Source organism: Dama dama, unplaced genomic scaffold, assembly GCF_033118175.1.
Source record: "Dama dama isolate Ldn47 unplaced genomic scaffold, ASM3311817v1 ptg000184l, whole genome shotgun sequence".
Classification (NCBI taxonomy): Eukaryota; Metazoa; Chordata; class Mammalia; order Artiodactyla; family Cervidae; genus Dama; species Dama dama.
Genome location: NW_026870984.1, coordinates 85,319 through 157,407, shown reverse-complemented (window position 1 = coordinate 157,407; position 72,089 = coordinate 85,319). Strand labels below are relative to the sequence as shown.

At 37.1% G+C, this 72,089-nt stretch overlaps 3 protein-coding genes across 3 annotated transcripts; all 3 read right to left on the bottom strand.

Moving 5' to 3' along the window:
* Positions 1-4,188: 4,188 nt before the first annotated feature.
* LOC133053723 (olfactory receptor 4C3D-like) lies at positions 4,189-5,115 on the bottom strand. Its single transcript, XM_061138244.1, has one exon. The coding sequence runs from the start codon at positions 5,113-5,115 to the stop codon at positions 4,189-4,191; it is 927 nt and encodes a 308-aa protein (XP_060994227.1).
* Positions 5,116-26,917: 21,802 nt separating this feature from the next.
* LOC133053733 (olfactory receptor 4A15-like) lies at positions 26,918-27,835 on the bottom strand. Its single transcript, XM_061138248.1, has one exon. It carries the CDS (start codon positions 27,833-27,835, stop codon positions 26,918-26,920), a length of 918 nt encoding a protein of 305 aa, XP_060994231.1.
* A 23,723-nt stretch (positions 27,836-51,558) lies between these two features.
* On the bottom strand, positions 51,559-52,476 carry LOC133053736 (olfactory receptor 4A15-like). Its single transcript, XM_061138250.1, has one exon. It carries the CDS (start codon positions 52,474-52,476, stop codon positions 51,559-51,561), a length of 918 nt encoding a protein of 305 aa, XP_060994233.1.
* Between the last annotated feature and the right edge of the window lie 19,613 nt (positions 52,477-72,089).

The following is a 72,089-nucleotide window of genomic DNA, read 5'->3' as shown; positions in this document are numbered from 1 at the left end:
ATGCAGTGGCCTAGCTCATTTGCTCATGGGATTCTCCAGGCAAGAATACTGGTGTGGGTCTCCATGCCCTCCTCCAGGGGATCTTCCCGACCCACGGATTGAATCCATGTTGCCTATGTCTCTTGCATTGGCAGGCGTGTTCTTTACCACTAGTGCCACCTGGGAAACTCTTCTCAGTGCATAATGGTTAGTATTATCAAGTGGCATACTTTCAATTTAGAAATAGTGAGGGTTACAGCCTTCATTCTTTTTCTAACTTCATTTGTAGTAAGTATCAATTTACAGCACATTTCACAACAGATTACAACTTGTCCCTTAATGTAGTTGGCCACTTAATGAAATCTCCTGAGAAGGAGGAGCATCTGAATTTTACTGAATATGATTCTTGAAGGTGATGGGTCATGTTCTGTGTTTGGATGATCTTTACTATCTTTCTAAAGTTACCCCATGATCTTACTTAGTGGCTTGGATATAAGTTAGTGATGTTTTTTTTCTTTCACTATTCATCTCAGATGTGCTTTCTTAGAGATTTTGTTCCTTAATTTTCTCTGCCTTGAAAAGAGTAATGCCACAAATATACCAGCTATTTGTGTGATCGTGTTTATCTGTGCATTATAACAGAAAAATTGTAAGAAATATTCATCCCCCAAGGAATTAGTTTTGCTTTGTTGGGAGAGATATTTCCCCCAATTCAAATGCATGTTTTAAAATAACCTACTTATTTTTCAAAAGGAAGATGTATAATGTAGTTATTTAAACTTGGATCAAACTGAAAATCTGTCTTTGCTTCAAACAACTACACAAACAGATATATCTAATTCTTCTCTCTGGCATCACCTTCTTATAAATATATATATATTTTTAATCTTACCCATTACTGGCAAAATTATGCTTTTAGTTTAGGTGTTTACTTGCTTATTACCTATCTACTCCACATTGGAACTTTAGTCCCATAAAAAAAAAAAAACTCTTTTGTGTGTGTATTTAAAGTTGTATACCAGCTCCCATAAGTCTCTGGCCCAGTGTAGGCACCAAACTATATATATATATATATATATATATATATATATATATATATATATATATATATATACTGGAGAAAGTGGGTCTATGTTCTGCACTGAATATAGAGCCACTTTTTCCAGTAATAATTGCATACATTACAGAATAGCATTGGGAGAGCTCTATGGAAATGCACCTATTTAGTTCTTCAAGGTGTTACCTTATGCTTAAACAGAATGTCAATTTCCTCAGTGATTGAGCTGCTTATTTTTCCTTTAAATATCTCTTTCACCCAAGTGTCATGTCCTTTGAAATTCAAACATTTAAATTTCATTCCTGAGCCTATTTCATCTCATTTATCATGATGCCCATGAAGGGAATATATCTGCAGGAAAAAAAAAATCATCAGATGGCTTTTCATTAACAAAAAACACAAGAGTCTACAGAGTATAAGTAACCTGGAAAATGAAGGTAAACAGGGAGATGAAGGGAAGAAAATGCCTCCCACTGAGAATAATGTCTCAGTGACACTCTTCACAATGTGGCCAATGATCAGATATGTGTTTATCTATTTTTCACTTCATGATATCAAAGAGTATTCATAAGTGAGAAGAGTAGAGGAAGCAAAGACTAAAAGACCTGATAATGTTGTCTAACTTCATTGAATCACATTTCCCCCTGTATAAAATGGAGTGAAGACCTCTTTAATAATACTTGCTGCTACATGAATAAAGTATGTAAAGAACCTATCAAAATGTATGCATCATACTTGCCTCCAACAGTAGTACACTCATGCCATTCACTTAATGCCTAATATTTTTATGGAATTAAAAGTTTAGATTAAACCAAAATATCCTTACATAACATATCCAAACATTGCTTATGTCATTATTATTTTTTTTTAAGTATCAGAAATAAGCAGGTGACAGTTGGTTCTTAGGGGAGATTCTTGGTGATAGTGCAAAGTATCTTCTAAACAAGCATTAAACTTACAAACCATCAAGACTCTATCCACTGAGAATGCCAGACTGCCTTTCATTTCCTCCTTCAGTTCTTATAACTTGAGAGATTGCTGTTGGCAATTAATAATTTATGCATCATTAATCTTCTCGCCCTTCCATTGAGTCCCAGGTATAGCCTCTAGGATGCAATCACTGGCCTGAGTTTCCCTCTCCAAATCCTCTGTTTGGTCTTAGCATAGAAACCACTCTTGCTCAGTGTTTTTCCCATCCTTACCACCAGGGTACTACCCTCCCTTCTCTAAAAATCATTAGACAAAATGAACCACATAGCATTTAGTTGAGATTCTGTTGAAACGTTTCATTCTCATCAGCAATTACAAACTGAATAATTTTAATAAGTTAAGTACTGATGATATGTTTTAGACCTAGACTTTGTTGGAAAATGTTTGGTTTCTTATGAACTGGAGACATTCATGCATAATTTGGTAAACACAGTCACACCAATATGATGCTCTGGTATTACAGTATGTGCAAGTTAGGGGAAAAAATAGTTCCAGTTGATCACTGGATTTGAGAAAGTGATATTTCTGAGATATAACAGAAGTAATATTTGCTACAAGTGTTGTAGTCAGAGAACTTAGATTTATGAGTTATATAATGTAGGATGACCTCGTATCCTTCACATGCATAGAAGAGCATTGCAACCTTGCAGTAGTTCATTTTAGCTATTTTATTTTTATGATGGACTATTTAAGTACTGGAAAAAATCTGAAAGAAATTTTTAGTTTTATAAATGGGAAAATTTATATTAATATATATAACATCATTATTGATATTATAATTATATAATAATAGTATTTAATATGATATTTTATTAAATATTTATTAATGGACAAATCTGAAAGAAATTTTTAATTTTATAAAAAAGGAATCCTTTGTCATACTATCAGCTTGTAGTGCTATATTTGAGACATTTGTTACAAGGCTGCAGCAATTCCAACATGATTTTCTTGAAGGACAAAGTGGATAATTAAAACTACAGGTAAGTTTCTTATCTGTATACCTAAACATAGTATGGACTCCTGTGTTTCATTTGAATGAAAGCAAAACTAAGTTTTAAAGACTTTGGTCAGAAGTTCATAGCTGAAACTTTTGAAAGGAAGTTGTATTCTAGTTTTCCTGACACACACTATAGGATAAAAATGTGTGATTTGATTTCAGTAAATTAGCAAATATTCATGGCTTCAATTTGTTTCTCTGTAAAATGGGGATAATGATAATGGAACCACCAGTTTACATGGACAAATCAACTGAAGCAAATATGCCATATAGATAATAAGGGGATCATTTAATGTAAATATATGTATTAGACCTACACATAGCTACATATAGTTCCCTTCATAGCTTTGAACCTAATTAAATGACTTTCTGTTGAAACTTGATTAAAAAAATACTTGCCATTTTTATTTCAAATGTTTCCTCAGTCTTTGTATGGAAGGAAACATTTCCTTCATATTCAAGGAAACCATGAGATATAAGGATATTTAAACAAATAAGAAAGAACAAATTAAGAGTGATTTCAAAATTTCTGGCCTAAACTGTGTGGCAAGAAAAAATGAAGTAGATTGTGAATTATTCATTCCTCCTTTTGTGGGTACTTCTCTATTTGTTTTTAGTAAATTCTTATTTCAGAAAAAGAAAATCAGTAATGATTCTTGCACTTCCCATCTGTCTCCTTCCCACATATCTATCTGAGATTTTCTGTACAAGAATACTTTCCCACAGGCTAAGCAGAAATTAAAGAAGTTATGAAATCAGATCCAATGGAAAGCAAATTTCATCCAAGAAACATATATAAAGAATTTAGTACAGGAGCAGTAAGACTGGAGAAAAATTATGCAACAATGATCCCCTAGGGGATTATAGTTCTTTTCCTTGCTTATTCAGAATCTATAAATGTGAATATACAAGCCTTGGTAAAGTACAGTAAGAGTTATCAAAAAGACTCAAAAATAACTAGCCATTATCAAATAGCCAACAAATGTTAGTTTCTAGTCCTTTTTTTAGTCGATAAAATACCTTTTTCTGGGGAGAAATCAGCATGGGAAATATTTTTAATGGAGATGATCTGAAAAATTTCTTAAATTTCTTTCACAATTTACAACAGTTAAAATCTCCCCTATGTATGTATATAAATAATTGCTTTCTCAGATTCAAGGATAACCTAAGCTACTCTCCTCTTCAACAAACTCCACATGGCATTTTTCACGTCTGTGTTTCTCACTGTGTAAATGATAGGATTTAACATGGGAGTGAGGATTATAAAGAACACACTCACCAACTTGTCCCCAGGGTAAGTGGTCACAGGACGCATGTAACTAAATATACAAGGGACAAAATAGAGTGCCACTACTGTAAAGTCGGAGCCACATGTAGAGAGGGCCTTACGCCGTCCTTCAGAGCCATGGGATTTCAGGGAGCTCAGGATGACTATGTAGGAGATGAGGAGCAAGAAAAAAATGAGCAAGCACATGGCCCCACTGTTGGCTGCCACCACCATTCCAAGTGTGTGTGTGTGACTGCAGGCAATATCCAAGAGTGAGAAGAAATCACACATGAAGTGGTCCATGACATGGTGACCACAGAAGGTCAAGTCTACTGTGAAAAGAATCTGCACAGTAGCATGCAGGATCCCCCCAATCAAGGCCACAACCGCTAGAAGCTGGCAGACTTCCTGTCGCGTGATGGTCATGTAGTGCAGAGGCTTGCAGATGCCCACATAGCGGTCATAGGCCATGACAATGAGGACTGTGATTTCTGATCCTCCCAGGAAGTGTACCAAAAATAGTTGAGCCAGGCATCCATGCCAAGAGATGGTTCTCCTCTGGTACAGCAGATCAATGGTCATTTTAGGGGTTGTGGCAGATGTGTAAAAGGTATCTATGAAGGCTAAGTAAGTGAGAAAAAAGTACATTGGAGCAGAAAGTGTGGGGCTGAAGGAGATGGTGATAACAATGAGGAGGTTGGCCACCACAGTAAATAGGAAAATAAACAAAAAGACAATGAAGAGTATGTTCTGCAAGTGTGGATTCTGTGTGAGTCCCAAGAGAACAAATTCAGTCACGTTGTTGGGAGGCCTGAGGACATCCATTCAGCAAGTAACACCTTCCTGGGGTCTGAATTACCTAAGAAGAAATAATGTATGATACCTGTCAATCATGAAAGACGTGTGGTCTGAACTTCTTAGAACAAAAACAGCAGTTACTGTAACTACAGAGCATATCCTTGGTATTCTTGCCCCACTACTTGTTTCAAGGGTTTCTTACTTCTTCCATGATATCTTTTTATCTCTTCAAACACCTAGTACCTGAGACCTATAAATGATCTATAGGGCAACTTTCAATTTGTAATTTATTGAGAAAACGTGGTACTATGTACCTGAGATCTGGATTCTTCTTCTGGTTCCAACTGCATTTGACTCTGCAAGTCTTCTGAGCGCCCCATGTTTCCAACCCATCCTCTCTGTCTCTAACGTTACAATTTTAATTCTCAGATGGATACTGTGAGGGACCCTTACAAAGGTAAGAGTTATTCTTTCTTCTAGGAGAACTTATATTTGAATCCTCAGCTCTAACCATGGAGAGAAAAACATGGCCAAAAAAATATCCAAGCAGGCAGTTTAGGGAAAGGTATATAAGTCCTTGGCAATGCACACTGACCAGAAACACATAAGTGAGGCATGTTTCCTCATTGTCCCTACTTCAGTGCAGTGGACACATGATGTCAGCAATACCTGGGACCTGTCAGGTATTGAGTAAATGCTTGATGAATTGTCATCCTCTACAGGTAAAATAGTCCTGCTTCCTTAGACCATAAACTTGGCAAGAATTCAGGTGTCCTCATCCTCCAGCTTTGTTTATCATTACTTTTTTAATAAACATAAATTAATGTTTGAAAGGAAGCTACACTTTAGCTTAATACTTTCTGATACTTTCTGGCACACATTATGGGGTAAGTATGAAAAGAATAATTCTCTTTAGGAAAGAATATGTTACTGGGTCATATTAAAATCAAGATAATTATATTATTTTAAGCATTAGTTTTTGTTCTGAAAAATTATGTTCCACATATAGTCAAATTCAATAAATTTACAGTTTCAGTAGATCTGGAAGGTAAAAAACAAACAAACAAAAATACCAACAAAAAAACCTCTTGCATAGGTGTTAACTACAATAGGATCTATTAAGTACAGGAAATCCTTATATTCAAAGTTCTAAGGAAAAAACTAATGCGGAGAAAAAATAGTTTCTTAAATAAGTTAGATAAATAGATTATATAATTTACATATAAATATATATATATATATACACTAACTCAAACACATCTAAAATCTATTATTTACTGTAAGTCCCTATTACAAGTTGACTTATTTAACAAATACTTTTTGGACACAGACTTTGTATGTTAATGTACATGTGTTCACCTAAAGTTGTAAAATGTACCCCTGTTAAATGCCCTTTAATGCCTGAAATTTTGTTGCCAAACAGCAGCAACGCATCCATCCATGACAGAAATGACCTTCCCACGCCTTATGTTTCTGTCACATGCATTATTATGCCTTCTCCTAAATCCCCTTAGCATCCATCAATCATCATTCCTGGTTTGAAGCTACTGCATTACTAAGAAAATGAGAAGTTTGGAGGACATAAATTTCCTAAGGAAAAGACATAAATAAAATAAAATGTATTCTTCAAAAATAAGTCTTTTCCTTTCAAAAATAAGTTGATAAAGAGCTTTATTTTTTAGTAATCCAATATGAAAATTTTATAGTTATGGGAAAGCCAAGTGCAGCAGGTTGTTGCATTCCCTTATTCCGGGGTGGGATCCTCTAGTGTATCAGAAAGAAGTACAGTGTATATAAAATAAGAATTTGACATAATTATTAAAAGTGATTTAGGGATAACTATGAAAAAATAAAAGGGCTTCTCAAGTGGCTAAGTGGTAAAGAATCCACTTGCTAATGCAGGAGATGCAGCAAGCACGGGTTTGGTCCCTGGGATAAGAAGATGCCCTGGAGGAGGAAATGACAACCCACTACAGTATTCTAGCCTGGAGAATTCCATGGACAGAGGATCCTCTCGAGTTACAGTCCAAGGGGTCAAAAAGAGTCAGACACAACTGAACATTCACATACACCTTGATGAAGAAATAAAAATCACTTTTTCCTTTTTCTTTGGCTCCATGAAACTCTTTCTAGGGATAAACTGTAAAGGAAAACATATTTAAAGTAGATAAATCATTATTTACATATATGTTCAACATAATTATTATGAAGTGTGGAAAATTTAGAAACTACATGGGACTGTTCAACATTTAAAAATCTGATAGCTACAATATAGTGCATCTCTTTGATTAATGTACAGTTTTTAACAGAAGTGTTCTAAAAAATTGTACAACATCATAAGAAATTTCTTATGGAGAAAATTTTGTATCTAAATTGGAATTAGATAATTATTCTCATTTAATTAGAGCTAATTTATTGATTAATTTATATGGCAATAAGACACATATTTTTCTTCTAGTTTGATAATACTTGAATTGGGTCTACCTTTCTTGATGTTTTGCCTCTAAGATTGGTGAGGATGATTTGCAAAATCCACTTGAACCTGAGAGTCTCTGATTATTTGATTTCCTGGAAAAAAAAAAAAATCTCACCTATGAACATGACTGATGTAGGTCCATCGCATGACATAAGTCCATAGTTCCAGCAGATCCCCAGGCAGTTGTTAGTTCCCCAAGAAAGAGAGAAATTTGTAAGACTGGAAAGTGTCTACTAGATCAGCTACAATAAGTATCTTTGTTGATTTATAGCTGATACCTTTGCATGAGACCTTTCTCTTAAACTGTAAAAGTGCTACCACATATCCTTTTTGTAAGCAAATTCTGTGAAGTTTCTTAGCTGTAGCTAATTAAAACCCAGGGGTATTTCATCATCCTTAGCAAATCTTGCCTACAAGTCAGTTATTTAATGCAACTTAACTTCAGAGGATAATTGTTACATCACTCATCTTTTAGTTTGATTTCCTCCTTAGGTCTACATGAAGACATAATGCTATGAGAAGAGAACAAAATAAGTTAACCATTTATGAATTTTGAGTTTTAAGCCAGCTTTATCAATCTCCTTTTTCACCCTCAACAAGAGGCTCTTTAGTCCCTCTTCAGTTTCTGCCATTAGAATGGTATCTAATGAGGTTGTTGATGTGTCTCGCAATCTTGATTACAGTTCACGATTCACTCAGCCCAGCATTTCACATTATATGCTTTGCATAGAAATTAAGTAAGCAAAAAGACAATATACAGCCTTGAGGTATTCCTTTCCCAATTTTGAACTAGTCCATTGTTCCATGTCTGGTTCTAAATGTTGCTTCTTCAGACAAGTTCAGGTTTCTCAGGAGACAGGTAAGGTGGTCTGGTATTCTCATCACTTTAAGAATTTTCCACAGTTTGTTGTGATACACACAGTCAAAAGCTTTCACATAGTCAATGAAACTGAAATAGATGTTTTTCTGGGATTCCCTTGCTTTTTCTATGATCCAGTGTATGTTGGCAATTTGATTTCTGGTTCTGCTTTTTATAAATCCAAATTGTACTTCTGAAAGTTCACTGTTCACGTACTGTTAAAGCCTACCTTGAAGGATTTTGAGCATTTTGCCTTGCTACCATGTGAAATGAGCACAATTGTACAGAAGTCTGAACATTCTTTGGCATTGTCCTTCTTTGGGATTGAAATGAAAACTGATATTTTTCCAGTCCTGTGGCCACCGTTGTGTTTTACAAATTTGCTGGCATATTGAATGCAGCACTTTCATAGCGTCATCTTTTAGAATTTGAAATAGCTCAGCTGGAATTCTATCACTTCTTTTTTTTTTTTTTAATTCTATCCCTTCTAACTAGCTTTGTTCCTACTAATGCTTCCTAAGGCCCACTTGGCTTTCACACTCCAGGATGTCTGGCTCTAGGTGAGTGACCACACCATCTGGGTTATCTGGGTCATTAAGATCTTTTTTGTGTAGCTCTTCAGTGTAATATTGCCACTTCTTCTTTATCTTTTCTGATTCTTTTAGATCCTTGTCATTTCTGTCTTTTATTGTGCCCATCTTTGTCCATAAGTATAATTATTAGTAGAGACTTCATTAAATTTTAAACTAATCTGTTTATCTATTTAATCAATAGGCAGTATAGTTTATTTTGTTCCAGTTCTTTCCGAGACCATGATATAAGGCTAGTTAAAACATCCTGCCTGACCTCAAAAAACTGATAAGAGTAATGAAGAGTTAAGTAATAAAGAAATATAATTAGAAAAAAGCATATTATAAAGCATAAAATGGTACACAATTATCTTTCCATCTGGAAACTAACAAAATTGTGCATATAATCAACATCTTATACAAAATTTAATATTGATTGAAGTTTTAGTAAAAGTTAAAACAATACATCTGTTTTACTTTTATTTATTAAGAAGATTATTTTCTCCATTGTAATGGTAGAAAAATCTTAACCAACCACTGATAATCCAAATAAATATATTTAGTAATGTCATCATTTTAAGGAATTTGTGAAAAGAAACTACAACATCAATTAACTAGTTTGGAAAAGATTTGTATTTTAGAGGGTATACACAGAGTTAATATTTCACATAGATAAATATCTAAGCAATTAACAAAATTATAAATGTAAAATGAATAAAAATATAAACAATTAAAGGAAGATTACATATTGATGGTCCATTAATATTATTGGTCCATTGTAATAATTATTACATATTAATGGTCCATTAGCATGTGTAAACATACTAATATGACTATTACATATTAATGGTCAACAAATATGTGATAGGATGCTTTAGCTCACCCATGAACAGAAAAGTAGGAATTTTCCCCACAGTCTTCACAGCTCTACATATTGTGATTTTTGAATACATATTGACCAAATACAAAGTTTAAAAAAATCTCATTTTGATATGCATTCATTCAATCCTTCATTCATATAATTTTATTGATGACATAAAAGATACATTTATGATTGGTCTTTAGATAAATTTAAATGCAGTGTAATTTCTATACAGAATGACATAATTTACATACATATCTATATTACACTAATAAAAATAATAAGTTATTTAGTACATGCAATGTACCATGTTCCAGACACTTTGCTAATACTTTATGCATGTTTTCTAATTTTTTACTCACAATTAGCTATACTGAGACACATTTTTAAGTCTGAGAAAAAGGGAAATATAATTTTCTTAACACTATACAGTTTGTAAGTGGATTTAAACTCAAGAAGCTGCCTTTACAGCTGATATGTGTTTCTTGTGTCTGGCTTTCTCATGAAACTAAATGATTTATTCAACAAAATCCTAGATAGCAGGAAAGTAATAGTAGTATATTCAGGAGAGCTTTTGTTTCATAAGTTTTAAGGAGCAACAATGCCCTGTGTTCCTCAGAAGACCTGTGCCCTGAGCATAGGCATCATCAACAGACTATGTCTCCAGTGAAAGGCTTTTAGAAGATTCTTTCTGGTAGTAAGTCTTCCCAACCCACTGTGTTTTCTTAAAAGATGAGTTGAGATGGAATTATTTGCAGTAGCACTTTCTCTGAAAGGAAATTACTATCTTTGTGGTGGTGGTGGTTTAGTCACTAAGGCATGTCCGACTCTTGTGACCCCATGGACTGTACCCCGCCAGTCTTCTCCTGCCCATGGGATTCTCCAGGCAACAATACTGGGGTGGGTTGCCATTTCCTTCTCCAGGGGATCTTCCCGACATAGGAATCGAACCTGGGTCTCCTGCATTGCAGGCAGATTCTTTACTGATTGAGCTACAGAATTTAACGCTTCCTTGGAATGCTTCCAGAAGGAGGGGCTTGATCTTTAAACAATATTTCATGATTCCACCACCCCATCCTTGAGCAGATTATCAGTATCACCCTCAGAACCAACACGAACCCTGTGGACACAGCTGCTCACAAATAAATGTGTGTGGTTACATGTGTGTTTGTGTGATATGTGTATGTCTGTGTGTGTAATCCAACTTAGTTGTTTCATTAAATAATTAGGATCAATAACTCATCAAAACAGAAAGAAAAACACCACATAAAGTCTTTCTCAAAGATGATTACTAGAAAAATAAAGCAAAGGAAATCAGTACAAGAGTAAAGAAAAATGTACATAAAGTGCACACAGAAAACTATATGAAAGGAGGGAAACAGAAAATCTCTCTAAAACTATTCTATACATACTAGATAAGCCTGTTTCTCCTTTTTCTAAGACACATCGCTGAAACATAAACACAATGTTATATTTGCTCAACTCATGATCAGGGTAGAGACAAAAAAGTAGACACTTACTTTTTGTTATTTTCCAGAAAAGAATAAATCAAGCTAAAATTTGTTGATAATTCAAAACTCTTCATCCTGAGGCTACAACTGGTTTATATAGACAAAGCAAATGAACTACTGACACATTTTAAATATAACTGTCCCTGTGTTACCGAGTCCAAGCTCAATCTGCTCACTACAGGACAGGTCAATGAACTAGAGATGTTGAGGCAAGGAATATAACTTTGTTTGGAGAGCTGGCTGACCTAGAAGATGGCAATCTAATGTCTCAAAAACAAAAACATTATATTAGCATCTGGATGCCAGGTTCTTTTATAGATCAGAGATGGGAGGAGATGAGGAAACAAAGTAAAAAAGGCCATTAATCTTGCAAATATCTCCTGGAATGACAAGCCTCAGGCAGAAGATGTATTAATTTCTTTCTACCATCTACTGATGCACAGGGTTCTGAACAAAGGCATTTTAGCTTAACAGTCAAGCAGAAGGGCAGAATTCTCTGAGTCTGAGCATTATGCATGATTATAATAACAAAGGAAACTAAACAAGAAGTTAGAATTGGCTTTGCCCTGCAAGATTTGTATATAAATGATCCCGCTGCTTCAATGATTTCATAATAGTCATTCAAATTATTATTCTCATTACGTTTCTAAAATCACTTCAAAAACTTAGTGTCATATCATCTCTGTGACCTTTAAAGCCCAGTTACCTGATGGTTCCTATATGTAGAAGGCAGAAATTGTGTAACTAAAATTCCTAGGATCATGTCAGGGTAATCTAAAGTATGGTTCCATCCAGCATGTACTGACAAGAAATGTTCTGAACAAAAGAGTTAGGAATCATGACAAACCAGAGTTTCCAGTTAGCAAATCCAAGAATTAGTCAAGTAAATCAGGGCCAAAATGGGAGCAAATCATCCAATCACTTAGTGGGGAGTTATTTTTATAGGACCAGAGTTTTGAAGGATTTTAAATAATTAAAATACTTGTTCTAAATGTCTAGCACTTATATAGGAAACAAACCATGCAGAGGAATTCAAATTTCATCTCAATAGAAAATATTGCCAAGAAGACAGCCAGCTAAGTGTTAGTCACTCAGTTGTGTCTGACTCTTTCCGACCCCATGGATTGTAGCTCGCCAGGGTCCTCTGTTCAGGGGATACTTCAGGCAAGAATACTGAAGTGGATAGCCATGCTCTTCTTCAGGGGATCTTCCTGAACCAAGGATTGGACCCAGGTTTACTGCATTGTAGGCAAATTCTTTACTGACTAAGCCACCATCTAAATAGGTGGTGGTGGCTTAGTTGCTAAGTCATGTCTGACTCTTGCGACCCGATGGACTGTAATCTGCCAGGTTCCTCTGTCCATGGGATTCTTCAGGCAAGAATACTGGAGTGGGTTGCCATTTCCTTTTCCAGGGGATCTTCCCGACCCAGGGATAGAACCCAGGTCTCTTGCATTGCAGGCAGATTATTTACGAACTGAGGTACAAGGAAAGTCCCTAATCTAAATAAAAGACATCGCCAAAAAGACAGCCAACTAAGCTGTTTAAAAAATCATGGAACTGTTGTCTGTGACTTAGCTATATTTGAATTTAATTTGTGAAAAGTTGCTAGTCTATGCCTTAGAAAACACATCATATAGAGATGTTCTACTTTAATAGAACCTGGGCTAAAAGAGCACAGAATGTCATTTCCAACGTGAAGACTTGCATCATCTCAACTGTACCCCTTTGAGTCTGTTTCTCTTCTGACTGAGACACTAATCACTATTCAGTGAACTCCCATCACCCTCTGCAATGATCTGCTTTCCCAGGGGCAGAGCTTCACTGGAGTCTGGTCAAGCTATGCCCCACAAATAGAAACCCAGATCTTGGTATTAACCATTCAATTATTTGTTCAATAAGTAGGCTCTCTTCTTGAATAGAAGAATGGCCTCACAATGACTCATTTGCCTGATAACGCAGCTGAAGAAAAATCAATAGGGCTTGTTCTCAGTCACCTAGCTACTACTAGGGAAGAATTCATCTATCGCTTCATCCAATGCTCTCTATCCTTTCAAGACTATTATTAACATTGTGTCACATCTAACTGCAGGATAGTCATCATTATAAGGGATTTGAAAATGTTCCTTAGCTAGAAAATAAGAACCAAATTGCTTCTCAATGCATAATAAGGAGTAGTATCAAATGACATTCTTTCAATTTAGAAATACTTACGGCTATAGCCTTTATTATTTTTCTATCTTCAGTTCTAGAACATATCAATTTACAATACACTTCACAGATTACAACTGGCTCGCTAACAGTTTAGCACATACTCAGGAATTCCCCTGAGAAGGAGGAGTCTCTCAGCTTTACTGAAAGTGAACCTCACGGTTGGTGGATCTATCTAGACAAACCAGGGCAGTATTCCTCAATCTTTTTGTCACTATTGGTTTCTAAAGGTGGTTTTAGACATTCTGTTCCCTTATTTATCTGTCCTTTGAAGATAGTAATCCTACAAACATATTACCTACTTATGTGGGTTATTTATATCCATGTGCTATATGTAAAAACAGTAAGAAATTTTAAAATGGAGAAATAAGTTTTTACTTAAAATTAATGACATAAATACATAAATAATATTTGGATCTATTGTGTAAGGATATTTTGGTTTAATCCCTAGAAACTATTGTTATCTAATTGGGAGAGTTATTGCCCCCATTTCAAATGAACATTTTTAAATAACCTACTTATTTTTAAAAAGGGGAGGGCATAATGCAGTATAAACTCAGGCCAAACTGAAATTCTAGCTGTGTTTCAAACAACTACACAAATCTATATCCAATTCTTCTCTCCTGTATCAAACTCTAATAAAATGCTTTTAATCTTACTCATTATTAACAAAATTATACTTTTAGCTTTGTTGTTTGCTAGCTTATCATCGATCTACTCACCACTGGAATTCCAGTTCTGAACAAATATAGCCCATATTTGCATTACTCAAGCTCTATAAATCAGCTGGTAAAGATTCTGTCTGCAATTCAGGAGACACCGGTTCGATCCCTGGATTGGGAAGACCCCGTGGAGGAGGGCATGGCAACCCACTCCAGTATTCTTGCCTGGAGAATCCCCATGATCAGAGGAGCCTGGCGGGCTATAGTCCATTGGGTTGCAAAGAGCCGGACACGATAGAGCGACTAAGCATACAATATTTGATATCCACTCCTCATAAATCTTTGGCACACTGTATGGATTGAACTTATTTTTGATAAATAAGTCAAAATTTTCTAAATTGAAGTGGCAATGGAGTATTTTTTTCCAGTAATAAATATTAACACTATGTCATAACAATGGGAAAAGCTGTATGGAAAGAGCACCTATTTAGCTCTTTAAGGTGCTACTGCTTGCCCCAAATACCAATCTCCTCAGTGATTGAGTTCTGTTTTACTGTAAACGTCTTTTTTGCCCGAGTATGACTTCCTTTGAAATTCAACCATTTAAATGCAGGAGGATATGCTATGGATGTGCATGAGGGATAGAATGTCTGCAGGATAAAAAAGAGGGTCAGGCGACTTTCCTTTAACATAAGAATAATCAAGAGAGTGAAAGTAGCCTAGAAAATGGGGATGAACAGAGGGCTAAAGAGGAAAAAAAGCCCCACCACAAAAATATGGGAATAAAGTTTTTAATATGTGGTCAATGATCCAATCTGTGTTTTGCTACTTCCACATCATGACAATAAGCAGTATTGTCAAGTGGGTGGAGCAGAGGAAGCTGCTCTGTAAAGCCTGATATTGTTGCTCAGCCCTATTGCTGCTGCTAACTCGTTTCGGTCGTGCCTGACTCTGTGCAACCCCATAGACAGCAGCCCGCCAGGCTCCAGGCAAGAACACTGGAGTGGGGTGCCATTTCCGTCTCTAACGCATGGAAGGGAAAAGTGAAAGTGAAGTCACTCAGTCCTGTCCAACTCGTAGCGACTCCTTGGACTGCAGCCTACCAGGCTCCTCCATCCATGGGATTTTCCAGGCAAGAGTACTGGAGTGGGGTGCCATTGCCATCTCTGTAGCTCTATTGAGTCTCATCTTTTTCTTTTAGAAAATGGAGTATAAACTTCTCTAATAATACTTGCAGGTAAATGAATAAGCTATACAGAGAATCTATCAAAATATATGCCTCATAGTTCCCTCGAACAATAGTGAAATCATTCCCTTCAATTAATGCCTAATATTTTCAGTGAATTAAAAGTCCAAATTAAACTAAAATATCCTTATGCAATAGATCCAAATATTATTTATATATTTGTCATTAATTTTTACAAAAAACTTATTTACTTCTGCATTTTTTAGAAATAAGCAAGTGATAGTTGATCTTCAGGACAGATTCTTGATAAGAAGTGCAAAGTAGTATCTAAACAAGCTTTAAATATACTCACAAACCAACACAATTCTATCCACTGAGAACACCAGACTGCCTTGCATTTTCTCCTTCAGTTCTACACACTCCATGTTTTATGTTGACAATTTATAATGCATGCCTCATTAACCTTCTCACTCCATTGAGTCCCTAGTGCAGCCCCTGAGATACAATCATTGGCCTTAGTTTCCCTCTGTAAATCCTCTGTTTGGTATTAAAGTAGAAACAACATCTACTCAATAGTCTTCCCATCCTTAGCCCTAGGTTACACTCCTCTCCTTTCTACAGTTACAAAACAAAATGAACCATATATCATTTAAGCCAGATTCTGTAGAAATGTTCCACTCACACCTGCAATTGCAAACTTGATCATTTTAATAGATTAGATGTTAATGTTCATGATAATCCCAAAGAACAGCAATTCCAAAGAATGTTAGAACTACCATACAATTGTGCTCATTTCACATGCTAGCAAGTAATGATCAAAATCCTTCAAGCAAGGTTTCACCAGGATATGAACCATGGACTTCCAGAAGCTAGATTTATAAAAGGCAGAAGAAATAGAGCTCAAACTGCCAACACCTGCTGGATCATAGAAAAAGGATGGGAATTCCAGGAAAAGATATGTTTCCTTGACTACGTGAAAGTCTTTGATGGTGTGGACCACAACAGACTCTGAAAAAATTTTAAAGAAATGAGAATACCAGACTACCTTACCTGCTTCCTGAGAAACATGTATGCAGGTCAAGAAGTAGCAGAACTGGACATAGAACGATGGATTTGTTAAAAATTGGAAAAGGAGTACGTCAAGGTTGTATATTGTCACCCTGCTTCTTTAAGTTATATGCAGAGTACGTCATGCGAAATGCTGGTCTGGATGAAGCACAAGCCAGAATCAAGATTGCAGGGAGAAATATCAATAACCTCAGATATGCAGCTGACATCACCCTTGTGGCAGAAAGCAAAGAGGAGCTAAAGAGCCTCTTGATGAAGGTGAAAGAGGAGAGAGAAAAGTCTGGCTTAAAACTCAACATCCAAAAAAACAAAAAGTCTAAGATCACCCATCACTTCATGACAAATAGATGGGGAAACAATGGACACAGTGATTTACTTTATATTATTGGGCTCCAAAATCACTGCAGATGGTGACTGTAGCCATGAAATTAAAAGACACTTGCTCCTTGGAAGAAAAGCTACGACCAACCTAGACAGCATATTAAACAGCAGAGACATTACTTTGCTGAAAAAGGTCTATATAGTCAAAGCTGTGGTTTTTCCAGTAGTCATGTATGGATGTGAGAGCTGGACTGTAAAGAAAGCTGAGCACCAAAGAATTGATGCTTTTGAACTGTGGTGTTGGTGAAGATTCTTGAGAGTCCCTTGGACAGCAAGGAGATTCAACCAATCCATCCTAAAGGAGATCAGTCCTGAATGTTCATTGGAAGGTCTGATGCTGAACTTGAAGCTCCCATACTTTAGCCACCTGATGGAGATAACTGACTCATTAGAAAAGAACCTGATGCTAGGGAAGATCGAAGGCAGGACGAAAAGGGGCAACAGAGGATGATTTGTTTGGATGGCATCACAGACTTGATGGACATGCGTTTGAGCAAACTCTGGGAGTTGCTGATGGACAGGGAGGCCTGGTGTGCTGCAGTACATGGGGTTGCAAAGGGTTGGACATGACTGAGTGACTGAACTGAACTGAGCTCTGTATTTCATGTCTGAAGCTGGTGGATAGTGCTAAAGCTAACACATGAAAGGCAAGGCCCGTATCTCCATAGAAGGCTATGAAACACCATAAGTAAAAAAAAAGAGACAAGAATATTAAAAAATAGCAGAAGTATTGCCAGATATTCTAAACTATATTAGAAGATAAATGGAATATCTATGAAAATATGATTCCAATCAAAGGTAATCCACATGAGATATAGTGATTACCCAATTGGGAGAGTAAGTAGGATTTGATTATTTTTCTGTAATTACACATTGTTTATTCAGATGTTTTATCAAGTTAGACTCTTTATGATTAATACTTAAAAACTCTGAAACATCATTCTATTTCGACACCAACATGTCAAGCAATATTAACTAAATAATGTATGTAATCTTCCATGGTGCCTCAGATTGTAAAGAATCTGTCTTCAATGTGGGAGACCCATGTTTGATCCCTGAGTTGTGAAGATCCCCTGGAGAAGGGAATGGCAACCAACTCCAGTATTCTTGCTTGGAGAATTCCATGGAAAGAGGAGTTTGGCAGGCTACAGTCCATGGGGTTACAAAAAGTCAGACATGGCTGAGAGACAAACACTTTCAGTTAAGAAACTAACTTATAGATACAAAAGTAAAACACATACTTCAGATATTAACATTAGCTGTCTTTGTGTGCAGAGAAGTGAACAAAAAATTTACTTTCAGTGTTTTTCAAAATCTGTAATGTGTTCCATTAATTCCAAAACAAAATTGTACTATTGGAAAGAGAAACATGATAAAATTTTCCACTAGCTAAAATAAATTTACAGTATTTACTTTACCTTAACTCATCATATCAGTTCAGTTCAGTTCAGTCACTCAATCGTGTCCAACTCTTTGTGACCCCATGGACTGCAGCATGCCAGGCCTCCCTGTCCATCACCAACATCCGGAGTTTATTCAAACTCACGTCCATTGAGTCGATTATGCCCTCCAACCATCTCATCCTCTGTCATCCCTTTCTCCTCTCACCTTCAATCTTTCCCAGTACCAGGGTCTTTCCATCACCTAGAACATAAATTTATAGCCTCCATAGAGGTGTATTATACCCCACAACTATACATATTTACATAAAAAACTGTAATAATCTTCAAAAGTATATTTCAAACAAAATACATATTTTGAACAATGAAGTTATGAACATTTTAATTGTGATCAATAGAAATATTCAAATAATAAAAGTTTTCATCATGTTCAAGTTACTAATCCTGAATAGGAATTTAATACAGATAACCATACAAGGCTTTCCTGGAAAGAGCAATTCTTCTCTGAAAACAAGTGACACATTTCCCTGCTACCTCATGTTCTTTTTCTGGTCCAGAGTTTTTTCATGGCATTGTTTATCTCTCCATTTCTCAGAGTATGGATTACAGGGTTCAACATGGGAGTGATAATGATATAAAACACCGTCAAGTATTTATCAATGGGTAAGGTGGAAGGAGGCCTCACATATATGAAAATACAGGCGCAAAGAAGAGAAACACCACAGTGATGTGGGAGCCACAGGTGGACAAGGCTTTGTGCCTCCCTTCCTGACTAACATTTTTTAGGGAGTGCAGGATGACCCCACAGGAGATGAGTAAGAGCGTAAAGATGACCGAGGAGATTGCCCCATCATTGGCCAGCACTGTGAGGACAGTGATGTAGGTGTCAGAGCAGGCAAGTTTTATCAAGGGGTACATGTCACAGATGAAGTGGTCAATGACATTGGGGCCACAATAGTGAAGGTTGTAAACGAAGAGAGGATGAAGTACCCCATGCAAAAACCCACCAACCAAAGTAAGTTGCAGCAACAGAATATCAATCTGCTTATTCATGATGGTCAAACAATGCAAGGGTGTGCAGATGGCCACGTAGCGGTCATAGGCCATGACCACCAGGAGTATTATATCAGCACCATCAAATAAGTGCCCTATGAAAAGTTGGATCATGCAAGCTTGGAAAGAAATGGTTTTCTCCTCACACAGTAAGCCTATAATCATATTTGGAGTAACTGTAGTAGAATAAACGCCATTGAGAAATGATAAGTAGCTAAGAAAGAAGTACATCGGGACATGCAGAGTTGGGCTGAAGACCGTAGTCAGGACAATGAGTAGGTTGCCCATCATTATCACCAGGTAGATGAGCAAGAAGACAACAAATAACGTTCTCTGACGTGGAGGCTCTGAGTGAGCCCCAAGAGGACAAACTCAGTTACATTGTTCCTTTGTTCCATATTGCTTCTGTGTATCTTATGTCAGAGTTTTGGAAAAAATTACCTGTAAATATAATTATTACTAGACACTTCCTGAAATTTAAGATAGTTTGTTTACTCACCCAACTACCGAGCTTTATTATGATTCAGTAGTTTCAGACATTATCATAAAAGGCTGATAAAAACATTGTCTTGAATCTCAAAATCTTACAGAGTGGCAAATAACTAAGATATATGTTGGGAAAGGACAATTTAATTATTAGCTAGATGTGTTGCCACAAGTCTCTTTTCATCTGGAAGCTAATGAAATTGTATTTATAGTTAATACCTTATATAAAAATTTTAAAATGAATAAAGTTTTAATTAAAATGTAAAGAAAGATGTTTTTTTATTTTGCATTTGATTTATTAAGGAGATAGTTGTCTCCATTCCAGGAGTGGAAGAATCTTTTTAACAAATCACTGAAGTTTAAAATATATATATTTGACAAATTGAATTTTCTCTTTAGGATTTAGGAAAAGATACAGCAACATCAATTGAAAAAAGTAGTTTGGAAATGGATTTACATTTGGGGGATATACATAGAGTTAATAACTAAAAAAGATAAATAGCTTACAAATTTATGAATAAAAATATAAATAAAATATAAACAACTATTTAAAGGAGGAATGCATCTAAATAGCCAACAAACATAACACAAGATGCTGAAGCTCACCTGTGAACAGAAAGGCGGAAATTGCAGCAACTGCTTGCTTACCAAAGTATTACCTTTGTTTATTGAAAGTCAGTGGATCAAGGTCTACAGATGCTACCTCACCTTTTCAATTTTAACAGCTTAACAAAGAATGTTTATAGAACACGGTAATTGAAAATATCATCAGATTTGCAAATATCTGCCCATGAAAATATCCTCAAATAGTTACACTTGAAATTAGTATCTAAGACAACTTCATTTTACTGAAAGAGACTTTACTTCAGAGCATTAGAATGTGAAGATACCTAAAGGAGTATTATAAAATAGAATCAATTTTCACATAGTTTAGAAGTCACAAAAGATTGTTAACACTACTGATTATGAAAATCACAAAGGAAAACTCTTAAAAGACTGAACACTCACACCTACCAATGTACTCTTGCAAAATAAAAAGCCTAGTGTAGAATATTGTGTATAAACGCACGTCTGGGTTGCCTGCATAAGAAGACAGCCATTCAGTCCACGTTGTGAGCTCTGGTGTTTTCTTCTTTGCCCTTTATTTCTGGTGCCAACTTTGTGAACACAAAGAGCCAAGTACATGCAGCATCACTTTACTTTGAATTGTTTCCATGTGACCGACTCTTCCCATGTTTTCAGAAAATCTAATTCACCTCAGTATTTCGGAGAAACATTACCTTCAAATTGTTCTTATTTTCAAAATGAATATTAATGTTCTGTTAGCTAATGAATTCTGACTCTTAATGTGAACAGAGGTCCTAAATATTGATGGTGGTGGTGGTGGTTTAGTCGCTAAGTCGTGTCCGACTCTTGCAACCCGTGGATTGTAATCCACCAGGCTCCTCTGCCCATGGGATTCTCCAGGCAAGAATACTGGAGTGAGTTGCCATTCTCTTCTCCAGGGGATCTTCCTGACCCAGGAAATGAACCCGGGTCTCCTGCATTGCAGGCAGATTCTTTACCAACTGAGTAAATATTGATAGCTGTCAGATTTCTCCTAAACACCAACAAATGTTAACTCAACATTTTGATTGGAGAGAAATTGGAAAATTGTTTCTTAATTATTTTAATAAAAATGTTGCTGTATGTATTCTATACAAATCACAGTAAAATGGTGAAGTAACATTTATAGCATTTTGATTCTCAGTTTTAATATCTTTTCTTCATTGTCGAACTTTGCTTTTCCTGAAGGATGGATAATGACTCCATATACATAATTTATTATGTTTTGAGTCTCCTATTTAAATTCATAAAAGTCTAACATATGGGATGAGGCAAAAGATCCATGAACATCTTATATACATTTGAAATAGGGCACATATTATTGAGGCATTTAATTGGCACATCTCCAAGGATAATTCTTGACTAATTAAATTTGTTGGGACATTGGTCATAATTTTGATAACACACCATTTACCTCCAGAAATGATCAAGGGTGGTCACCATGTAGAATAGGACTGGGGCTTCCCTGCTGGCTCAGGCAGTAAAGAATCTACCTGCAATTCAGGAGACCTGGGTTCGATCCCTGGGTCAGAAAGATCCCCTGAAGAAGAGAATGGCAAACCAATCCAGTTTTCTTGCCTAGAGAATTTCACGGACAGGGGATCCTGGCAGGCTACAGTCCATGGGGTTGCAAAGAGTCAGACACATCTGAATGATTAACATTTACTTACTAAGAATAGGACTTAGAGAACACTGTCCTCTAAGGGTAAAGCTATAAAACAAACAAACAAACAAAAACAACTTGAGATCATCTTACCAAGAGGGAAAAGTCTTGACATAAATAAAATGTATAGTAATAAAAACTTTCTTGTTTAAATCATGATGACAAAATACGCAAATCTGTTTAAACTTTATCTTTGGAGAAGAAATCTTTCTTGATTTTCAGAAGACGAAGGATGCTAATATCAAAACAAGTCATTTAACTTCAAATGAAGATAAATCTTCCATAGAGTTTGTCACATAGTTTCATAAAGACAAGTTGATAGAATCAGTGTTAGTATGGAAGTGGGGATAAATAAAACATTTGTGGAACTATTATTCCATTCATCTCAAAGTGTTAATCAGCCTTTCACCAAAGTAGACTATATATTATTCCATGGCAAAATTGTAATACATTTCAAAGGACATATATAGTGTAGGTAGATAGATGGATAAATATATAGCAAATATATTACATAAACAATATATTTAAATTATATTTACATATCATATTATACAACTATGCCATATTATATTATATGTTACTGTATATGCTATATATTATATATAATGTAATTAAACAAAAAGTCTAGGAATAGTATAATATTTTCAAATTATTTACAAATTAAACAGGATCCTCTTTAATATTCCAACATTCTCAATCTCTCTCTCTCTCTTCTTCTTGTTTTCTCCTTCTCTCTCTTCCCTTCCCACTAAGTCTACGGGTCTATAATGCACATTAGTCCACTCTCAGAGTTCTAGCTGCCTGGGTTTCATCAGATCGTCAACTTCATCTTCTAAATTCAGACACTGTCAAAATATTTTGACCTAGTCCTCATTGTACCAAAGATGGAAATTCTTTATGATCATCAGCTCAGTTTAGTTCAGTCACTTAGCCGTGTCTAACTCTTTGTGACCCCCTGAATCACAGCACACTAGGCCTCCCTGTCCATCACCAACTCCCAGAGTCCACCCAAACCCATGTCCATTGAGTCAATGATGCCATCCAACCATCTCACTCTCTGTCGTCCCCTTCTCCTCCTGCCCTCAGTCTTGCCCAGGATCAGGGTCTTTTCCAATGAGTCAGCTCTTTGCATCAGGTGGCCAAAGTATTGGACTTTCAGCTTCAACATCAGTCCTTCCAATGAACACCCAGGACTGATCTCCCTTAGGATGGACTGGTTGGATCTCCTTGCAGTCCAAGAGACTCTCAAGAGTCTTCTCCACACCACAGTTCATAAGTATCAATTCATTGATGCTCAGCTTTCTTTATAATCCAATTCTCACATCCATACATGACCACTGGAAAAACCATACCTTGACTAGATGAACCTTTGTTGGCAAAGTAATGTCTCTGCTTTTTAATATGCTATCTAGGTTGGTCATAACTTTCCTTCCAAGGAGTAAGTGTCTTTTAATTTCATGGCTGCAGTCACCATCTGCTGTGATTTTGGAGCCCTCAAAAAATAAAGACTGACCTGGTTTCCACTGTTTCACCATCTATTTCCCATGAAGTGACGGGACCAGATGCTCAACATGCTCTGAATGTTGAGCTTTAAGCCAACTTCTTCACTGTCCTCTTTCACTTTCATCAAGAGGCTCTTTAGTTTTTCTTCACTTTCTGCCATAAGGGTGGTGTCATCTGCATAGCTGAGGTTACTGATATTTCTCCCAGCATTCTTGATTCCAGCTTGCGCTTCCTCCGGCCTAACATTGCTCATGATGTACTCTGCATATAAGTTAAATAAGCAGGGTGACAATATACAGCCTTGACATACTCCTTTTCCTATTTGAAACCAAGCTGTTGTTCCATGTCCAGTTCTAACTGTTGCTTCCTGACCTGCATACAGGTTTCTCAAGAGATAGGTCAGGTGACCTGGTATTCCCATCTCTTTCAGAATTTTCCACATTTTGTTGTGATCCACACAGTCAAAGGCTTTGGCATAGTCAATATGCAGAAATAGGTGTGGTTTTTTTTTTTTTTTGGAACTCTCTTGCTTTTCAGATGATCCAGTGGATGTTGTCCTCTTTTTAAAGAAGAAAACCATAAAGCAAAATTCATGACATCTATGGAGATGATTACAAATTTTTATTGAGCCATCAAACAATCCTTCACAATATTTGTTTTACTCTGGATGATAAATCAAGATATTAAAATGTAGTTTTCCTCAAAATGAATATGTATTGTCATATCATCCTAAGTATAATGTTATAGAAAATTTTCAAACTTGGAAAAATGACTCTAAAATTTAGAAAAGGAGGATAAGGAGGTAGAGGAGGAGGAGAAAAATATGTCCCTAAATTGAAGCTTCCAGATGGTGTAAAATCTACCATAGTAAGTGGAAATTTTAAAAATTATCACTGAATTTAATAATTATGTATACATATTTTTTCTTGTTTGGGATAAACTATTTCTTTATCACAAACAAAATAAATAAAGTTGTTTTGAAAAAAATTAAGTGTTTTAAAAAGTTATTTTTAAAAAAGTTAAAAGTTATAAGAGCATTGGAAGGGTATGGAATTTTCCAAAAATTATATGATAAAACTAATCAAAAAGTAAAATAATACTTAACCATTTTTATATTAAAAATCATATTTATAACATAAATGTTATAATGAAGTAAATATATATAGAGAGCTAATCAACATTTATCAGTAAAAATTCTCGCTCTAATGGGTTAAGAATTCAAGTAATTGACAGGTCTGAAGAAGGAATTCTATGTTCCATACATTGTGCAAGAAACAAAGAACAAAAAGAAAATGAAGTAACTTTCCCTGACTTCAAAGCAATTACAAACCAATAAACATGGACTTAATAAATTAACAAACAAATCTATCTCATCACTTGAAATAACTAAACAATTTTGAAAACTAAATTTCTGTCTTGGTCCTTTTGTGCTGTTATTAAAAAGTATCATAGACTGGGTGGTTTAAACAACAAATATCTATTTTTTGAAGTTTTGAAATCTTATAAATCCAAGATTAAAGTGCCGGCAGTTTCCATGTCTGTTAAGGTTACCTCCTTGGTTGGTAGACAGCCACCTGTTGCTGTTTCCTCATTCGGCAGAAGGCTCAAGTGAACGCTTGGAGTATGTTTATAGAGTATTAATCACATTCCTTACCTGAAAAAACCCACCTCCAAATGCCACCACATTTTAAAGGAGTTAGCAAGATTTTGGACAACACAGACATTCAGGTTTATATAGCAACATTCAGAAGCAGAAAGATACATGTCCTGAGTTCTGATCGATTCAAATGCTTGGTGTTATTCTGTGAACAGTATTGTGTTTGAGGGAGTCATCTGGTGGCTCAGTGGTAACGAGTCTGCCTGCCAATGCAAGAGACACAGATTGGATCCCTAAGTCAAGAAGATCCCCTGGAGAAGGAAACGGCAACCCGCTCCAGTATTCATGGTCCCATGGACAGAAGAACCTGGCAAGCTAGAGTCCATGGGGTTGCAAAAGAGTCTGATACGACTTAGCAACTAAACAACAATTTTGTTTGAGAAGACTTTGAGATAATATAAGAAATCTCCATGTAACTGGAATAAAAATCAGGATATGAGATTTCTTACAGTGTGATTTACTACTGAAAAGAACTCATTGCCCCATAGCTTTAGCCCAGTATGAATCCAGACAAATTATGAGAGGCAGCATAGTATTTCTTTGATCACATGCTTTCATCATTTTGAAGCACATATTATTTAATTTCAAGCTTGACTGAGAAAGAGAGAGGACTCTATGAAGGATATCTCCATTAAGTAAAACAATATATTCTGGCCTATTTATTTCCTAGTAGCCTATATCTCATTAATAAAAGGAATAAGAATGGCATATATTATTGGCATCTTTCTTAAAAATTGGTATTGAGCTCTGTAATTCATGTCTGAAGCTAATGAATTATGAGTTATGCTAAGCTTAACACATGAAAGGCAGAACCTGGATCTCTGTAGAAAGCTGTGAAACACTACAAACAAAAAAAGAGATGGGGATATTGAAAAATAGCAGAGGTATTACCAGACATTTTAAATTATCTGGGAAGATTAATGGATCATCTTTATGAAAATATAATTCCAAACAAAGTTGTTCCACCTGATATATTATGATAAAACAATCTGGAAAATAATTAAGATTGGTTATTTTTCTGTATATAAACCTTGCTCATTCAGATTATCTTTATAAACTTAGACTTTTTATGATTAATACTTTTAACTCTGAAGTGTCATTCTACTTTGATATTAACATACTAAGCAATATTAACAAAATAATATATGTAAGCAAAATTACATACATAAAACTAAAATGCATGCTTCAGATATCAATATTGGTGATCTTTGTATGGAGAGACATGAACAAAAGGTTTAATGCCATATTACTGACATTATTTTTCAAAATCTGTAATGTGTCCTACTAACTCTGAAAAATATTACAGTATTTGAGAAACATTAGAAAATCTTCTACTGACTAATTTTACAGTATTTGCTACACTTTAACTTATTATAGAGACCAAAAATCTATAGTCCCCAGATAGACAATGTTACACTACCATACTGTACATAATTTCATAGGAAATTGTGATAATACTAAAATTACATTTAGAACAAAATATATACTTTGAATTACTAAATGATGAAATTCTTAAAATTCATATTTTGATCATTAAGTATTCAAATCATAAATATTTTCAAAATATCCAGGTTATTAATTCTGAGTAGAAATTTAATACAGTTAAATAATCATACAAGACTTTCTTGGAAAGAGCAATTCTTCTTTGAAAATAGATAGTATGTTTCCCTGCTGCCTCACTTTCCTTTTCTGATCCAGAGCTTTTTCATGGCATTTTTCATTTCACCATTTCTCAGAGTATAGATTAGAGGGTTCAGCATAGGGGTGACAATGGTATAAAACACAGTCAAGTATTTATCAATAGGTAAAGTACAGGGGGGTCTCACATATGTAAAAGTAGAGGGCACAAAGAAGAGGAGCACCACAGTGATGTGGGAGCCACAGGTGGACAAGGCTTTGTGCCTCCCTTCCTGACTAACATTTTTTAGGGAGTGCAGGATGACCCCATAGGAGATGAGTAAGAGCGTAAAGATCACCAAGGAGATTGCCCCATCATTGGCCAGCACTGTGAGGACAGTGATGTAGGTGTCAGAGCAGGCAAGTTTTATCAAGGGGTACATGTCACAGATGAAGTGGTCAATGACATTGGGGCCACAATAGCGAAGGTTGTAAACGAAGAGAGGATGAAGTACCCCATGCAAAAACCCACCAACCAAAGTGAGTAGCAGCAACAGAATACAAACCTGCTTATTCATGATGGTCAAATAATGCAAGGGTTTGCAGATGGCCACGTAGCGGTCATAGGCCATGACCACCAGGAGTATTATATCAGCACCACCAAACAAGTGCCCTATGAAAAGTTGGATCATGCAAGCTTGGAAGGAAATGGTTTTCTTTTCACACAGCAAGTCTATAATCATATTTGGAGTGACTGTTGTAGAATAAACACCATCAAGAAATGATAAGTAGCCAAGAAAGAAGTACATAGGGACATGCAGAGTTGGACTGAACACCACAGTCAGGATAATGAGTAGATTGCCCATCATCGTCACCAGGTAGATGAGCAAGAAGACAACAAACAATATTCTCTGACCCTGGACACTCTGTGTGAGCCCCAAGAGAACAAATTCAGTTACATTATTCCTTTGTTCCATAGGTTCTTCTGTAGGTCTTATTTCAAAATTTGGGGCAAAATTACCTTCAAATATAATTATTACTAGAGGATTTCTGAAGTCTTAAGTTAAATTGTTTATTCATTCAAACAATGAACCTTAAGGTTTATTATGATGCAGTACAGTCAGATATTATAAGGTTGATCAAAACATTGTCTTGATCTCAAAAATCTTACAGAGTGGCAAATAATTGAGACTTATATACATGGAAAAAAGGACACAGTATTAAATAAAATAGGTGCCACAACTAGCTTTCCATCTGGAAGCTAATGAAATTGCAAACATAGTTAATATCTTATATAAAAGAAAAACTGAATAAAGTTTTAGCTAAAAATGTAAAGCAATATTTTCTTTATTTTATACTCAATTTATTAAGGAGATGACTGTCTCCATTCCAGGAGTGGAAGAATCTTCTTAACCAATCACTGAAATTTCAAATTGATATATTTGACAGTTTGATATTTCTGTTTTAGATTTAGGGAAAGATCCAATAACATCAACTGAAAAAAGTATTAATAGCTTGAAAAACAATTTATGTTTTAGGGAGTATACATAGAGTAACTTTCTAAAATAGACAAATATCTATAAGCTATGAATAAAATTATAAATAAAATATAAAAATATTTAAAGGAAGAATACATCTATCTAAATGACCAACAAACATACAATCAGATGCTGAAACTCACCTGTGAACAGAAAAGTAGATATTTTACCTTGGGTTCTTGAAAGTTACTGAATCAACATTTACAGATGCTACATCATCTTTTAATTTTGAACAGTTTAACAAAGAATGTTTAGAGAACATAGCAAATGAATCTAACATCAAATTTATAAATATATGTTCATGAAAATATTCCCAGATAGTTACACTTGAAATTAATTTCTATTAAAACTTTATGTTATGGAAGGAAATTTTATTTTAGTGAATTAGAACATGAAGATATCTAAAAAGTATTACAAAATGGAATCACTATTAATATATTTTAGTCATCACAAAAGATTCCTAATATGGCTGATTATGAAAATCACAAAGGAAAATTCTTAAACGACTGAATTCTCACACCACGAATGTACTCTTGCAAAATGGAAAGCCTAAAGCAGAATCTTGTGTGTAAGTGCAATTCCAGTTTACCTGCATAAGAAGATAATCATGTAATCCATATTCTGGGCTCTGATGCTTTCTCCTTTTCCCATCATAACTGATGCCAACTCTGTGAACACAAAAAGTCAGATACATTCATTATCATTTGCCTTTCCATGTGACCAACTCTTTCCATGTTTGCAGAAAATCTAATTCATCTCAGTATTTCAGAAAGACATTATCTTTCAAACTATTTGGATTTTCAACGTGAATATGAATGTCCTGTTACCTAAAAAACTCTGACTCAATTATGAAGAAAGACTCAGAATATTCATAGTTAACAGGATTTTTTCTGAACACCAATGATAAATCAACACTTTAATTGGAGAGAAAAATGGAAATTATGTATGAATTATTTACATAAAAATGTTGCTCTATGTATTTTATACCAATCAAAGTAAAATAGTGAACTAACATTTATAGTGTTTTGATTCTGAACCAGTTTGAGTGTTTTCTCTTCATTGTTGAACTTTGGTTTTCCTGAAGGATGGAGAATAATTTCATACACTTAGTTGATCATGATTTGAATCTACTGTTTAAATTCATAAAAGTCTGACATGTGAAGTGAGAGAAAAGGTCCATAAACACCTTATCTATATTTGAAAAGTCACACATATTATTGAGTCATTCAATTGGTGCTTCTCCAGGGATAATTTTGGACTAATTAAGTTCCTTGGGAAACCATAATCATAACTTTGATAGTATTTTCTTTACCTCTAGAGATGCTACGAGGGTAATCATCATGTGGAACAGGACTTGGAGAAACCTGTCCTCTAGGAGAAAAGCTATAAAAAAAATTTTTTAGGCCTTTTTACCAAAATGGAAAAGCCCAGTCTAGATAGTAGTAAAATATCTAAAAATTTCCTTGATTAAATTATGACCTACAAAATAGGTAAACCTATTTCAGTTTAAACTCTTTCACTGAAGATTATATCTGATTTGATTTCTGGAAAATGATGGATGCTGATATCAGAACAAGTCATTCAAAACCTGTTTCAAATGCAGATAATTTTTTTTCACATAGTTTGTCACATAGTTTCAGAAAGGCAAGTTGATAAAATTGGTGCTAGTAGGGAAGTGGGGATAAAGAAAACATTTGTGAAACTATTATTCCATTCATCTGAAAGTATTCATTAGCCAGATACCAAAGTAGACAATTCCTATGCCATTGCCTAGCTGCAATACATTGCAAAGGATTTATACAGTGTAGGTAGAGAGATATATGGATAGGTAGATTGATAGTAATGCACTACACTTATATTTTTATATATAATTTTTATATATCATATTATAAAGTACTGGAGAAGGCAGTGGCAAACCACTTCAGCATTCTTGCCTTGAGAACACCATGAACAGTATGGAAAAGCACAAAGATATGGCACTGAAAGCTGAGCCCCCCGGGTGTATGAATGTGAGAGTTGGACTGTAAAGAAGGATGAACACTGAAGAATCGATACTTTCAATCTGTGGCTCTGGAAGAGACTCTCCAGAGTCTCTTGGACTGCAAGGAGATCAAACCAGTCAACCCTAAAGGAAATTAGCCCTGAATATTTGTTGGAAGGACTGATGCTGAAGGTAAAGCTCCAATACCTGATGTAAAGGGTTGACTTATTGAAAAAGACCCTGATGCTGGGAAGACTGAGGGCAAGAGGAGGAGGGCCATTGGTGTGCTTTGCCGCACACCTCAAACCAGCACGACACTGTAAATCAGTGCTGGGAAGCATCGGTATGCTGTCTCACCAAGTGGTACCCTCTGCACTGTGATTCGTCAGACACAAAAGTTACAGTTTCTCTCTCATCGCATTCAGATTACTTATGGACAACTTTAACAAAATCTGTTGTCTCTACTTTCAAAATATATCATTTATTTATTCATTCCCCACACTCAATCTCCACTTTTTCCTGGCCCACTGCTTATACAACAGCATCTTGACAAGTCTCTCTACTTACATTATCCCTTTCAAGATGTTATTCTCTTCAAGTAGCACAAATTACACTCTTTAAATCTTGTTCTAATTATATCTCTCAACAGTTCAAAACTCCCACAGTAGATTCTAATCACACACCCACAGTTGAATGTCTCACATTAAGTAAGAATGCTAATCCTCATTTTTACCTGAAATCATTGAGGCTGAGAACATCTCATTAATTGACCAAGAGCACATATTTTTATGTAACAAAGGTAGGATATGAATACAAGTTTGAATTGTTTCAAAATAATTTAATATCTTACATTATAAAGATGGCAATACTCTTGTGAATCCTAATTTCCACAATTTTCTGATAGTCTTCCTGATGAAGGCTTGTTCACAGTCTGAGTTGCTCTTAAGTTACTTACAAAGACTTGGAACTCTTCTTTCATCCAGTATGAACACAGAGGGCAAAAGACTGCATCATTGCTTGAGTAAATATCTTCTTTAACTGTCCATTTTCTCAGTGGAATCTTCTGACTATTCAGAAAAATATTTTTATTTCCACTCGTGCTTAGTTGCTCAATTGTGTCCAAATTTTGCATGGACTGTAGCCCTACAGGTTCCTCTGTCTATAAGTACTTTGTTTATAGGATTCTCTGGGCAAGAATACTGGGTAGCCATTCCCTTCTCTAGGGGATCTTCCACACCCAGGGACTGAACTTGGGTCTCCTGCACTGCAGGCAGATACTTTACCATCTGAGCCACCAGGGAAGCACTTTAATTTGCACTAACTATTGTTTAAGAGAAATTCCATGGTGACCATGAAAATACTAAAGCTTGTCATGTTAGGATAATTCATCAAAAAGAGCAGCAAATCCTATGTTTAAATAAATAAGACAGCAATTAACCATTTTCCAGGAAAGTGCATCTCAAGTAGCTTCTTTTCCTACTAATTTCAAGATATTATAATAGCATTCAATTGTTTACTCTTTCTTATTCTGTCATGTTAGTGTGACCAGACCACTTGACTTAAGATTTTGAAAGACATTCCTGTATATGTATGCTATACACTTTTTTTTTTCCAATGCCACTTTAAGCCTACCAAGGACTTCAAGGTGGTTCCATGACAAGGAATCCACCTGCTATTGCAGGATATGCAAGAGATTGGTTTCAGTCTCTTGGTTGGGAAGATCCCTGGAGAAGGGAATGGCAACTCCAATATTCTTGCCTGAAAAATTCTATGGACAGAAGAGCCTAGCAGGTTACAGTCTATGGGCTAAACAAGGAGTCGAACATGACTGAGCAACTGAGCATGCAGGAAAACACAAGTCTAAGAAAGGGCCTAAAAGGGTATAATTTTTCCCTGTAGGTGTGAAGATAATTGGACATTGTCTCCCTTCTAACATCATTAGAATCAAAACTGATCCAAGACTGATTCTTGCTTAATTAAATTCGGTGTCATTTTCCACTAACATTTAAAAGTACATATTTATGCAAAGATACTACTAAATCACATCACAGAATTAGTATCAGAAAGATGTCCATGGAGACAAAATATCTTTAGAATCATTTTGAGATTATCACCAGTCTCAATTTAAAAAGTAGTTATAGTCTTATTAAGTGCTTCTAGACAAAAAAATAGAGGGCAGAAATAGGAGGGACAATTCTACTATGAATAAAGTAATCATTGAAGTCCTTTCTTAAAAGGTGATTGAAAGGGCAGAAAGTGGCTACCAGTGGGAGTACTGTTACAGAGAGCAAAATTAAGTAAAAATTAACTAAATAAAGTTATCTTGTTTCAGAGATGACCTGATATATGTGTAGAAATCTCTAAAAGAATTTTAGAGAATTCTTTGGAATTCATTGGAGTACTTATGTTGCAAAGAAGTGGTGCATTTACTCTTGTCTTGACTTACATTTTAATTGAAAAGCTTTCAAAATTTCATTGCTGAGTATCCTGTGACCTGTGAATTTGTCCTATTCAGCCTTTATTATGTTCAGGTATCTTTTTGTGACTAATTTGCTCTAGAGGTGTTTTTTGTTTGTTTGTTTAATCATGAAAGGATGCTGAATTTCTATATTTTCAATAAAGATCACAAAGGAGAAATTAAGAAAAAATTCCCATCTGTACTAGCATCAAAGAAAATAAAATAATTAAGAGTAAACTTAATCAAGCAGCGAAAGTCTTATGCACTGAAAATTACAAAATGTTGCTGAACAATGTTATAAATGACATTGTTTTTTTGTAAATAAAAATAAATTATAAAAATTAAAAAATAAATTTAAAAAATACAAGCTAGATTATTTATCATTAAGATATCAACATTATCCAAACTGATCTACATGTTCAATGTAATCTCTATCAAAATGTTATTGCAAACAGAGGAAAATCCATCCTGATATTTATATAAAATCACAAGAGATTGCAAATAACCAAAATTATTATGCTTTCTGATTCTGAAGTATACCATATAGCTACTGTAGTGAAGAGAGAATGGTATTGACATAAAGAGAAAGACATATAGTGTGGCATGACCAAGATGGTGGAGTTCCACCCACCAGTTGACCAACACTGGCTCTGGTACCCTGGGACTCCAAAGTCAGCTGTTTTGTGACCCAGAGCTACACAACAGTGGACCTACCACACACTCAATTTCATTCCTGAGTATTTACCTTAAAAAATGGAAAATGTTAATTAGAAAAGACATGCACTCCTATGTTCACTGGAGCATTTTTTTTCCAATAGAAACATTGTGGAAGCAACCTAAATACCCATCAAGACAACATATGTATGTAGGTGTGTGCAATGAAAGTTTATATATAAAGAAATATTGCCACAATAAAAATTAAATATTGCCATTTGTTACAACATAGTATTAAACCATTAATAAGTGCAACAAAGTAGAGAAAGAGAAATATCCTATGATTTTATTTACATGAGGAATACAAAAAACAAATAAACAGAAAAAAGTAATAGAATAAACAGCTGCTTGAGGGATGGGAGTGGCTGTGGAGAGAAATGGATGAATGAGATAAGAGAAATGAACTTTCAGGTATGAAATAAATGAGCCATGATATGACGTGTACAGTATGGGGAACATAGTCAATAGTCACATTCTTGTATGTTGAAGGTCAATAATACTTCAGAAGATAATAGACAAACTCAGAAAAAGAGCTCATATTTCTGGTTACCAAAGAAAACAGGAGAGGGGAAAGGGGAATTGGATGAAGGCAGTCAAAAGGTACAAAATCCCAGTTATAAGATATCTAAGTACCAGGGAGGTAATATACAACATGAAAAATATAGTTAGCATTGTTCTATGTTACATACGAAGGTTGTTAAGAGAGTAAATTTAAAAAATTCTCATAAAAGGGAAATTTTATTTCTATTTATTTAAGTTTATATCTATATGAGATGATGGATGTTTACTAAACCCATTGTAATCATCATTTCATGATGTATATATGTCAAAACATTATGCTATACATCTTTAAACTTATACAGTGCCCTATAACAACTATATTTCAATAAAACTGGAATGAAAAATAATGTTGTTGTCACACTCAGTTGCTCAATCATGTCCAGTTCTTTGCTACCCCCATGAACTGTAGCCCACGAAGCTCCTCTGTCCAAGGAATTTTCCAGGCAAGAATACTAGAGTGGGTTGTCATTTCCTCTTCCAGAGGATCTTCCTGACTGAGGAATCGAACCTGTCTCCTGCAACTCCCGAGCTGGCAGGCAGATTCTTTACCACTGAGCCACCTGGGCTTCAGTGAAATAAAATAGAAAACCTAGAAATAAACCTGTGTATATGTGCCCAGTGATTTTTCAACCAGGAAAGGACATCTTGTTCAACAAATGGTGTTATGAAAGCCTTATATTCACAAAGGAGTGAAATTGAACCCTTACCTTACACCATATGCAAAAAAACAAATCAAAGTTTATCAAAGACACTTAAAATAGTGGGCTTCCCAGGTGGACCTGGTGATAAACAATAAATCTGCCAGTGCAGGAGATGCAACACAGTAGAAAATATAGAAGTTCATAACTCTGCATTTATTGATGATTTCTTGAGTATGACACAAAAAACACAGGTAAGAAAGGAAAAAATAGTAAACTTTACTTTATCAAACTTTAATTTTTTTGCATCAAAGAGACTATTAATAGAGGCCAACAGCAGCCCACGAAACTGGATAAAATATTTACAAATATATCTGAAAAGAAATTAATATCAGAATAAATAAAGATCTATATATCAACAACAATACAAACCAAACTATGAATCTATGAATCCATCACAAATTTCCATTGCCTACTAGTTCACATCTCAACTTCCCTGTCTAAGATTCAAGACCCTCCCCCATGATAGTCAACCGCATGTTTTTCTAAGAGTCCCTCCCACTCAGTCAAGCCTATCTCTTATTCCTGAACACACTTCAGTCTATTTTATGCAGTGGGAGAGGCCCTGGGCTTCAGGGTGTGCAGATTTAACTCTCCACTGCAGTCAGGTCACTTACTGATCATGCAAAATACAAATCCTAAAAAAAATAAGACAATGCAATGGTCAGTTAGTATGTGTCAGGGAGTTGTTTGCGAGACTGTGATAAGATCTTAAAGATTTTTAGTTTTTAAGTCCCACAAAACCCATATGAAATAGGAACTAGCATTATCTTGATTGTTTAATGAAGTGGATAAGGCTCAGAGAACTTGTGTAATTTCCCCAAAGCCTTTGGTAGCTATGTGGCTAAATTCGTAGCTCAGGCTACTAATCACCCCCTTCTCAACCCCTCCAAGAATTTTACACCTTGCCTCACAACACTTTCATAAGAATCAAACAGGCATGAGAATGTTTGGAGAGCACTATCCAAATAGTTATCATGATTATTTTCCATTCCTTTAAGCTCTGGGCTTCCTGCTTCCTTTTGTTGTTGTTTGGTCACCAAGTCATGTGTGACTCTTCATGACCCCATGGACTGTAGCACCCAGGCTTCCCTATACCTCAACATCTCCTGGAGTTTGCCCAAATTCATGTCCATTGAATCATTGATGCTATCCAACGATCTTATCCTCTGTTGCCCTCTCTGCTTCTGCCTTCAATTTTTCCTGCTCCCTATGTCTAAACTTCATCTGTTAAACTAATCCATGACCATGTGTCTTTCAGTCTCACTTCATCCCGCAAATCCCCTTCACTTGTTATCCTAGATATCATCCAATCACTTAGTGGGAGTTATTTCAATAGGACAACAATTTCTAATGATTTTCAAGAAATATTAAAACAGATGGTCTAAGTGTCCAAAGATTTAAACAGAAAAACACGCTTGTGGCTGCAGAAGAATTCATATTTCATCTACATAGAAAAGGCTACCAGAAAGACAGTCAGCTAGGCCGTTGTATAAAATGATGGATCTGTACCTTTCACTTAGCTATACTTGAATTTAATTTGTAAACTGTTTCCAGCCCACACCTTAGAAGAAGCATCATTACTAAGATGTTCTCCTTTGGTTAACAGACCTGGGCTAAAAGAGGTCAAGATGTCATTTTCCAATGGCACAGAATTTCAAAGTATTCAGACTTTCATCCTTTGAACTGCCTCCCTTTGAGACTGTGTCTCTGCTGACTGAGGCACGAATCACCATATAAATGAATTTCCATCCAGCCCTGCAATGATTCACTTTTCCTAGGGACAGAGGTTCACTGGAGCCAGGCCAAGCAGATGCCCCACAAACATAAAGCCAGCTCATGGTATTATTCATTCAATCAGTTTATCCACAACTAAGATCTCTGTTTCAGTAAAATGTCCACACAATGATTCATTTGCCTGATAATATAGGTGAAGAAAAGTCAATAGAACTTGTTCTTGGCCATCTGGCTAGTACCAGGACTGAAATATTCTATTGTTTTATTTGGTAGTCTCTACATCTTTCAAAACTGCTATTAATATTGTGTCACATCTAAGTGCAGGGCAGTTGTCATTATAATGGGTTTGAAAATATTCACCACCCAGAAAAAATGAATAAATTCTTTATCACTGCATAATGGTGGGCTTCCCAGTTTGTGCTAGTGGTAAAGAACCCACCTGCCAACCCACCTGCCAATGCAGGAGACATAGAGATGTGGGTTCTACCCCTGGGCCCAGAAGATCCCAGAGTTGGACACGACTAAAGCCACTTAGCACGCATGTATAACAGTGGTGGTGGTGGTTTAGTCACTAAGTCGTGTCTGACTCTTGCAATCTCGTGGACTGTAGCCCGCCAGGCTCCTCTGCCCATGGGGTTCTCCAGGCAAGAATACTGGAGTGGGTTGCCATTTCCTTCTCCAGGAGATCTTCCCAACTCAGAGATTGAATCCAGGTCTCCTGCTTTGCAGGCAGATTCTTTACCAACTGAGCTATGAGGGAAGCCCCGTAGGAGGCTTTATATCTAGAAATGTTTGGAGTTAGAGCCTTCATTTTTTTTTCTCTTATTGTGGAAAATGTATCACAGATTACAACTGGTTCATTAATGGAGTTGACCACTGACTTTGGGAAATCTTCTAAGAAGAAGGAATCTCTCAGTTTTACTGAAGATGATCCTCGTAGATGATGGGCCAACATCTGTGCTTGGATGCACTTTACTAACATTCTAGTTACTCCATGATCTTACCTGACCATATAGACATAAGCTAAGGCAATATCCCTCAATCTTTGTCCACTATTGGCCCCTAAAGGTGTTTCTTAGATACCCTGTTTCCTTAATCATATGTCCCTTGAAAGTAGTTATATCTATGTGAGTTATGTATATCTCTGCATTATACATAGAAAAAGTGAGAAACGTTTGTCCCCCAAGGAACTATTTGTACCTTATTGGTAGAGGCATTTCTCCCATGTCAAATGCACATTTTTAAACAACCTACTTAGTTTTCAGAAAGAAGGAAGCATAATGTGGTTATTTACTCAGACCAAATTGAAATTCTAGCTGTATTTCAAACAACTACATGAATCTCTATCCAATTATTCTATCCTGCATAACCCTCTCACAAAATGTTTTTATCTTACTCATTACTAAAAATATTATATTTCTAGTTAATCATTTACTTGCTTATTATCCATCTATGCCCACTGGAATTTAAGTTCTGCACAAACACAACCTTTTTATTATTGTGCTGGATACCCCAGTTCCTATAACTCTGTGGCCCACTGTTGCACTGAATGGTATTTTGTGAATAAAATAAATAAGTCAAACTTACCTAAATTAGATTGGCCATAATGACATTTTTTCCCAAAATGAATGTTAATACTGTGGGATATCAATAGGAAAAGCCCTGTGGAAATTACATCTAGTTAGCTCTTCAAGATGCTACCACATGTACAGAGTATCAGTCTCCTCAATCATTGAATTGCTCTGTCTTATTCCAAACATCTTTCACACAAGTGGAACTTCACTTCTTTTGAAAATCAACAACTTGAATTTCATTCCTTGAACCTATCACAGCCCACTTTTCTTGATACCCATGAAAACTAATATATCTGCAAAAAAGATCATCAGGTGATGTTTCCTTGACACAATCAAGAGAGTGTACATAGCATAGGAAATGGAAGTCAACATAGAGCTAGTGGGAAGAAAGTGCACTCCACACAAAAGTAAGAGAAAAATCCCTCAGTGTCAATGTGTCAATCCCTTTGCAATGTGGCCAGTGATTAGATTTGTCTTTGGCATTTTTCACACCAGGACAACATGGAGTATCATGAAGGGGAAGCGACATTCTAGTCAGGTGGCGGTTGTTCCTCAGAGAAGAATCTTGGTGATGAGGGCAAAGGAGCATCTAAGCAAGCTTTAAACTCACAAACCAGCAAGATTCTATCCATTGAGAATGCCCGCCTCCCTTGCGTTTCCTTCTTCTTAGGCTTTTCCACTTTGCTGTTGACAGTTTATAATCTGTGCCACCTTTATCTTCTCACTCTTCCACGGAGCCTCTGGTACAGCTCTTAAGACACAACCATTAACCTTTGTTTCCCTCTTCATATCTTCTCTTTGGTCTTAGAGTAGAAACAACATTTACCCAGTACTTTTCCTATGTAACTCATGGGTTACACTCCTGTCCTCTCTAATAGTCACAAGACAAAATGAACCACATATCATTTAGCCTAGATTCTATTGAAATATTTCGTTCTCACCAGTAATTACAAACCTGGTCATTTAAATAGATAAGTGGTAATTATACACTCTTTCAGATCTAGACTTCATAGAAAAAGGTTCTCTTTCCTAGGATTTTGAGACAGTCATACACAGCTTAGTCAGTGTATACACATACACAACTTACACACACTTAGACAGTGACAACACTGTCACCCCAGGACCATGCTCAGGTGTTAGTGCATGTTCAAATTATGGAAGAAATAGTCCCAGTACATCATTGAGTCTGAGAAAGTTACTTTCTTGAGAAATAACAAGAGTAGGAGTGTCATAGTCAGAGGAGTTCTGATTTATGAGTTATGTTATAATGTAGAATGACCAGATATTCTTCAACTACATAGAGAAGCATTGTAGGTATCTCCCACTTTCCGAAAATTTGCATCAGTCACATTGTGTTTATGAAGACATACTTTAGTCCTTCTTTTCATTAATGAGAAATAAATCTTAAGGGGGGTTTAATTTTTTAAAAAAAGTTAACATGCTACCAATTTCTAGTACTACATTTGAGATAAAGCTAAAACCAATGTAACACAGCAGAAACAACACATTTGTGTCCTTGAAGGACAAATTGAATCATTAAAACTGCAGATAATTTTATTATCTATATACTTAAACATAAGACAGACAACTGTATTTCTTTTGAAAGAAAGTAAGACTGAGTTTTAAAGACCTGAGTTGAAATATGTAGCTGAAACTTGTGAAAGAAATCTGTGTTTCAGTGTGATAGTTCCTGACACATTTTATGGTGGAAGCATACGTGATCTGAGTCAGTTAAGTCAGTAAGCTTTTCTTGTATTCAATTTGCTTCTACATAAAATTGGGATAATAATAATGGAACTATTAATACCTGTTTAGTTTGTGAATAAATCAACTGAGGTGAATATGCCTGATAAATAATAAAGGGTTTATTTAATGTAAATATATGTAGCAGACCTACAGAGCAACAGCGCTGAAAAATAAACGTATGTCTTTCTATTGAAATTTGATAACAGGTGTTTCAGTTCAGTCGCTGGGGCTCAGTCCTGTCTGACTCTTTGTGACCCCATGGACTGCAGTATGCCAGGCTTCCCTGTCCATCACCAACATCCGGAGCTTGCTCAAACTCATGTCCATCGAGTCGGTGATGTCTCCAACCATCTTATCCTCTGTCGTCCCCTTCTCCTCTCACCTTCAGTCTTTCCCAGCATCAGGGTCTTTTCAAATGAGTCAGCTCTTCTCATCAGGTGGCCAAAGTATTGGAGTTTCAGCTTCATCAGTCCTTCCAGTGAACATCCAGGACTGATCTTCTTTAGGATGGATTGGTTGGATCTCCTTGCAGACCAGAGGGCTCTCAAGAGTCTTCTCCAACACCACAGTTCAAAAGCATCAATTCTTTGGTGCTCAGCTTTCTTTATAGTCCAACTCTCCACACATGACTGCTGGAAAAACCATAGCTTTGACTAGATAGACTTTTGTTGGAAAAGTAATGTCTCTGCTTTGTAATACATTGTCTAGGTTGGTCATAGCTTTTCTTCCAAGGAGTAAGCATCTTTTAATTTCATGGCTGAAGTTACCTTCTGCAGTGATTTTGGAACCCCCCAAAAAATAAAGTCTAGTTTCTCGTTTCTAATGGCTCCTCAAGTCTTGATATAGCAAAATAAAACATTTCCTTTATATTCAGGAAAATCTGTAAGCCAAAAGGATATTTAAGCATATAAGAACAAGTTAACAGCAATTTCAAATTTTCTGGTTGAATTTGTGCAACAAAAAGAGTTAGAGATAGATCAACACTTATCATTTTCCCTTTTAGTGGCTGTCTCTCGTTTTGCTTTTGATAAATATATAGTGCAAAAAAAATAAAATAAAATCAATGATTGCTTCATTCAACAGTTATTTCCCCATGTATCTATCTAAGAATTTCCATTTCTTACTGGATATACCACAGGCTAAGCAAAAATAAACAAATAAATAATTTCTTACATCAAGATCCAAAAAAAAATCAATTTCATCCAAATAACATATATGAAGAATTTAGTAAAATAGAACTAACACTCTGGGAAGAATCTTGTTCTACAGTGATCAATAGAAGCATAAATATTAATAGCTGTTCTCTCCATTGTTTATTCTGAATCTATGAATGTGAACATTGAAGCCTTGTTAAAGTACAAGTTATCAAAATGTCTTATAAATGCCTAGTTATAATTAAATCTTCAACAGATGTTAGTTTCTAGGTCTTTTTTTTTTTTCCTTCCAGGGATCTGCAAAAGTTTTTTTTTTTTTTTTTTAACCCCATAATTTACATATATAATCATTCCCACACATATATCCTTTTCTTGGCATAGTGGATAACCAAAGTTACTCTCCGCTCCAGCGTCAACAAACCGTTCATGGCATCTTTCACTTAATGTGTTTCTCACTGTGTAAATGATAGGATTTAAAATGGGAGCGAGGATTGCAAAAAACACAGCCACCAACTTGTCCCCAGGGTAAGTGGCCACAGGACGTGTGTAGCCGAATATACAAGGGACCACTACTGTAAAGTGGGCGCTACACGTAGACAGTGACTTGTTCTGTCCTTCAGAGCCATGGGATTTCAGGGAGCTCAGGATGACTGTGTAGGAGATGAGAAGCAGGAAAAAAAAAAAAAAAAATCATCCCCACTGAGTGAGCTGCCACCACCATTCCCAACCAGTAGGTGTCGCTGCGGGCAAGTTGCAACACAGAGAAGAAATCACACATGAAGTGGTCGATGACCTTGGAACCACAGAAGGTCAAGTCGACTGTGAGGAGAATCTGCACAGTGGCATGCAGGATCCCCCCAGTCCAGGCCACCACCACCAGGAGCTGGCAGAGCCCCTGTCGTATGATGGTCGTGTAGTGCAGAGGTTTGCAGATGGCCACGTAGCGGTCATAGGCCATGACAGTAAGGAGTATGATCTCTGATCCTCCTAGGAAGTGCTCCAAAAACATCTGAGTCAAACAGCCACCCCAGGAGACGGTTCTCCTCTGGTACAGTAGGTCAATGATCATTTTGGGGGTAATGACAGATGTGTAAGAGGCATGTATGAAGGCCAAGTAAGTGAGAAAGAAGTACATGGGGGCAGAAAGTGTGGGACTGAGGGAGATGGTGATGACAATGAGCAGACTGGCTAGCACAGTGAAAAGGAAAATGAAAGACAATGAAGAGTATTTTCTGCAGGTGTTGGTTCTGTGTGAGTCCCAAGAGAACAAATTCAGTCTTGTTGTTGGGAGGCATGAGCAGATCCCTTCAGTAAGTAACACCTTCCTGGGACCTGAATTACCTACAAAGGAATAAAGAATGATACTTCTGAATCATGAAAGGCTTGTCATCTAAATTTCTTAGAACAAAATTAGAGCAGTAAGTGTGACTGTGGAGCATGTCCTTGGAATTTTTGCCCCAGTACTTTTTCCAGTTCTTTCTAACTTCTTCCGTGATGGCTTTTTATTTCTTTAGACATCTAGTACCCATCACCTGTAAACTCTCTGTAAGATAATAGCTGATGTGTAATTTACTAAGAAAACACCAGGCTATCTACATGAGATCTGTATTCTGTTTCCAAATCTGTTTAACTTTACTAAGTCATCTTGGTGTCCCATGCTTTTGCGTTCTCCTCTGTTTCTGTGAGTTTAGAAATAGTAACCACCTAAAGCAGAGGATATAGGCAATCTATAATTCATAGGGTTGCAAAGAGTCAGACATAACTGAAGTGAGTTAGCATGCATGCACGCACCTTGTAAGCTAAGTGATCAAGCCTGCAGGTAAGAGTTGTTCCTTCTTCCAGGAGGATTTACATTTGAAACTTCAGCTCTAACTGTGGAAAGAAATACATTGTCAATACATATTTATCACAAACAAGCAGTTTAGGGAAATGTATACATCCTTGGCAACACAGGCTAGCTGGTACCTTGCAGAACATATATTATTAGGGTGTGTTTCCTCACGTACCATAGCGACCTGGCATAACATGTGCAGTGCCTGAAATCTGTTAAGTGATGAGCAAATGCTTGCTGAGTTGCCGTTCTCCACGGGAGAGCATAAGGCAGGTTCCCCAAACCATAAACTTATCAGGAATCAATTTCTCCTGTCTGCTAGCTCTATTTTCCACAATTCTCAATGAGAAAAATGAATTAATGTTTGAAAGAAAGCTACACTCCAGGTTAATATTTTCTGGCACACAGTAAGGTGTACATAGGAAAATAATTATGACCTCTATTAGAAATTATCCTACTAGGTCATATTATTGTCAAGATAATTGCAGTGTTTTTAAAATAACAATTTCATTCTTCAAAACTCAGTTTCACATACAATTTAAAAGTCATCTTAAATAATTATACAAATTCAGTATACTTAGATTTAAAAAAACTATTTGATATTTGTTTATTGCAAGGTAGTCTATTAAGCAAAGGAAATACTTATTTTCAATGTTTTAAAAGAAAAAAGTTAATATGGAGAATAAAATAAATAATTTTCTGAAAAAGTTGGAGTAATAACTAAGCCAACATATTTATAAGCATATATATATATCAACTAAGAAAAACACATTTAACATCTATTATTAAATGTAGCTACTGCAGTTCATTCATTAACAGATATTTATTAGACACTTATTGTGTATATGACTGTATATTTGTTCACATAAAGTCATGAAGAGTGTCCCTGTTAAATGCTCTTAATGCCTGCAATTTTGTTACCAAACAGCAGCAGCTCATCCATCCATGGCAGGAATGATCTTCCCACTCTGTTATGCTTCCATATACATTACTATACTTTTTTCTCCTATCTTCCCATAGCACCCAGCTTCCATAATTCATGGTTACAGAATACTACATTACTAATAGAATGAAACTAGACAGCACATTAAAAAGCAGAGACATTACTTTGCCAATAAAGGTCCATCTAGTTGAAGCTATGGTTTTTCCAGGGGTCAGGTATGGATGTGAGAGTTGGACTATAAAGAAAGCTGAGGGCCAAAGAATTGATGCTTTTGAACTGTGGTGTTGGAGAAGACTCTTGAGAGTCCCTTGGACTGCAAGGAGATCCAACCAATCCGTCCTAAAGGAGATCAGTCCTGAATGTTCACTGGAAGGACTGATGTTGAAGCTGGAACACCAATACTTTGGCCACCTGATGAGAAGAGCTGACTCATTTGAAAAGACCCTGATGCTGGGAAAGACTGAAGGCAGGAGGAGAAGGGGATGACAGAGGATGAGGTGGTTGGATGGTATCACCGACTCAGTGGACATGAGTTTGGGTAAGCTCCAGGAGTTGGTGATGGACAGGGAGGTTGGGCGTGCTGCAGTCCATGGGGTCACAGAGTCAAACACGACTGAGCAACTGAACTGAACTGAATAGAATGAAAAATTAATGAAGATAAATTTCCCAAGGAAAAGAGAAGATTAAACATAAATATAATACAATGCATTCTGCAAAAAAAAAAAAACAAAAAAAAAACTTTTCATTTAAAATAAGTAAAGATTCCTTAAAAAACTGGAAATAGAACTGCCATATGACCCAGCAATCCCACTCCTGGGCATACACACTGAGGAAACCAGATCTGAAAGAGACATGTGCACCCCAATGTTCATCGCAGCACTGTTTATAATAGCCAGGACATGGAAGCAACCTAGATGTCCATCAGCAGACGAATGGATAAGGAAGCTGTGGTACATATACACTATGGAATATTACTCAGCCATTAAAAAGAATTCATTTGAATCAGTTCTAATGAGATGGATGAAACTGGAGCCCATTACACAGAGTGAAGTAAGCCAGAAAGATAACCACCAATACAGTATACTAATGCATATATATGGAATTTAGAAAGATGGTAACGATAACCCTATATACAAAACAGAAAAAGAGACACAGATGTACAGAACAGAGTTTTAGACTCTGTGGGAGAAGGCAAGGGTGGGATGTTCTGAGATAACAACATTGAAACAAGTATACTATCAAGGGTGAAACAGACCACTAGCCCAGGTTGGATGCATGAGACAAGTGCTCAGGGCTGGTGCACTGGGAAGACCCAGAGGGATGGGATGGAGAGGGAGGTGGGAGGGGGAATCGGGATGGGGAACACATGTAATTCCATGGCTGATTCATGTCAATGTATGGCAAAAATCACTACAATATTGTAAAGTAATTAGCCCCCAACTAATAAAAACAAATGGAAATAAATAAATAAAGATTAAGTGCAAGGGGGAAAGAACAGTAGGAAAGGCAAACAAAGGAATAAATGTAGAAAAAATATAAGCAAATATAAAATAAAATAAGTAAAGAGATTTTTAAAGATTATCTGAAATGAAAATGTTACACTTAAGTGGAAACAAAGTTCTGCAGCTCCACCCCATTTCCTTATACTGAGATGGGGTCCCCCAACAGATCAGAAAGGAGGCTAGTGTATATAAAGTAGCAATTAGACATAAGTATTTTAGAAACCACCATGAAGACATAAAAATCAGTTTTTCATTTTCTTTGACTCTACAATACTCTTTACAGGTATAGACATTAAAGGAAAATACTTTCAAAAGAAAAAACTCATTACTTGCACAAATGTTCAGCATAATTATTAAGATCTGTGGAAAATTTAGAAACTACATGGAATGTTCAACTTTGGAGAAATCAATTAAAATATACTTCATATATTTGATTAGTGTGTAGTTGATTAGTGTGTAGTTTTTAATAAATGTTTTCTTAAAATTGTATAAAATCATAGGAAAATTCTTATGTTATATCATTAATTGGGGAAAATTTTAGATGTGAACATAAATTTATGATTATTTTAATTTATTTAACTAATTATTTTATTATTCTATTTCTACTGATATATGATTTCTATATATATAAATTAAAAGCAATTATTTCACTATTAAATTGATAATGTTGTAATTGAGTTCACCTTGCTTGATATTTTACATGCTGAAGAAGTGATTAAATCTGATTGGTGAGAATGAGAAGTGATTATATGGTTTCTAAGATCCATTTAAACCTGAGAGTCAACATTATATGATTTCCTGAACAACAAAGTCTTACCTATGAGTGTGTCTGATGTGGGTCCATGGCCAGAACCCTAGGTAGTTGTCAGTTCACCAAGAAGGAAGTTGTAAGAATAAAAATGTCAACTAGCTCAACTACAGTAAATGTCTTTGCTGATTTATAGATGGCACATTGCCATACGGCTTTCTTTTGAACCTTAAAAGTGCTACAACATTTCCTGCTTGCAGACAAATTCTATACAGGTTCTTAGCTCAGGCTAATAGGACCTCAGGGGTATTTCACCATCATTAGTAGATCCTGCCAACAACCCAATTATTTCATGTAACACAGCTGAACTTTAGAAGATAAATTTTATAGCATTCATCTTTCATTGTCATCTGTTTCTTGTTCAACATGAAGACAAAACAGTATGCCAAGAGAAAAAAATAAGTTAACCATTTATGATTTTAGGTATTTGAAAGCAAATGAGCTTAAGATGTACCCTGACTATTGATTATTGTATAAAGTCATCATTTAGGAGGGGTACTATTTAATGCTTTTCTTTATGTACTTCAGTGTTTTTTTTTTCATTTATTTTTTTATTTGGAGGCTAATTAATTTACAATATTGTAGTGGGTTTTGCCATACATTGACATGAATCAGCCATGGAATTACATGTATTCCCCATCCCGATTCCCTCTCCCACCTCATATATATATATATATATATATATACATACATACATACATATAGTTTTCTATGTATAGGTCTTTTGTTTCTTTAGGTAGACATACTTCAGTTTTTAAATTGAGCTACCATTTACCAAATCATAACTTTTAAATACTGCTTTCTAATACACAGTAAGTGCATGATATGAACCCTATTATAATACTGGCACTTCACATAAGGTGATCTTTATAAATTTTTTCATTTGTATCTTGTTTGTCTCTTGCTTCACTTCTGGAATTAGATCAACATGACAATGATGAAAATAATTCTATTTTTCAATTATATTCAGAGTGAGTAGAATTCATTATTTCATTCATTTAAAATTATTCTTATAATATTCTTATGGAATAGAAAAAATATGTATGAATGCATAATTTACAACAGGAAATATAGGACATGGAATCTGAATACTGTTTTCAAAGGCAAAATAAGAAGCAGACCACTAAATCCCGGGTCAGGATATTTACCTTTAAACTACTGTTTTATAAGCTAAGTGTTATTACAAGTTTAGGCTGCCACCAACCATGAGGCCTGTTATAACTACGTACTAAAAGAAATAAATTATGATACTTGAAATTTTCTAAAAAAATAAATTTAATTCAACTAACTTTGGGTGTTCTCATGTTCACATTTGCTTGTGCTAATAAGACAAATAAATTGTACAGAACTCCAGATTGAATCTAGAGAATGCGTCATGAAGGAAAAGAGTTTATGAATGCTGAAATCACATGACCAAACCTAGTTTGACTAGAGCCTTTAATATGATAGTGCTATAAGAACATTTGTGATTGCAGATGCCAAAGAAAATCTGAATGAGGATTTAAAACCATCTAAACAATTGTAAGAAATATGGATTTTGTTAAAGTATTATAGTCAAAATCTCTTGACTCTTTCATATCTGAAATGAAAGCCAGGTTCATATCAGAGAATTAGCAGTACTGCCAGAGTCATCATTCTCAACCTGATAGAAAGTTGAAATCCATTCACAACAGCCCATTGAGTGGTCATCCAGCCTCTCCTTAAATAGCTACTGTGCTGATAGAGTGGTTGCTTTAGAATCCCTATACCTGCATATTCCAGCTCCCCAGAGACTAGAGTAGCATGCCATGGATAGAGACTCTGCTTGATCTAAATCTGAAAATGTTCTCTATGAAAGAAATTTTTCAAAAAAAGTAGTGCCTGGAATTATATCAGGAAATTCTGTTTTTAGAATACAAATTCAGGAGCAGAATGTAGTAAAGCCCTGGACAAAGAGCCACTCAGATTCTCAAACTTGAGCAATAAACTGGAATGAAAGTAAAAGTTATTACATAAATGGATCATATCACAGTTGATCAGAAACTAGTTGAGGGATGATATGACTTTTGGTAGGTCCTAATTTCAAAAAAGTCCATCTACCTGCCAAAGTGTTCTTCTGGGCATCTTCATGCTTTTCAATAGGTAGAGAAACATGTCCTCAAAGTAACAAAGCACCCAAGAGTAGAGTTCATATTGTATTAGTCCATTCTGAAGACTTTCTAGTAGGATATCTAAGTTGTTTACCAGGAATGGAAAAGTTTGGGGAGGTGGGCTGTGGCCTCATAACTCCTCCAATTTTACTACTAATTGAAGTAGAAGTTAATATAAATATTTACAACAATAAACACACTGACTTGGCAGAATCACAGAACTTGGAAACACCTTTCAATTACTTAAGTAAACCTCATGTAGAAATAGGGAAGTCTGCTAAATTTATAGAGGAAGATGAGGGCATAGTGTGAAATAATACTCATGTCTCCTGATCCTGAAGGTAGTGTTCTTACTCTTCGTCACAACTTCATAATCTTAAAATGTTTGCTAAATATTGTTAGATCACAGAATCCATTGACTTCTTAAATTAGACATACAGTACCCATGAAGTGAGAAGTTAGATCATTCTGTCAAAAAAGGCATGGATGAAAAAGACACTAAGCCTTTTCTGACTAGCTCATTGTTAAGTGTAAGGTCAAATGTACATAAAAGTGTCCTCCTTTTAAAGAATAAAATCATAAAGCAAGGTTTACGTCCATTTTGTGGAGAAGAATACCAAATTTTTGAGACATCAATCAATCCTTCACAATATGTGTTTTATTCTGGATAGGAAAACAAAAATTTAAAACATGCAGTATTCCTCAAAATAAATATTTAGTGTCGTGACATTCTAAATATATTTTCACTGGACATTTTCTACCTTTGCCAAATGAGCCTAAAGCTTAGAGGAAGAGGAAACTGTTGGGGAGAAGAGTAGAAATTGTCCCAAAATTGAACCTTCTAGATGGTGTGAAACCTGGCAGAATAAATGGAAATATTTCAAATTATTACTGAAATCAATATTTATATTACCAGATTTTAAAGTGTACTTAAAAAATGTTTGAAAATTAAAAGTCACTGGAAATGTATAGAATTTTACCACAGTGATATGATAGAGCACATGAAAAAGTGGAAGAAAAATATAACACCTGTATGTAAAGCACTCATAACTATAACATAAATAACATAACAAAGTTAATATTTGTATCAAATTTAAATATATGTTATATATATATGTATGTATTTAATGTAGATAGAGTCAATCATAATTTTCAGTAAAAATTCCCACTTCAATAGATCAAGAATTCAAGTAGTTGACAAAATCTATAGAGTTGTTTCTATGCTCCATACATTGTGCAAGGAAAAAAGAACACAGAAAACTAAGTAACTTTTCATGGCCTCAGGGATATTACAGATGAATGAACATAGACTTTAGCATATTAACAAAGACCTTTATCTCTTCATTTGATATCTACCCAAAGTTGAAAATTAACTAAAGTTCAAGCTTGGTCCTTCCGTGTTGCTATTACCGAATACCATGGACTAGATGATTTAAACCATATGCACTTATTTTTCACAGGTATGGAGGCTCAGAAGCCCAAGATTAATGTCCCAGCAGATTCCCAGAGCTGGGGAGTTCCCCTTCCTAGTTCATGAAGTGAAGTGAAGTGAAGTTGCTCAGTCGTGTCCAACTCTTTGCGAGTCCATGGATGGAGCAGCCTCCGTCCATGGGATTTTCCAGGCAAGAGTACTGGAGTGGGTTGCCATTTCCTTCTCCAGAGGATCTTCCCAACCCAGGAATCAAACCCGGGTCTCCTGCATTGTAGGCAGACACTTTACCATCTGAGCTACCAGGGAAGTTTATAGACTGCCCTTTTTCCTATGTCCTCACATGGCAGAAGGGTCAAGTGAGGTCTCTGAAGTCTCTTTATAAGGACATTAACTTCACTTGTCAGGGCACAACCTTCATTAGTTAATATTTCCTAAAGCTCCTCTCCAACTTCACCACATTACAAAGGAACTTATTTACAATTTTGGAGAGGGACACACATTTTCAATCTACAACAGTACCTGAAACTGGAGAAATAAATTATAGAACATCTGGTAAACCCAAATGGTTGGTTTTATTTAGTGAATAGTATCATGTTTGAGAAGTCGTTGAGATCATGTAAGAAATCTTCATGTAACAGTGACAAAAAAATTGACATAGGATGTTTTTCTCATACAATGTGATTTATTAAAAACACCCACCACCTCATAGCTGTAGTCCCTCACGAATTCTAAGTGAGGGAGGAAGAATAATAAGCTTCTTTGACCACATGATTCTATCTAGAAGTGGATAATATTTTGCTTCAAAGTTCATTCAGAGAGGCAGAGAATTTTATAAAAGAGGATTTTGCTAAATAAGGCAATATATTCTGACCTCTTTATTACCTAATAATTTATATTTTATTAATGAACTATAAGAATAGCATATGGTGTTAGCATTTTTAATGTCTACATCACCCAAAACATCTTGTATCAAGCTTTGTAGTTCATCTTTGAAGTTCATGGATTATGGTTTATGCAAAATTTACACATGAAAGTCAGACTCTGTCTCTCCATAAAAGCCTATGGAAAACTATAAGCAAAAAAGGAGATGGAGATACTGAAAGATAGCAGAAGTGTTATTAGATATTCTAAACTGGATGAGAATATAACTGGGTCATCTCTATGAAAATATAGTGCAAACAAATCTGTTCCACTTGAGATATTATGATTACCCAGTTGGGAGTATAAGTAAGATTTGGTTATTTATCTATATTTGCACTTTGTTCATTTGGATTATTTTTATAAATTTAGCCTCCTTATGCTTAAAATATACAACTATGAAACACCATTCTCCTTTGATGTTAACATTTTAAGCAATATGAAGAAATATATATGCAAAATGTGTTGTAGATACAAAATACAATATATATCTCTTATATTAATATAGGTGGCTATGTGTAGAGAGGAGTCAAGGAAATTTTTATGTCATATATTTTGTTTTCTGAAATCTGGAATGTGTTCTATCAAATCTGAGAAAGATTATGATATTTATTTATAGGAAAACCATGAGAAAATCAATAAGAAAAATAAATTTAAAGTACTAACTATTGTTTACCTTATCATATAGAAGATAAATCAATGAAATGAATAGTGATGTTTTATACCCCCACTGTATGTATTTTCTAAGAAACTCTGAAAATCTTAAAAATGCTATTTCAAAATCAATAAATACTTTGGACTAGGAAATAATGAAAATCTTTACAGTATGCTGTGATGATTGCAAGCATTCATGTAAATGTTTTGACATACTTCTTTTTACATCTGAGGAGACACTACAGTTAAATAATCACAAAAGGCTTTCATGGAAAGACTATTCTTCATTGACAATAGGTGATATGTTTCTCTACTGCCTGCCTCATTTTCTTTTTCTGATCCACAGCTTTTTCATGGCATTTTTCAACTCTCCATTTCTCAGAGTATAGATTAGAGGGTTCAGCATAGGGGTAATAATGGTATAAAACACAGTCAAGGATTTATCAATGGATAAGGTGGAAGGAGGTCTCACATACGTAAAAATACAGGGCACAAAGAAGAGGAGCACGACAGTAATGTGGGAGCCACAGGTGGATGAGGCTTTGCGCCTGCCTTCCTGGCTAAGATTCTTCAGGGAGTACAGAATGACCCCGTAGGAGATGAGTAACAGTGTGAAGATGGCCATACAGATCGCCCCATCATTGGCCAGTGCTATGAGGGCAATAACATGGGTGTCAGTGCAGGCAAGTTCTAACAAGAGGTACCTGTCACAGATGAAGTGGTCAATGACATTTGGGCCACAATAGGGAAGGTTGTAAACAGAGAGAGGATGAATTACAGCATGCAAAAGCCCACCAACCCAGGCCAAGAGCAGCAGCAGAGCACACACTCGCTTATTCATGATTGTCAGATAATGCAAGGGTTTACAGATGGCCACATAGCGGTCATAGGCCATGACCACCAGGGGGCATAAATCAGCACCGCCAAATAAGTGTCCTATAAACAGCTTGGTCATACAAGCTTGGAAGGAAATGGTTTTCTTCTCACACAGCAAGGCTATAATCATATTTGGAGTGACTGTAGTTGAATAAACAGCATTCATAAATGATAAATAGCCAAGAAAGAAGTACATAGGGGCATTCCGCATTGAGCTGACCACCACATTCATGACAATGAGTAAGTTGCCCACCATTGTCACAATGTAGATAAGCAGGAAAATGACAAATAATATTTTCTGACCCTGGACACTCTGAGAGAGCCCCAAGAGGACAAACTCTGTTACATTGTTCCTTTGTTCCATAGATCTTTCTGTATATCTTTTTCCACTGTTCAGGACAAAGTTTTCTGTAAATATACTTATTAATTTCCTAAATCTTAAGATATTTGTCTATTCATTTAACCATTGGGCTGTATGGTTTATCATGATCCAGTATTTTCAGAGATTATAATACAAAGCTGCTTAAAACACTGTCCCAAACCTCAAATCTTACACAGAAGCAAGTTATCAAGATACATTAGTGAGAAAAGAGCAAATTTTAAGTAAATATTTTGCCACAGTCTCTTTCTATCCAGAAGCTAATAAAATTGTACAAATAATTATTACCTTATAAACATTAATTAAAATTTTAATTACAAAGTAAAGCAAGATTTTCTTATTTTTCTTTTCATTTATTAAAGAGATAACTTTCTCCATTCTAGGTGTGGAAAAATCTTCTTAACCATCAAATAGCTATATTTGACAATTTCAAATTTCTTATTAGGATTTAGGAAAACATACAATAATGCCAATTGACAAAAGTAATTTTTTGAAAGATTTACATTTTAGAAGATATACATAGAGTTAATATCCAAAACAGATACGCGTTTCTAAGCAGTCCACAAATTAAAAAGGTAAATAAAAATATAAAATAAATTTAAATTATCAACATCCAATTAAAGAAGAATACATCTAAATGGACAAGAAACATATTATAGGATGCTGAAGCGTATCTGTGAACAGAAAAGTTTGAATTGAAATAATGGCTTGTTGACTACAGTATTGTTTGTGTTCTTAAAAATCACTGAATCAGGGTTTACAGATGCTATATCATCTTTAATAAATGAAATAAATAAATGAATGAAATAAATGAATAAGAAATAAATGAAATAAATGAAACATGAAACAGAAATAAATGAAAAAGAAACTAAAGAGACCATAGCAAAAATTAACAAAGCTAAAAGCTGTTTTTTTGAAAAAATAAACAAAATTGACAAACCATTAGCAAGACTCATTAAGAAACAAAGGGAGAAGAACCAAATTAACAAAATTTGAAATGAAAATGGAGAGATCACAACAGACAACACTGAAATACAAAGGATCATAAGAGACTACTACCAGTAGCTCTATGCCAATAAAATGGACAACTTGGAAGAAATGGACAAATTCTTAGAAAAGTATAACTTTCCAAAACTGAACCAGGAAGAAATAGAAGATCTTAACAGACCCATCACAAGCACGGAAATCAAAACTGTAATCCAAAATCTTCCAGCAAACAAAAGCCCAGGACCAGATGGCTTCACAGCTGGATTCTACCAAAAATTTAGAGAAGATCTAACACCTATCTTACTCAAACTCTTCCAGAAAATTGCAGAAGAAGGCAAACTTCTAAACTCATTCTATGAGGCCACCATCACCCTAATACCAAAACCACACAAGGATGCCACAAAAAAAGAAAACTACAGGCCAATATCACTGATGAACATAGATGCAAAAATCCTTAACAAAATTCTAGCAAACTGAATCCAACAACATATTAAAAAGATCATACATCATGACCAAGTGGGCTTTATCCCAGGAATGCAAGGATTCTTTAATATCCACAAATCAATCAACATAATACAGCACATTAACAAATTGAAAGATAAAAACCATATGATTATCTCAATTGATGCAGAAAAAGCCTTTGACAAAATTCAACATCCATTTGTGATAAAAACTCTCCAGAAAGCAGGCATAGAAGGAGCACACCTCAACATAATAAAAGCTATATATGACAAACCCACAGCAAACATTACCCTCAATGGTGAAAAATTGAAAGCATTTCCCTTAAAGTCAGGAAAAAGACAAGGGTGTCCATGCTCACCACTACTATTCAACATAGTTTTGGAAGTGTTGGCCACAGCAATCAGAGCAGAAAAAGAAATAAAAGGAATCCAGATAGGAAAAGAAGAAGTAAAACTCTCACTGTTTGCAGACGACATGATTCTCTACATAGAAAACCCCAAAGATTCTACCAGAAAACTACTACAGCTAATCAATGAATACAGTAATGTTGCAGGATATAAAATTAACACACAGAAATCCCTTGCATCCCTATACTCTAACAATGAGAAAACAGAAAGAGAAATTAAGGAAACAATGCCATTCAGCATGGCAACAAAAAGAATAAAATACATAGGAGTATATCTACCTAAAGAAACGAAAGACCTATATATAGAAAACTATAAAACACTGATGAAAGAAATCAAAGAGGACACAGATAACTGGAGAAATATACCATGTCCATGGATTGGAAGAATCAATATTGTGAAAATGGCTATACTACCCAAAGTAATCTATAGATTCAATGCAATACCTATCAAGCTACCAACAGTATTTTTCACAGAACTAGAACAAATAATTTCACAATTTGTATGGAAATACAAAAAACCTCGAATGGCCAAAGCAATCTTGAGAAAGAAGAATGGAACTGGAGGAATCAACCTGCCTGACTTCAGGCTCTACTACAAAGCCATAGTCATCAAGACAGTGTGGTACTGGCACAAAGACAGAAATATAGATCAATGGAACAGAATTGAAAGCCCAGAGATAAATCCACGTACCTATGGACAACTTATCTTCGACAAAGGAGGCAAGAATATACAATGGAAAAAAGACAACCTCTTTAACAAGTGGTGCTGGGAAAACTGGTCAACCACTTGTAAAAGAATGAAACTAGAACACTTTCGAACACCATACACAAAAATAAACTCAAAATGGATTAAAGATCTAAATGTAAGACCAGAAACTATAAAACTCCTAGAGGAGAACTTAGGCAAAACACTCTCTGACATAAATCACAGCAGGATCCTCTATGACCCACATCCCAGAATATTGGAAATAAAAGCAAAAATAAACAAATGGGACCTAATGAAACTTAAAAGTTTTTGCACAACAAAGGAAACGATAAGCAAGGTGAAAAGACAGCTCTCAGATTGGGAGAAAATAATAGCAAACGAAGCAACGGACAAAGGATTAATATCAAAAATATACAAGCAGCTCCTGCAGCTCAATTCCAGAAAAATAAATGAGCCAATCAAAAAATGGGCCAAAGAACTAAACAGACATTTCTCCAAAGAAGACATACAGATGGCTAACAACACATGAAAAGATGCTCAACATCACTCATTATCAGAGAAACGCAAGTCAAAACCACAACGAGGTACCATTACACACTAGTCAGAATTGCTGCTATCCAAAAGTCTATAAGCAATAAATGCTGGAGAGGGTGTGGAGAAAAGGGAGCCCTCTTACACTGTTGGTAGGAATGCAAACTAGTACAGCTGCTATGGAGAACAGTGTGGAGATTCCTTAAAAAAACTGGAAATAGAACTGCCATATGACCCAGCAATCCCACTCCTGGGCATACACACTGTGGAAACCAGATCTGAAAGAGACACGTGCACCCCAATGTTCATTGCAGTACTGTATATAATTGCCAAGACATGGAAGCAACCTAGATACCCATCAGTAGACGAATGGATAAGGAAGCTATGGTACATATGCACAATGGAATATTACTCAGCCATTAAAAAGAATTTATTTGAATCAGTTCTAATGAGATGGATGAAACTGGAGTCCATTATACAGAGTGAAGTAAGCCAGAAAGATAACCACCAATGCAGTATACTAACGCATATATATGGAATTTAAAAAGATGGTAACGATAACCCTATATGCAAAACAGAAAAAGAGACACAGATGTACAGAACAGAGTTTTAGACTCTGTGGGAGAAGGCAAGGGTGGGATATTCGGAGAGAATAGCAATGAAACAAGTATACTATCAAGGGTGAAACAGACCACCATCCCAGGTTGGATGCATGAGACAACTGCTCAGGGCTGGTGCACTGGGAAGACCCAGAGGGATGGGATGGGGAGGGAGGCGGGAAGGGGGATTGGGATGGGGAATACATGTAAATCCATGGCTGATTTATGTCAATGTATGGGAAAAACCACTACAATATTGTAAAGTAATTAGCTTAGCTTCCAACTAATAAAAATAAATTTAAAAAGAAAAAAATTTAAAAAAAATTAAAAAAGAAATAATGTCTTGTTGACTACAGTATTGTTTGTGTTCTTAAAAATCACTGATTTGCATTTCTCTGACAATGGGTGATGTTGAGCATCTTTTCATGTGTTTGTTAGCCATCTGTATGTTTTCTTTGGAGAAATGTCTGTTTAGTTCTTTGGCCCATTTTTTGATTGGGTCATTTATTTTTCTGGAATTGAGCTGCAGGAGTTGCTTGTATATTTTTGAGATTAATCTTTTGTCTGTTGCTTTGTTTGCTATTATTTTCTCCCAATCTGAGAGCTGTCTTTTCACCTTGCTTATAGGGTTAGGGTCAGGGTTAGGGTCAGGCTCAGGGTCAGGGTTAGGGTTTAGGGTTAGGGTTAGGGTCAGGGTCAGGGTTAGGGGTCAGGGTCAGGGGTTAGGGTCAGGGTCAGTGGTTAGGGTCAGGGTCAGGGTTAGGGATTAGGGTTTAGGGTTAGGGTTAGGGTTACTTTAGACAAGAATAGGGGCTAAAAATCAATGATCTAAGAAGCATCCATATCAGGAAACTAGAAAAGAAAAATCACCAGCAACTGCCAAGGAAAATAGAAGGAAGAAATAATATAGATAAGAGGGGAAATTAATGAAATAAGAAACAAATCTATAATAGAAAGGGACAACAAATCAAGAAAATGTTTTCTTTGTAAAGACTAATTAAATTTATACATTTCTAGCAAGACTAGTTAAAAAAAGAGAAAGAAGCACATAAAACCCGTATCAGAAATGAAGCTGAATTTTTAAAATTATGAGCGAAATTTGACCAAATTTATGCCAGTGAGTTCAAATATTTAAATGAGCTATCTAAATTCCTAGGAAATCTGTTTTACTCAATCTGACATGCAAAAAATAGGAAATATCATTAGTCCTATAACTATAAAAATTATGAATTTACAAGATAAAAAGCTTCCTATAGCCCCATGAGTTATTAGTGTTGTGGTCTTGGCAAGCTATGTACCTATTTCCCCATCTCAGCAATGAAGATAATAACATAATGTTAGGGCTTCCTTGGTGGCTCAGTGGTAAAGAATCCACCTGTCAATGCAGAAGACATAGATTCCGTCTCTGATCCAGGAAGACCCCACATGCTTTGGAGCAGTGAAGCTTGTGTGCCATGACTATGGAGCCTGTGCCCTACAGCCTGGGAACCACAGCTACTGAGCCCACACACTAGAGTCTGCAGCCTGTGTTCTGCAACAAGAGAAACCAGCACAATGAGAAGCCTGAACACCGCAACTGCAGAACAGCTCCTGCTTGCTGCAACTAGAGGAAAGCCCTCGCAGCAATGAAGACCCAGCACAGCCAAAAATTAAATAATTAAATTTTAAAAGGTAGCCTCATGTCATAGGTAGTACTTTGAGGATTAAATTCTGATAGAAGTACTTTGCACATGGTCTGGTAGTTGACTCATTCTCAGTGTATGCTGGCCGTTGAGTCTCCTTTACGGTCTGGGTGTGTACCACTAAATGTAAAAATGTGTCCTGTGGGCACCCTGCTGTTCCTGTTCTGAAAGGTAAAAGGGCCTGGTTTCTCTTTTTCTGAAGTAAAAGTGCTCAAGGGCAATAGACGCATCTTAAATTTTAACATAAATCTTTTTCAATTCTGGTTTCCTCCAGAATTATATGGGCTTCCCTTATGGCTTCCCTCCTTTGTGGCTCAGCTGGTAAAGAATCTGCCTGCAATACCGGAGACCTAGGTTGGATTCCTGGGTTGGGAAGATCCCCTGGAGAAGGGAAAGGCTACCCACACCAGTGTTCTGGTCTGGAGAATTCCATGGACTCTATAGTCCATGGGATTGCAAAGAGTCAAACATGACTGAGTGACTTTCACTTTCAGGGTATATGCCCAGTAGTGAGACTGCTGGGTCATATGGTGGTTTTATTCCTAGTTCTCTCTCTCTCTCTCTCTCTCTTTCTCTCTCTCTCTCTCTCTCTTTTTTTTTTTTTTTTTAAGGAATCTGCATACTGTTCTCTTTTATTTGATAAAAATGAAAATATAGGCATGGGTAAATGTAACTAGGAGAAAGTAGAGAGCTCGAGTGGACTCACAGGGTATCACTGCCCTCGCAGGGAGGAAGGCTAGAAGGATGTCTGTTTCCTAAATTGGTATGGAATCTGCTTCTTGCCCTTTAAGCCACGGTGACTGACCCACACTCATTTCATGCTCCAGGTAACTTGGGCTTCTTTTTTCCTGGGTCAGCTTCTCTTGCTCTGGTCTTCTTTTTGCCCAGATGTGAGTCCTGGCTCCTCACTCTTGTTCTGATTCTGCATCTGGATCTGCTATTTGTAATTAGATCGCCCCGAGGTCTGAAGAGTCTTTAGAATGTAGAATGCATATAACTTGACATTCAAAGAAGTCATAACTCTGCAGCTTAGGCAAAGAAATCTAATGTCTTCTTGGTGGATATAGCCTCATCCTTTCCCTTGTTGAGTGGATCACTCTTGGCTGTTGCCACAGCCCTCTTAGCTGACAACTGCTCTGGTTCAGCCACTGCCCCGCCTTGAGTGGGGAACTGACCCCTCTGAGGGTCAAATGCTGGAACCAGCCTTTCTGTAGGATGAGACAGTAAACATGGATTGGCTCTGTAGAAGGATGTGAGTAGAAGCCTTAATGTTCTGGGATTTTCTCCATTCCAGTGATTTCCCAACTCCCTTATAAGTCTACTCAACCTCAGCAGAGATGTATCCTCAATGTGGGAGCAGATGCACACAGGAGCCATCTGACATGAAGGTGTAGCTTGATGTGCTAGACAGGGTAATAAGGGTTTCTGTGATAGACCCAGATTTTATAGTTTTAGCTGCAGATTTCATCCTAATTATCAGTGTCTGCAGAGACCTTCCCTAGTTCTTTGCCTCTGTTTTGTGAATATTCTTATCATTCTGTCTTCTCATCTGCACCTTAAACTCTTTCAGTTGGATCCAGTTCACTGGGCATTTTTGAGTCTCTTCCGTGTTCCAGGCACTGTGCGGAGCTGAGTGACGTCTTGTAGTAGCTGGTAGGTGGCCAAGTGTGTCTGGTGAGTATTTCCTTTCTTCCTTCTCTAAAACTGGCCAAGCACTGGGTGTGAGAGAGCTCTATGTTTCACAGAGTCAGGATATGATGGGGATGGTGATTCCAGACCTCATTCTGGGAGAATTTGGGATGATACACTTCCATTCTGTGTGGTACCTGTGGCTGGGTAGGGACACAGAGAAGGAGGAATGGCCGCAGGATGGGAGGGGGGACAGAGTGGCTGTCCCAGTTTACAAATACCTTACAGTTTTTTACTGTGTACAGAGCTCTCCCACATGTATTCCAGTACTTTATCACTCCCTGTGAAATGATATCCTTGGTCCCTTTTTACAGAGGAGGAAACTAAGGATTTAAAAGGGCTACAAGACAGCTCACAACCTCATAGTTAAACTGCATCTTCTACTTTTGGTAACCCTTCCTCATGCTGCTCCAGCCACAGTGGCCTCCTGGCTGTCTCCCAAACAAGCCCAGCATTCTCCTGCTTTAGTGCCTTTGTTTTTGCTATTCTTTCTGCCCGGAACGCTCTTCCCCCATTTATCTACCACATATATACAAATGCCCTCTGCTCCAGGACACTTGATCCCCCTTCCCATTTTTACTTTATCCACAACAATTTCTACCCTCTAACATATTTCACTTGTTAATTTTATTTATTGTCTGTCTACTTCAGATAGTTTGTAAACACCATGAAGGCTGGGATTTTTGTCTTTTATTAACTGTTGTGTCCCTAACGCTTTGCCCTACTCTTGGCATGGAAGAGGTCCTCAGTAAATAGTTGTTGAATGAATGAATGAAGGTAAAGATCCAAGGGCCAAACCCAGTCCAGCTGACTTCAAGTCCTGCCTTCTATTGACATTACATGAGGCCACTGGATTCTGAAATGATATACAGATTGATGCAGATGTGTGTTGGCATGACTGGTGGAGATGGCAACTTACCATGCTGGAACGCCTTCAAATAGGTTGATTTCTTTTGGCTCTAATATTTTAGAATGTAGAATGCATATAACTTGACATTCAGAATTGCCATAGCTCTGAAGATTAGACAAAGACATCTAATGTCTTCTTGGTGGGTATAGCCTCATGCCAACGTGCAATCTACACAACTGTATAAAGAGGCTTTATCCTAGTCCCAACTGAGAAAACACAGCCACATGCTGAAGTGGGTCTCAGGGCCTGTTGGCTGCTGAGTTGCAGGGGTGCGAGTCACTTTGGTTCTCTTTGCACAGTGCTCATTGTGGCCCTCAGAGCTGCCAGCCAGCTCTGGGTGGGTGAGAAAGAGAGAAAGGAGTGTGTTATAGAGAAGAGGAACATTTCACTGTGTCTCCTGCCTCAGAAATGCAGGGATCAAGGAACCTGTGGAGCAACATGGGAGCATAGGGGTTTGTGTGCTCTGAGAGGCTCTTGTGAGAGACCATGACTCCCTGCTCCAAAGGAAGTTAGGGAACTAGATTTCTGAGTCAGAACAGTGGATGCCAGGGAGCTGATGGTGTACTAATCTCATTATGAATCTGAGAACTCAAGGGTGAGTGTACAAAAGGTCATGGTGTGACTTTGGACCTTGGTGGGGGCCCTGGGAGTTTGGCCGTTTTAAATCCTTTGGGCCAAGGTATTTGCACTGGGGGAGCGAGTGACTCCTTTGTTCTCTGGCTGCCTCCTTTAATGAAGTCTTTTTTCCTCAAGTGAAACTGACTGACTGGAAACAAGTTTCAAAAACACTGGGCACAGGATCCACCATGTTACCTGGCCTGCAGAGGGCACCTTTTATCCAGAGTTGCATGTTCAAGAGAAGGTCAGCCCAGGAGAAGGGAACAGTTTGTGTTCAGTAGCCCAAGGTCACTGTGTCACAGACTCCTCAGAGCTGGACCCAAGATGGGCTTAGATCTGCTAAGACCTTTCCCGCCTAGAAAGTCCTCAGAACTGTAACTGCCTCATGGTGGCACATGAACAAAGAGGCAGGAAAAGGAGAGGAACCAAGGGTTCTTGAGATCCCGCAAGTACCCTCTCAGTTACTTTATTATTTCTTTTAAAAAAAATCTATTTATTTATTTGGATCTGAAGAGTCTTAGTACGCGGGATCCTCAATCTTCATTGCAGCATGTGGGATCTAGTTCTCTGACCAGGGATGGAACCCAGGCCCCCTGCATTGGGAGCACAGAGTCTTAACCACTGGACCACCAGGGAAGTCCTCCCTCTCAGTTACTTTAAATAGTAATTTCTTTTCAGTTGTTCAAAACCTTATCAAGTGTGTTTTTTCTCTTTCTACTGATGAAGGAACTAGACCCAGACCAGTAGACTCAGCTGTGAAAGTTACAGAGCTCATCAGGGGTAGAATTAGATTGCAAACTTGAAGCTGACTTTCTTCTGGGATACACATGGCCACCTCCTGATGAGGCTAAGTTAGAACCAGATACACACCCACTTGAAACTTTCTGAAACTGGGCCTGGGCTTCAAGTTCCACATAGCTCAGTCCTGTGGTTGAGATTTCCTTGAGAGACTGAATATACAAACAGATAAAACCCAGACCATGTGTAAAAATAGAACTCCGACTCACAATCTGTAGAAAGCAACCCAGGAAACTAACTTACTATCCACAGCTCAGACTTGTAGGAAGTAAGCCCTCTGTCTCCTGCAGCCAGTCTAGGAAGCCAAAACCCCTGTGACCAATGACCCAAAAGGCCAAGACTTGATTCATAACTGACCACTTCCCTCATCCCCCACCCCTCACTTCCAACTTAGGGTCATCTGGAGACAGTCAAATATACACCCCTACCCAGCCAGTGTCCCTTGTCCACCTCGCTCACCTACAGCTTCCCTAGTTTGGCAGCCTCTAGCCAGGGCATACATGAAGCCTTCGTCTTTTTCCACAGTGAAACTTTCCTGCTCCTCCACCTGCTTTTGAGTCCCTGCCAAATGCAAGTGATGGTGGATAACTCTCTTGCTATAGTTAGCTTTGAATAAAAAAAAATGAAACTGTTTTAATTCACAAAAAAGATGCCCATCAACAGATGAATGGAGAATATGTGGTACATATATACAATGTGATACTACTGATTCCAGAAAAGAATGAAATAATGCCACTTGTAGCAACATGAATGGAACTAGAGATGATCATACTAAGTGAAGTAAATCAGAAAGAGGAAGACAAATACCATATGATACCTTCATATGTGGAATCTAAAATATAACACAAACAGACTCACAGACGTAGAAAACTGACTTGTGGTTGCCGAAGTGGGGTGGGGAAGGGTTAGTGGGAGTTTGGTGCTAGCAGATGCAAACTAGTGTATACAGAATGGAGAACAACAAGGTCCTACTGAATAGCACAGGAAAATATCAATATATTAAACATCCTGTGATAAACCATAATGGAAAATATATATATATAAGAATGTTTATATATGTATAACTGAATCACTTTGCTATACAGAAGAAATTAGCACAACATTGTAAATCAACTATATTTCAATAAAAAACTAATTTAAAAAAGCCTTCTCTTGTTCGCATTTGAATGACCTTCATTTATCCTTGCTCTTAAGTAATTTCCTGCAAGGAGGTTGCCTAACTCTTCAGGATACACTAATATAGTAGTTTACTTTGATATGAATCTTTTTGGTGTTTGTGTGTCTTATATCCATAATGAAGCATTAGACTTTTTGACAGAAGATACACTAATATTTTCTCTAATGTCTTCTCAAAGAGCAGCACAATCCTATACTTAGTTAGTTAAGTTGCTCAGTCGTGTCCAACTCTCTGTGATTCTGTGAACTGTAGCCCACCAGGCTTCTCTGTCCATGGGAGTCTCCAGGCAAGAATACTGGAGTGGGTTGCCATTTCTTTCTCCAGGGGCTGTTCCCGACCCAGGGATTGAACCCAGGTCTCCTGCATTGCAGGCAGATGCTTTAACCTCTGAGCCACCAGGGAAGCCCTACTTAGGCAACACTAATTAATATGTAGTTGATGAATTTATTTTACTTCCATATTTCCATTTCTGTGGCAAAGTCAAGCAAGAGGTTCACAATTCTTTGCTTTTTGGGGGAGCATACAAGAAAATGGTATTTCTCAGGTTCCATGAGGTTAGGCTGGGAATATTGGATTGAATTCTGGTCAATGAGAACATGAGCAAAGGGCTTCCTTTACTCTTTCTCCCCTCCTTGTGACTAGAAGCAAAGAACTCCAAGATGGTAGAGTTGGAAGGTGGAAGCTCCAGAGATGCTCAGAGTAAATCATCAGGGGACTGTTGCCTGACCTGCCTCCAATGGTGAAATGAACAAGAGATGGACCTGAGATGAACCTCTGAGATATTGTCTCCCCTCACCAAAGTGTTCATGGAACCTTGACCAATAGTAAAGTCTCCTTGTTTCATACACCACTGGGGAGATCTGTCTACTGTGCCCTGTACCCTCTACTAAAACTTTTACCAACATAAGCAATTTAATGATATTTTTGCCATTGCAAAATGTGTAATTGGTATGATCACTTCAAATACACATGCCCAGGGTCAGTTTCACAGGCACACAGGCTATGCAGTTGCATGGGGCCAGTGTGCTTAGAAGGGCCCCACATTTAATTTCAAGCTCTGATATTGCTGTCTTAAAATTCTTAAGTTTTGAACAAAGGGCCCCATATTTTCATTTTGCACTGGTCCTTGCAAATGATGTAGCCAGTTCTGATTGGATGAACTGAGAAGTGAATAGAAATCAGGATCAGCTGTGGTAAAGGTAGGGTAGATTGCTCTTTCAATCAAGACCCAATATTGAAATCCCAGAATTTGGGGTTTCCCTGGTGATCCAGTGGTTAAGAATCTGCCTTCCAACTCAGGGGACACAGGTTCGATTCCTGGTCAGGGAACTAAGCATTTAACATGCAGTGGGTCAACTAAGCCCAAGAGCACCAACTACTGAGCCTGTGGGCTCTAGAGCATGTGTGTCCCAGCTAGAGAAGACCATGTGTTGCAGTGAAGACCCAGCACAGCCAAAAGTAGAATAAAAAATTTTTAAAAATCCTAGAACTTAATGAATTTGAGAATAGCATTTTCATGTTAAAATTTTTCCACGGAGCTTCCCCAGTGGTTCAGTGGTTAAGACTCCAAGCTCCCAATGCAGGGGGCCCAGGTTCGATCCCTGGTCAGGGAACTAAATTCCATGTGCTGCAACTAAATATCCTGTGTGCTGCAACTAGGACCTGGAACAGCCAAAAAAAATAGATAAATAAAAATAAATATTAAAAAATAAAACTTTCCCATAGCCCTCCATTTTGTAAAATTCATGCTAAGATCAGAAAATCATGACCCAGAAGAAACTAAGGAAGTCCTGGTCTTTGTTCTCCACAAGGCTGGTGCTGTGGGGAAACATCTCTTCTGGAACATCCATGAGTGTGGGAAAAACTGGCATATATCTTGTAGGTCAATACATTTTCTAAATTTACTTTTCATGTTAATATATACATATGGATGTCTTGGGCTTCCCAGGTAGTGCTAATGGCAAAGAACCCACCTGCCAATGCAGGAGATGTAAAAGATACAGGTTCAATCCGTGGGTCGGGAAGATTCCCTGTAGGAGGGCATGGCAACCCACTCCAGTATTCTTGCCTGGAGAATCCCATGGACAGAGGAGCCTGGTGGGCCATGGTCCATAGGGTTGCACAGAGTCAGACATGACTGAAGCAACTTAGCATGAACACATGGGTATCTTAAATTTGACTAAAGTGAAATAAGGTATAAAAATATGAACATGGTATCAGTTCAGTTCAGCTGCTCAGCCGTGTCCGACTCTTTGCGATCCCATGAATCACAGCATGCCAGGCCTCCCTGTCCATCACCAACTCCTGGAGTCCACTCAAACTCATGTCCATCAAGTCGGTGATGCCATCCAGCCATCTCATCGTCTGTTGTCCCTTTCTCCTCCTGTCCCCAATCCCTCCCAGCATCAGGGTCTTTTCCAATGAGTCAGCTCTTCCCACAAGATGGCCAAAGTATTGGAGTTTCAGCTTCAGCATCAGTCCTTCCAATGAACACCCAGGACTGATCTCCTTTAGGATGGGCTGCTTGGATCTCCTTGCAGTCCAAGGGACTCTCAAGAGTCTTCTCCAACACCACAGTTCAAAAGTATCAATTCTTTGGCGCTCAGCCTTCTTCACAGCCCAACTCTCACATCCATACATGGACCACTGGAAAAACCATAGCCTTGACTAGACGGACCTTTGTTGGCAAAGTAATGTAAATGCTTTTTAATATGCTATCTAGGTTGGTCATAACTTTCCTTCCAAGGATTAAGCATCTTTTAATTTCATGGCTGCAATCATCATCTGCAGTGATTTTGGAGCCCCCCCAAAAATAAAGTCTGACAATGTTTCCACTGTTTCCCCATGTTTCCCATGAAGTGATGGGACCAGATGCCATGATCTTAGTTTTCTGAATGTTGAGCTTTAAGCCAACTTTTTCACTCTCCTCCTTCACTTTCATCAAGAGGCTTTTTAGTTCCTCTTCACTTTCTGCCATAAGGGTGATGTCATCTGCATATCTGAGGTTATTGATATTTCTCCCAGCAATATTGATTTCAGCTTGTACTTCATCCAGCCCAGCGTTTCTCGTGATGTACTCTGCATATAAGTTAAATAAGCAGGGTGACAATATACAGCCTTGACATACTCCTTTTCCTATTTGGAACCAGTCTGTTGTTCCATGTCCAGTTCTAACTGTTGCTTCCTGACCTGGATAGGTTTCTCAAGAGGCAGGTCAGGTGATCTGGTATGCCCATATCTTTCAGAATTTTCCACAGTTTATTGTGATCCACACAGTCAAAGGCTTTGGCAAATACCTTAGTTCATTGAAAAAGTGACTTGCATTTTGGAAATTGATTTCTTATATATTTGTTATAAATTTTCAATAAATATTTATCTTAAACTCAATTTATCTGTCTATAAAGTGGTAGTTATTACCAAAATAAAAATTGCTTGTAACTCTAAAAGATATTTCTGTCTGCAGTTATACAGTTGTATATAGGTTAACAAATAGCAAATCATTCGTTTGGGAATTCTGTAACCTTATTGTGAAATGTTCTCTTGTGGTAAGAACTTTAGACAAGAATTGCTATAACAAGCCCAGTTGTAATACAGACTCAGTTATATCACTTATTGGAAAGTATATTATTCATTTCCATAGAGTTGTTGCAGACATTTTTAAAACTAAGTTGGTAATGGACCTTAATTAAAATATTACATATAATTTGGCCTAGCAATTATTCTACAGGGAAATTATTTCTTAGAGTAAAAATCACCTTTTATTGGGAGTGTAGTTTAACAAATGATGCTGCACAATGATATTAATAAATATTAGGTATCATTTATGTGTATATCAGAGTAAATAATAATATGGTTTGTTGAATTTATAAAACAAAAGATATCATTAAAATATTTACATGTATAAGATGAGACTGGAAAAATATTCACAAGTCATGGTTTTTTAATACATTTTCCTAGAGATGATAGTGGGGATAGGAAAGTTAGGGGGGAAGGGAAAGGATTTAAATTTTTGTAAAAGTAAGTATCTGCTATAAAAGCACAAGTGTTGTACACCTCAAACCTTACATATATACTCATATTAGAAATGATCAATATAAAAACAATCGTCATTGTTAATTATGGAAACCACAGAGTAAATTGTTCTATTCCCCCCCCCCTTTTTTTTTTGAGATTGTTCATTTATTATAATAAGTTTGTGCTATTCAGGTAATCGAAATAACAGACAATAAATTTGGACATGGAAAATTGCAATTATTAGTTGTGTGTTCTATTTCTAGAGTTATATAAGTTTCAAAATTCCATGTTTATATAATAATCCTTCATATAGACAGGCAACAGTTCATTGCAGAAATATGACCTGTCACCAGTACTCAACGTTAAAAAATATGATGAAGCTTGAACCTGCTTTTTAAGTTTATTCCCACGAAAATATATGTAAGTTCTGCTCACATTTATGTGGAGCTGACTACTTCCACGTGGATAGGGGACTGTCAAGAGTCTTCTCCAACACCACAGTTCAGAAGCATCAATTCTTTGGCACTCAGCTCTCCTTATAGTCCAACTCTCACATCCATACATGACCACTGGAAAAACCATAGCTATATCTTAAATGCTTCCTCTTCATGCTCTCACATCTCCTAATGGGTCTAGTTCTTCAGGGAATGTCAGCCTCTTCTCTACCACTCAGAGAAGTTGACCTCCCATGGGTCTGGGTAGCTCTCTCTTTCCTATCAAGCCCACATGGACATTCTGGTCCCTCAGTTAGATCTGAAGAAGAGGAGCTGGTTTGGAGAAACCTTTCCCAGAAATCTCTTCACATACTTAATCAGATATTGACAAAGTGGTGGTTTAATTTTAGCTTTTCTCTTAATGTTCAGTGTAAAGCTGCCTTAGGTACTTTTCCAGAGGTGGAGGGTGACTGACAGAATGGGATTTGAGCACTCCTGCCTCGGTCCTTGTCCATAGTACCTTCCCATATCAACATTACCCTCCCTTCATGCCTAAGCACCCCAATTAACAATGACTACATCTCAGCTGACCCGGGGGTTCTTTAGTTGTCTACTTCCCTGAACCTCTTCAGAGAAATACTAAGTGAAGTGAAGTGAAAGTCACTCAGTCGGGTCTGACTCTTTGCAACCCCATGGACTATATGGTCCATGGGCTTCTCCAGGCCAGAATACTGGAGTGGGTAGCCATTCCCTTCTCCAAGGGATCTTCCCAACCCAGGAAATGGACCCAGGTCTCCCGCATTGCAGGCAGATTCTTTACTGTCTGAGCCACAAGGGAAACCCAAAGAGAAATACCAAAGAGACTCTGAAATGAAACAACAGAGCTCTAAATCTCAGCCTTGTTTGGAGGCATGCATGCTAAGTTGCTGGAGTCATGTCTTACTCTTCGCGACCCTATGAACTCTAGCCCACTAGGCTCTTCTGTCCATGGGAGTCTCCATGCAGGAATACTGGAGTGGGTTGCCATGCCCTCCACTAGGGGATCTTCCCGACCCAGAGATGGAACCTGTGTCTCTTATGTATCCTGCATTGACAGGGGGTTTCTTTACCACTAGTACCCCATGGGAAACCCTAGTTTGGAGGGGCCTTTGCCTAAAGATACAACCATTCAATTCTCCCTATACCTCCTCCCCTCAGGTTCCAGAGGTTACTGTGGCTCATGGTCAAGGGCAGTGACCTTTATCCTGACCTCTGAAGCAACCTCACAAGACAGATTTGCCCCTGGAAAGATGATAACACCCTTCTTTCCCTAAAAAAAAAAAAAAGAATTCTCTATAAAATTGGAGGTGAGGGTCTGGCAGAAAGAGTATGGGCTTTGGGGACTGGAAGAATAGTGTTAGCATCCCAGCTCTGGTCCATGTGCTTAAGAGGAGCACTCAAGCTCCCTGAACCTCATTTCCTCCTGTGATATGTCCTACTGTTGTTGTGAGAATTATATGAAATGCTTTCTGTTAAGAGTTGGCCCAGGATGAATGCTCTGTATTCATTGGGTCTCCCTTCCCTTCTTTTATCAGCACAACCTTGGTGAAATCTTTTTTCAAGTCCCTTAGGTCTTAAAGCTCTTTTTGGCATGTTTTACATGGCCTTCTAGAAAACAGGCACAAAGCCTTTCCTTTTGATGATTTTCTAAGGAAAAGAAAAAAGCAAAGATATTCTGGTTTTGATTCATAAGAATGAATTTATAGTTTTTATATATGTCCAACACAATTTCATTCTGTCCCACCCCTTTGTATGTTTTGTATGTATGCTGGCCCTCTTCACATAGTTAATATCTGTCCACATGCACTGGTCCACCCCATTAGCCTGTGGGCTCCTGGGGAATTGGCACGTGTCTAAGTTGTTAGGATGTAAAAGAACTGTTTTTCACCCTTGTAGGGTCTTCTGGCTGGTCTAAGAATTAAATTGACATGAGACAGATTAACAGGAGAAAATTGAATTTAATTTCTTGGGTACAAGAATCCCACATGTGTGAGAGGTTCAGAGAAAAGTAAAACCAGGTAAAAATGCCATCCTGAGCTAAGGAATGGGATAGGGACTTGGGGCTCTCAAGGACAGGAGGGTCAGTCACAGGGCAGCAAGAAGAAGAGCAGATGTTTGGTAATTAAGTGTTTGCCCTGCCCTACAGAGAGTAACTTAGATCAAATTTATCCCTGAAAAGAACTGTTTTCCTGGGAAAAATCTCCAGTTTAAATTCTTCTAGGTTAGTTAAGGGAGGGAAAGTAGCTTCTCTTGGGTCCAGAGCGTCTCAATGGCCACATGTCAAGGTGGCATATCTTGGGGAGGCTTGTTCTGAACCCCCACAAAGTACCTTCACATTCTCAAGTTCTGGCACAAGGGCCTGACTCAGAACAGAAGGTTGTGCAAGTTTGCTGAGGGAATGAGGGAATGCCTGGAACATAGCTACAGCTACATGACCTGGAAAGATTTTGTTCACATCTTCCCTGGCTGACAGTTGGCTGCCTTGAATTTTATGCTGCATTTAGACATTTCTTTTGCCTGGGTTTTCCAGGAAGAAATAACATCAGTTGTAAGAAATGAATATATTCATTTGCAAGTTCTTTGGAAGAAAACACTCATCCATGATCAATTCTGTTGATCTGATCAGATCAGATCTTCCTTATTTAGAGGGCAAAGGCATATAGGATATCTACCCACCCCACTCCCCTCCCTATTGCTTGCCACATTCAGTTCAATTCACTTCAGTTGCTCAGTTGTGTCCGACTCTCTGCGACCCCATGAACCGCAGCATGCCAGGCCTCCCTGTCCATCACCAACTGCTGGAGTCTACCCAAACCCATGTCCATTGAGTCGATGATGCCATCCAGCCATCTCATCCTCTGTCGTCCCCTTCTCCTCCTGCCCTCAGTCTTTCCCAGAATCAGGGTCTTTTCAAATGAGTCAGCTCTTCGCATCAGATGGCCAAAGTATTGGAGTTTCAGCTTGGGTCTTCCAGAAAGTTTGACCATCATGAAATCGTCCTAGGTGACTGTATGCTAAAGTACCTAACACTAATAAAATGCAAGTCTTTGAACTTTGCTGGTGGCCCAGTGGTTAGGAATCCACCTGTCAGGGGACACAGGTTCGATCCTTGGTCTGGGAAGATTCCACATGACACAAGGTAACTAAGCCTATGCACCACAGTTGCAGAAGTCTGCACACCCTAGAGCCTGTGTTCTGCAACAAGAGAAGACTCCATCTATGAGAAGCCTATACATAGCAACTAGAGAAAGCCCATCACCACAATGGAGACCCAGCACAGTCAAAAATAAATAACTTTTTAAAAACAAGCTTTTTCCCAAAACACAACTCAGAAGTAGATGTAAGTTCTCTAATCACTCAAGTTTCCACTCTTCAAGTTTAAATTTCATTGCATCCCAAGATAGGGCTCCAAGTTTAACTATAGCAGGATATGAAATGGAATATCTGACATTCAAGTTGGAAAGATGTGGCTAAAAACTCAAAGAAATGTTTGTGGAAAGGAGAGTTCTAATCTACTGCAGGCTGGGAAGGGATATCATTTAACTTGTCCACTAAACAAAGCCCAGTGCCTTTCTTGCTCCATGTGGATATCTCCTCACCCTTCAAGGCACACCTCAAAGTCTCTTTGTACCTTTCCTCCTCCCAACAGGAGCATGCTCAGTCCTTCCCTCTCCTGTGATTCCTCAGCCTTTAGCCGGTGCAGTGGTTTTAGCAGAGCAATTCTTCCCTGGCTGGGAGTATTTGTATCTGCTTCCCCCAGTAGGAGAGGATATGGGGTCTTATTCCTCTTGGATCCTCCCATATTACTTAGCATATTTGAGGAAAAAGACAACAGCAGTTTGCATTTACTGAATCCTATAGCACTCCACCTCATGTGAAGAGTTGACTCATTGGAAAAGACCCTGATGCTGGGAGGGATTGGGGGCAGGAGGAGAAGGTGACAACAGAGGATGAGATGGCTGGATGGCATCACTGACTCGATGGTCATGAGTTTGAGTAAACTCCAGGAGTTGGTGATGGACAGGGAGGCCTGGCGTGCTGTGATTCATGGGGTCGCAGAGTCGGACACGACTGAGCGACTGAACTGAACTGAACAGAACAGACAGCACTCCAACCATGCCTGTGTACCTTATAAACACCATATCCTTTAATCCTGAAAACAAACCTGCAAGATTGTTGTTTGATTTGCTCCCCCCCCCCCGCCCCAATATACTATTATGAAAAATTCTAAACATGCAGAAAAGTTGAAAGAATTTTTTCATGAATACCCATAGACTCACCACCCAGATTCTACAATTAACATTTTGTCATACTTGCTTATGGACTTCCCTTGTGGCTCAGTTGGTAAAGAATCTGCCTGCAATGCAAGAGACCTGGGTCCGATCCCTGGGTTGGGAAGATTCCCTGGAGAAGGGAATAGCAACTCACTCCAGTATTCTGGCCTGGAGAATTCCATGGACTATTCATAGGGTTGCTTGCTTGTTTTATCACACAGTCTCCATCTGTTCATCCTTCTATATATTTGTCAATCCACCTTACTTTTGGT

What these genes read in the sequence shown, in the direction of transcription:
- LOC133053733 (XM_061138248.1), bottom strand. Translation starts at nt 27,835, where the DNA reads ATGGAACAAAGGAATAATGTAACTGAATTTGTTCTCTTGGGGCTCACA.
- LOC133053723 (XM_061138244.1), bottom strand. Translation starts at nt 5,115, where the DNA reads ATGGATGTCCTCAGGCCTCCCAACAACGTGACTGAATTTGTTCTCTTG.
- LOC133053736 (XM_061138250.1), bottom strand. Translation starts at nt 52,476, where the DNA reads ATGGAACAAAGGAACAATGTAACAGAGTTTGTCCTCTTGGGGCTCTCT.